The sequence below is a fragment of the Salvelinus sp. IW2-2015 genome, linkage group LG16, assembly GCF_002910315.2.
Source record: "Salvelinus sp. IW2-2015 linkage group LG16, ASM291031v2, whole genome shotgun sequence".
Lineage (NCBI taxonomy): Eukaryota > Metazoa > Chordata > Actinopteri > Salmoniformes > Salmonidae > Salvelinus > Salvelinus sp. IW2-2015.
This window is the reverse complement of record NC_036856.1, coordinates 3584034-3656122: the sequence shown is the minus strand read 5'-3', so window position 1 is coordinate 3656122 and position 72089 is coordinate 3584034. Positions and strand designations below refer to the sequence as shown.

Sequence of the window (72089 nt, the reverse complement as noted above, 5' to 3'; positions counted from 1 at the left end):
TCCACCCCTGTCCATGTAATTATACTCATTATGATCTGAAAGACAAAACAGATCCTAGATCAGCACTCATACTCAGATGTTTTATGAATACAGGCCCTGATGTAGAGGAGCGCAGAGGGCATGTCATTCTGTTTTCTGATTAGAGGAGGGTGCTGGCTCACTGTGTACAAGCTGGTTGAATCAACGTTGTTTGTCAACATCTCGTGACGTGGAACCTGGATTTGAAAAAAAGTTACTGTTGGTTTGAGGGTGAAATTTGAACCACAGGATTATACCATTATGTCAACCAAATTTCAACACAGACTAACCTTGTAATAAACATGTTGAATTTGTGCCTTTATAACAAAGTCAGATCTTACACAGCACTACCTACTGGAGAATTGATCTATCTACAGCTACCCTTTAGTCTCCCATACAGGGTTTTAACAAAGCCCTGCTTAGCCTTGACATTTGTCAATGACTGTTACAAATGTGCTATTGTGAGAACGATTGTTGAGAGATCTTCACTTCAAAACGAAATAGATTGGACTGTTGTTATCGAAGTCATTCCAGAGGGTTTAAGAGAGCAAATAAAATATTTCAAGCTCTGATTGATTTCGAATGTAATTATATTTATTGATATTGAATTGTGTCTGGTTGACAGCGCAACCAGATATCAACTTTTGAAGGAGCTGTATTTTCTGCTTGGATAGTTCCTTCTGTGCCACTGACTTAGTCTGGCTTTAATTCCAGTTTGTCTACATATGAATAATTGTTATGTTGGATTCACGTCTCCATCTCAACCATATATCAAAGTTAAAGGCCCAGTGCAGTCAAAAAGTGATTTCCCCGTGTTTTATATATGCTGAGTCTAAAAAACATTAGGAACACCTGCTCTTACATGACACAGACTGACCAGATGAATCCAGGTGGCTATGATCCCTTATTGATGTCACTTGTTAAAGTGACCTCAATCAGTGTAGATGAAGGGGGGAGACAGGTTATTAAAGAAGAATTTTTAAGCCCTGAGACAATTGGGACATGGATTGTGTACGTGTGCCATTCAGAGGGTGAATGGGCAAGACAAAATATTTAAGTGCCTTTCAACTGGGTATGGTAGTAGGTGCCAGGCGCACCGGTTTGTGTGTGTCAAGAACTGCAACACTGCTGGGTTTTTCACGCTCAACAGTTTTCCGTGTGTCAAGAATGGCCCACCATCCAAATGACATTTAGTCAACTTGACCCAACTGTGGGAAGCATTGGAGTCAACATGGGCCAGCACCCCTGTGGAACGCTTTCGACACCTTGTAGAGTCCATGGCCCGGCAAATTGAAGCTATTCTGAAGGCAAAGGGGGGTGCAAGTCAATATTAGGAACGTTTTCCGAATGTTTTGTACACTCAGTGTATATTTCCACACTATGAGGTTGGAATAATAGTGTAACGACCCTGGGTTTATAACCGCGGAAATCGACTCTGCCGCACGAGCATGCTTTTGCGGCACAGTCACAGATAGCGTGCCGGACCTCGGGCTAGAAGGTCGAGGGTTCGAGACCTGCTCCCTGCTGTTTCATTACATTGGTGTCAGAAGTGATCAGACCTTGCATCCACGACAGTGCGTGTGCTTGGCCGGTGAGCGCGTTCCTGTAAGACGTAGAGTCGCAAGCTAGCGCGAGGACGCACTCTTTGAAAGGAGGGAGTAGTGTAACCACCCTGGGTTTATAACCGCAGAAATCGACTCCGCTGCACAGCATGCTTTTGCGGCACAGTCGATAGCGCGCCGGACTTCGGGCTAGAAGGTCGAGGGTTCGAGACCTGCTCCCTGCCTGTTTCATTACAATACTGTGAAATTGTGAAAATTCTGATATTGCCTGTGCTGCCATCCTGTTAGGTAACAGAGTTTTTATTACAGTGGTTAAGATGGATTTTCGTTGTGTTCCATGGTGTTTATCGCCCCCTGGTGGAGCTTTCTGGTACTTAGAAAGACTGTACGAAAACAGGAAGTAGAGAATTCGTTCTGCACGCATAGAAGCAGCTATAAACAAAGCTACGGTGCAGGTCTTTCAGTGCAGTTATTTCTTGTCCGCTTCAGTTTCGGAAAATATTTGTTTGTAAGTTCGATTCAAGCATATTGCTAGTGATGATAATCTTGTTATTGATAGAATTGCTTACTTATCAATGTTAGTTGCATTTACTCACACAAATTGCCTTGCCTTTCATGTATGCCGTCAGCTGTATTACTTTGCTCGTGCGTCATTTAACGAATTGTAAAACATACAATACTGAAGTTTTGGTTACTGTTTCTCGTGTAATATGCTTTGTTATTGTACAAAGGTGGTTGCACATTATTAGAGTAATTAAAGGAGTTAGCCAATTACCATATGAGTAACAATTAGCTATATGGTTTGGCATCATGCCAGATACATTGTACCTTGGCACGTGCTTTGTATTTATGCAACTTCAACTTGAAATGTATAATGTACAGCTACAGTATGTCGACGTGAATTGAATACTGAAGTATATTATTTTCTGTATTTTGCAGTTTTCAATATTCATTCAAGAAAAGTCACGCCTTGGGAGTTTTATTGAAGACTTAGTTGTTAGCTATCTGTCTAGTTTTGAATGGGAACGCAATTCAAGGGCAGAATAATGCCCTTTTAGTGTAAGAGTTGTTTGATAAGACCGCCTGAATATCAGCCTGTTTTGGTGGAATTGTGTTTTGGCCTGCCTGGTGACATTAGCATGCGGTAAATTAGTTAATAAACCAATAACAAAGAGGGTTCCAAACCTCTCTGCCAATAGCAGCTAGTTTAATGTTTCCTCACCACTCAGACCACTTCCTTACAGTCCTAGCATAATTATTGCTTAAAAAATGTCTCTTTGCTAGGAAGATATTTTTGTTATTTTTGTTATTTTTTATTAAAAACAATCACTGCAAGGTACTTAATTGTTACCCAGAAATTATTTGATAATGAGATAAAAATGTCTGCAATGGACATTGAAAGAATGAAACACACTGCAGATAGACTGCCGATAGGTACTTGTATCACAGTGGGAGGCCGTTCCTTCTCTTGCTAGAACAAAAGCGGTTCCTGCTGCGCAACACAATCTCACAATCAATTTGTGCAAAAATGTTTTAAAAAATATTTCCGTAGATTTCGTGCATTTTTGTGTGTCTTAATTCGTGTGAAAATACACATTTTTGTGCGACTTAACTCATATGAAAATACATTTTTGGGGGGCAAACTTCAGAACAATCTTTTGAAAGGTGTTCTACACTGCCTTTTTTTGTGTACCACATTTATTTAAATAAAAAAACAAACGTGTTAACAACCCAATGTTGTTAATTAACCAGGTTGTCACCGAAATACTTTATAGTAGCCTCACATTTTTATTTATTAATGCCAATGCTGTTTTCTATGCTTGTTTTCACTAAATACTTTGGGATACTAGTGCAATGTTGGATTTTATGAGAGTTGCCAGATTGGAGAAAAAACTATGTTTGTCAGTTAATTTTGTGGTATCGATGAAGGGTTTGATTGGGGAATGGGGATACATTTTCATGATGGGAAATAAACTCATCAATAAATGTGGGGAAACAGAAGACCTGCAAAAAAAATCTGTTTGATTTAAATTCCCCCCAAATGCATGGTATTTGCAACTATAACAAGTCTGAACTATGATAAATTTAGCCATATTAATGCAGTTAAACAGGTTAATGTAAAATAATGAATTATGATGGCTTACACTTATGGCTTTTCCAAGGCCGTTTCATGATTATTACAGTCGTGTCAATCATGTTATACAGTGCATTCGAAAAGTATTCAGACCCCTTGACTTTTCCCACATTTTGTTACATTAGACTTATTTTAAAAATTTATTAAATCGTTTTTTCCCCCTCATCAACCTACAGACAATATCCCATAATGAAGAAGCAAAAATCGGTTCTAAGACTTTTTTGCAAAGTAAAAAAACAACAACTGAAATATCACATTTACATAAGTATTCAGACCCTTTACTCAGTACTTTGTTGAAGCAGCTTTTGATGCACGTCATACCTAAGTCTTCTTAGGTATGACGCTACAAGATTGGCACACCTGTATTTAGGGAGTTTCTCCCATTCTTCTATGCAGATCCTCTCAAGCTCTGTCAGGTTGGATGGGGAGCGTCGCTGCACAGCTATTTTCAGGTCTCTCCAGAGATGTACGATCGGGTTCAAATCCAGGCTTTTCTGGGCCACTCAAGGACATTAAATTCCACTCCTGCATTGACTTGGCTTTGCGCTTAGGGTCGTTGTCCTGTTGGAAGGTGACCCTTCGCCCCAGTCTGAGGTCCTGAACACTCCGGAGGAGGTTTTCATCAAGGATCTCTTTGTACTTTGCTCCGTTCATCTTTTCCTCGATCCTGACTAATCTCCCAGTCTCTGCTGCCACCACCATGCTTCACCGTAGGGATGGTGCCAGTTTTCCTTCAGACGTGACACTTGGCATTCAGGCCGAAGAGTTCAATCTTGGTTTCATCAGACCAGAGAATCTTGTTTCTCATGGTCTGAGATTCTATAGGTGCCTTTTGAGCAACTCCAAGTGGGCTGTCATGAGCCTTTTACTGAGGAGTGGCTACCATCTGGCCACTCTACCATAAAGGCCTGATTGGTGGAGTGCTGCAGAGATGGTTGTCCTCCTGGAAGGTTCTCTCATCTCCACAGAGGAACTCTGGAACTCATGTCATGGTGACCATCAGGTTCTCGGCCATCTCCCTGACCAAGGCCCTTCTCCCGCTATTGCTCTGTTTGGTCGGGCGGCCAGCTTTAGGAAGAGTCTTGGTCGTTCCAAACTTCTTCTGTTTAAGAATGATGGAGGTCACTGTTTTCTTGGGGACCTTCAATGCTGCAGCCATTTTTTGGTACCCTTTTCCAGAGTTTTGTGCCTCGACACAATCCTGTCTCAGAGCTCTAGGGACAATTCCTTTGACCTCATGGCTTGGGTTTTGCTCTGACATGCAGTGTCAACTGTGGGACCTTATATAGACAGGTGTGTGCCTTTCCAAATCATGTCGAATCAATTGAATTTACCACAGGTGGATCAAATCAAGTTGTAGAAACATCAAGGATGATCCATGGAAACAGGATGCACCTGAGCTTAATTTCTACTCTCATTGCAAAGGGTCTGAATACTTATATAAATAAGGTATTTCTGTTTTTCATTTTTAATAAATGAGCAAAAATCTCTAAAAACTCGGTTTCGCTTTGTCATTACGGGTTATTGTGTGTAGATTGATGAGGAAAAAAGTTGATTTGATTCATTTTAGAATAAGGCTGTAATGTAATAAGTCAAGAGGTCTGAATACTTTCCGAATGCACAAGCATTGTAGGACTACTGCCTCTGCCCAAAAGTCTACCAGGCTTTCATGGCAACGGCCGTTAGAGCTCACTTTGCTACGTATGAGCCCTGGTTAGAGTCCCTGTTGAAGCTTTCCCATCCACTACATTGGTGGAAGCGTTGGGATCACATCCAGCTCTCATCTAGTTATGTGATCTAGTGTTGGGAAGCATTCTGTTCTTCAACATTGTGTTGGGTGTAATTACATTGATATATCTAGTGAACAATGGATAAGCAACAATGGGAGTGACAGATAGAAGTGGTCACTACAGGTGTGATCACGGTGAATGGAAAGTGCTATGCCCTGACCAGTCATTCAGTAGAAAGTCTTCTGTGACTATTTAATTTACATCAGTTAACTTACCAGTGTGGACCCAAAACAAACACATTCTACACATTTACAAACTACCTGTTTAAAGTGTTATTACAACAATGGTGTTCTTTTGTTAATGAAGCTTATACACAGATGAAGTCGGACGTTTACATACACCTTAGCCAAATACATTTAAACTCAGTTTTTCACAATTCCTGACATTTAATCCCAGTAAGAATTCCCTGTCTTAGGTCAGTTAGGATCACCACTTTATTTTAAGAATGTGAAATGTCAGAATAATAGTAGAGAGAATGATTTATTTCAGCTTTTATTTCTTTCATCACATTCCCAGTGGGTCTGAAGTTTACATACACTCAATTAGTATTTGGTAGCATTGCCTTTAAATTGTTTAACTTGGGTCAAACGTTTCGGTAGCCTTCCACAAGCTTCCCACAATAAGTTGGGTGAATTTTGGCCCATTCCTCCTGACAGAGCTGGTGTAACTGAGTCAGGTTTGTAGGCCTCCTTGCTCGCACATGCTTTTTCAGTTCTGCCCACACATTTTCTATAGGATTTGAGGTCAGGGCTTTGTGATGGCCACTCCAATACCTTCACTTTGTTGTCCTTAAGCCATTTTGCCACAACTTTGGAAGTATGCTTGGGGTCATTGCCCATTTGGAAGACCCATTTGCGACCAAGCTTTAGCTTCCTGACTGATGCCTTGAGATGTTGCTTAAATATATCCACATAATTTTCCTCTCTCATGATGCCATCTATTTTGTGAAGTTCACCAGTCCCTCCTGTAGCAAAGCACCCCCACAACATGATGCTGCCACCCCCGTGCTTCATGGTTGGGATGGTGTTCTTCGGCTTGCAAGCGTCCCCCTTTTTCCTCCAATCATAATGATGGTCATTATGGCCAAACAGTTCTATTTTTGTTTCATCAGACCAGAGGACATTTCTCCAAAAAGTACGATCTTTGTYCCCATGTGCAAACCGTAGTCTGTCTTTTTTATGGGGGTTTTGGAACAGTGGCTTCTTCCTTGCTGAGCGGCCTTTCAGGTTATGTCTATATAGGACTCGTTTTACTGTGGATATAGATACTTTTGTACCTGTTTCCTCCAGCATCTTCACAAGGTCCTTTGCTGTTGTTCTGGGATTGACTTTGACTTTTCACACCAAAGTACGTTCATCTCTAGGAGACAGAACGCATCTCCTTCCTGAGCGGTATGGTGGCTGCGTGGTCCCATGGTGTTTATACTTGCGTACTATTGTTTGTACAGATGAACGTGGTACCATCAGGCGTTTGGAAATTGCCCCCATGAATGAACTAGACTTGTGGAGGTCTACAATTTTGTTTCTGAGGTCTTGGCTGATTTCTTTTGATTTTCCCATGATGTCAAGCAAAGAGGCACTGTGTTTGAAGGTAGGCCTTGAAATACATCCACAGGTACACCTCCAATTGACTCAAATCATGTCAATTAGTCTATCAGAAGCTTCTAAAGCCATGACATAATTTTCTGGAATTTTCCAAGCTGTTTAAAGGCATGGTCAACTTAGTGTATGTAAACTTCTGACCCACTGGAATTGTGATACAGTGAGTTATAAGTGAAATCTGTCTGTAAACAATTGTTGGAAAAATGACTTGTGTCATGCACAAAGTAGATGTCCTAACCGACTTGCCAAAATTGTAGTTTGTTAACAAGAAATTTGTGGAGTGGATGAAAAACGAGTTTTAATGACTCCAACTTAAGTGTATGTATGTAAACTTACGACTTCAACTGTATATAGAATAGAGTCCAATGTGATGATTTAAAGTGTCGTAACTATATTTTGTATATCTTTTGTTTGTGTGTTTATTCATTTTTATAAAATGTTCTTTGACACTTAGGAAGTGATACTGCCACAAACAAGTTCCCCATACAACCACCAGTTAGTGCCACAATGGCGCTCATTTGGGGAAGAAACGTAATGATGTATTGGGTGAATGTTGTGCATTATTAAAGCCTGTCTAAGTTACTGACTAGATCCACCAGCTTGGACAACTGGATGACAGGTCCGGAATGACGATTGAAAGGAATTTTATAATATCTGTACATTATAGGAACACCTGATATTACAAAAGTACAATGATTCATGTTTTGCTTTATTTTTGAGATTAAGAATCAGTGGAAGACACCTCGCAAGTGCATAAAGAGGTCAACTGTACAAAAGTAATATGCCTGTTTGTTGAAACTTTACTTTCAGTTCCTGTTGATACTACGTTCCAGTCTTACTTCTGCTAGCACATGATAGCAATAAGAGGAAGAAGGATTGGGAAATTAACTGCCAATAAGGGCATAGCTGAACTCCGCCTAGCAGAGACATCTTTGTATTAGCAACTGATAATTATGAACTTATGAGCTTATATGGTATTAAAGTTAAGGGACATCATCCTGGGCGGGGTGATCTCAGTAGGGGATAAAAAGGGTAAACCCCATCTTGAGAACTGAGTGTGTTACTTGCAAATGACTGTAAGTGTATACTCTGGGTTGCATTCCGGATTGCAATCCTTATTAAACAAACTAACCTCTGATCAAATAAGTTTCCTGTGGTCTCTTGTATAAACATAGGGCAAAAATCCCTAGAACGATCCACAACTATGACATCCCAAGTATAAACACCATGGGACCACGCAGCTGTCATACCGTTCAGGAAGGAGATTCCCAAGGAGCCAGACCCTCTCCAGAAGTTGCTGTAGCCCTACTTGGGATATTTAGCCTACATTGGCTATTTGTTGAGATGCAGGGCCTGTTCTAGCTTGGTATGTCAGGGTAGGCAATTGGAAATGGGAATTGTCAATGGGAATGCATTTAGGTTATAGTTTATTGAGATGCATGAATACACCATATCAAAAGCTTGATTTTATGGCTGTTTTAAACAAATGTCCAGCAATTCTATGTAGTAATGATTTATATTCACTTCTTGGTCAAATGATTTGTTGCATGTTTAAAGAGCAGCAGTGAATAACAATAGCGGGGCTATATACAGGGGGTACCGGTACAGGGTCATAGTGCAGGGGCACCGGTGTTGAGGTAATATGTACATGTAGGTAGAGTTATTAAAGTGGGTATGCATAGATAATAACAGAGTAGCAGCAGTGTAGAAGGGGGGGCAATGCAAATAGTATGGGTAGCCATTTGATTCGATTTTTTACACCGTCTGGTGTCAGAGGATGACAGGAAGGATGGCAGGAAGCTTGGCCCCGGTGATGTACTGGGCCGTACTCAGTACACTCCGTAGTGTCTTGCGGTCGGAGGCCGAGCAGTTTCCATACCAGGCAGTGATGCAACCCGTCAGGATGCTCTCGATGGTGCAGCTGTAGAACCTTTTGAGGATCTGAGGACCCATGCCAAATCTTTTCTGTCTCCTGAGGGGGAATAGGTTTTGTCGTGCCCTTTTCAAAACTGTCTTGGTGTGCTTGGACCATGTTAGCTTGTTGGTGACGTGAACGCCAAGGAAGCTAGACAAGCAGTTATCATCATGAATCATGTCGACAATCTATTGGCAATTCCTTTTCAATCCTTGCCATATGAATATATGATTATAGATAAAACTTATCGGTGCACATCGGTCATTGGACATAAACATTACACAGCAAGTTGGAAATCACAAATTCGGCCTCCCGGGTGGCGCAGTGGTCTAGAGCACTGCATCGCAGTGCTAGCTGCGCCACCAGAGTCTCTGGGTTTGCGCCCAGGCTCTGTCGCAGCCGGCCGCGACCGGGAGGTCCGTGGGGCGACGCACAATTGGCATAGCGTCGTCCGGGCTAGGGAGGGTTTGGCCGGTAGGGATATCCTTGTCTCATCGCGCTCCAGCGACTCCTGTGGCGGGCCGGGCGCAGTGCGCGCTAACCGAGAGGGGCGGGTGCATGGTGTTTCCTCCAACACATTGGTGCGGCTGGCTTCCGGGTTGGAGGCGCGCTGTGTTAAGAAGCAGTGCGGCTTGGTTGGGTTGTGCTTCGGAGGATGCATGGCTTTCGACCTCCGTCTCTTTTTTCCAAGCTTAAGAAAATGTTCCATAAAAACCACAACTTTAGTAACATTCAGAAAACGTTCTCAGTATGTTATTTTATTACTTTCAAATAACCTATGATTTTTGTTCTCAGAGCGTTAATAAAACCTCCCAGGAAAACGTTCAAGGAACCAGAATAAAACGTTCTCAGAACCTTTCTGCAACCTAAAAATAAAATGTTCACATCTGTTCTCATAATGTTTAAAGTTTTACAGGTCAGGCTACTTATGGCTTCGTCCCCACAACCAATGTGAAACCAAAAACATACGTTCCAAAAACTTCCAAGGAATCAAATGTGCTAGCTGGGCTGTAACTATACATGTATTCTTATGTAATCATTCAAAGGTGTGCATGTTCAAAATAGCAAGTCGTTGCAGGTCTGTGGCTGTAATAATCTGCGAAGACTCTCAAGCAGCATTGATCACGTGGTTGAAAGCATAGTGATAAAACATTGGAAGTTAAACTAACTTTTGACTGTCTTTTTGAGTGGGTTGGAGGTTGTAATCTCATTGCGAAACCTTTCAACAAAATATTATCCACATTGAAATGACGTGGTGTGCCCAGTGGGTGGGTGGGTCTGTTCAGTTAGAGGTTGTAGCTTCAGAGTCAGACAACTCAGTTTTTATTATCATGCTGTAAAATCAAGAGGTCCTAACATTACTCATCGCTCCCTATTCGGGAAGTGTAAAAACATGTAATGAAACAGTAACTACCAGTAATACAGGAAAGAGTCAAATGCAAGGGAAGGAATACAGTCTCCTCAAAAATGATTGGCACCCTTGATATAGATGAGAAAAAAAACATTATAAAATTAAATTATACAAATACTGAGCTATATTGTATGTTCAAAAAAATGGGAAATTCTATTCTTATATACTAATACAATTGCTCAGAGAAAGGTTTTGTTTAACAAGTAAAAACAATTCTTCTAAAAATGATAGGTGTCAAAATGATTGGCACCCTTAAAGATTCTTATAAATAAAACCAAAATTAAATCTACTTTAACATTTTACTTTTTTCTATTAATCTCAGTTTAAGGAAATGTATTGTGGCCTTCCATGGCTTCCTTTTTTACTCAGGTATAGAAACGAGGTAAAATACACTTGACAAAGGGATTTTACATGTATTTTGTCCCCACGCACAGTGAGGAAGATGGTTCTGGAGGAAAATAAAAATCCAAGGGCCAAAGTTGGAGAATTACAAAACTTGGTCGCATCTTCGGCTCACCAGCTCTCCAAATCTACAGTTAGATGCCAATAGGCTCTTTGGAAGGATTGCCAGAAAAAAGTATTTAATGAGAGCAACCAACAAAACCAACTCCTGGAGTTTGCATTGGCACTTGGACTGGTCAGACGACACAAAATAGAGTGCTTTGGCCACGCAAACCAGTGGCGGGCGGGTTTGGCATCGAAAAAAAGATACATTCGCAGATAAGAATATACTACTACTATAAAATATAGTGGTGGATCTTTGATGTTTATGGGACTGTTTTGCTTCCACTGGTCCTGGGGCCCTGGTTAAGGTTAACCTCATCATGAACTCTACCAAGTACAAAAACCTGGTTGCCTATGCCAGGGGGCTGAAACTTGGCCTCAAGTGGATCTTCCAGCAAGACAATAACCCCAAGCACACATCAAAATCCACAAAAAAAATTGTTATTTGACCGTAAAATAAAACTGTTGCAATGACCATCTCAGAGTCTGTACTTGAACCCCATTGAAAACATGTGGTTTGAATTGAAGAGGGTAGTCCATAAGCGCAGACTGAATGATATTTCTGCATGGAGGAATGCCCTAAGATCCCTCCCAATGTGTTTTCCATTCTCATAAAACATTTTAGAAAAAGGCTCAGTGCCTTTACCCTCGCAAGGGGAGGGTGCCAGAGTATTGAAAACGAACGCCAATAATTTTGACACTTTTTAAAATATTTTTTATAAGATAATATGAATCAGCAGTGTAGTGTTAGGGCAAAAAACAAAACGTGCACCCCTTGGGTCCTGAGGACCGAGTTTGGGGAACGCTGCTCTAGCCCCTCCTTCTGGCTTTTACATCTACAGTGCAGTCGGAAAGTATTCAGACCCCTTGACTTTTTCCACATTTTGCTACGTTACAGCCTTATTCTAAAATTGATGAAATTCTTTGTTTTTCCTCATCATTTTTGCAAATGTACGTCTTTACTTTAATGAAAGCATATCCTGTTCCGTTGCCAGTGATGGTCAGCCCGAGGGCGTCTTCTGTCTTGGTGGCCTCCATCTCTTTGGTCTCCCCCCTGACATGGGAAAAGATGAACTCCTCCAGGCCGATCTGACCACCCAATATACTGAACAAAAATATAAATGCAACATGCAACAATTTTACAATTTTTAAGATTTTACTGAGTTATAGTTCATAGAAGGAAATCAGTCAATTGATAGAACTTCATTAGGTCCTAATCTATGGATTTCACATGACTGGGCAGGAGCACAGCCATGGGTGGGCCTGGGAGGGCATAGGCCCACCCACTTGGGAGCCAGGTCCAGCCAATCAGAATGAGTTTTTCCCCACAAAAGACTGTTATTATATACAGAAATACTCCTCAGCACCCTCCTCAGACAATCACGCAGGTGAAGAAGCCGGATGTGGAGGTCCTGGGCTGGCGTGATTACACTTGGTCTGCGGTTTTGAAGCCAATTGGATGTACTGCCAAATTCTCCAAAATGACGTTGGAGGCGACTTATGGTCGAGAAATTAACATTAAATTCTCTGGCAACAGCTCTGTTGGACATTCCTGCAGTCAGCATGCCAATTGCAGGCTCCCTCAACTTGAGACATCTGTGGCATTGTGTTATGTGACAAAACTGCACATTTTAGAGTGGCCTTTAATTGCCCCCAGCACAAGGTGCACCTGTGTAATGATCATGATGTTTAATCATCTTCTTGATATGCCACACCTGTCACAAACAAATTTGTGCACCAAATTCGATAGAAAAAAATATTTTTGTGCATATGGAAAATTTCTGGTATCTTTTATTTCAGCTCATTAAAAATGGGACAAACACTTTACATGTTGTGTTTATATTTTAGTTCAGTATAGTTCAAAACATGTCATCTCATTCAACAATAAAACAAACAGCTACCACTGTATGGAACACCATGAAGTGGTGCAAATGATTGGATATGGCTTGTACAAATAGTAAATAGGCCTATTCCTCTAAATCAAATACATTTGAAGAATAGACCCCTAAAATGTAATGTAGTCTAAAGATTCATCTTTATGGAATTTCAGTATGGTCATCAACATCAAAAGAGACAACAGGATTGTGTTCAGCAGGGAGAAAAATCTCAATCTCAACAGCAGAGGGCAGTGTTGCAACAGAGTCAAGCGACAGCCCTTCATGAAAACATTTTGTGATCTTATCTGGACCAGGACAATCCTTTTCTCCAGCCCAGCACTAAAACACTGGATTCAGCTAGTGGTCAACGAATCATAGTTGTATATGTTTACCTCTTAAAACACTGTTAGTTTAATGCAATTCCTGGGGAAATAAATAACCTCTGCTCTGATGTAATCTATCTCAATGCTGAATTTGCTACCTGTAGGTAATAATAAACTCTTGTATCTTAGCCTAGTGTCTTTGACACTAGTTCAAGGACAGGTCTGGCAAGTGTCACTAGAACTTTATTGCAGGTTGTAATGTGAAATGCTACCAGCTTGCTATCCAAAGGCCTAGAATTAGAAATAGAATCGGAATATGATTACAATATGATTGTGGTCTTATTCTACAGTTTATGTCAGTCATTTTATTTGACCAGGAATTTGTTTTACATTCAAGAGCACTGAGTAAAAGACAACATTAAATTAACTTTCCAGTGAAATTATTTTTATTTATTTAACTAGGCAAGTCAGTTAAGAACAAATTCTTATTTACAATGAGGGCTTACCAGTGAACAGTGGGTTAACTGTCTTGTTCAGGGACAGAACAACAGATTTTTACATTGTCAGCTTGTGGATTCAATCCAGCAACCTTTCGGTTACTGGCCCAACGCTCTAACCACTAGGCTACCTGCCACCCCAGCTGACACTTTTTAAAGTTAATATTCTGTTAATAATGTTGTTGGCTCGTCCTATACTCGTATTTGTGGCCAAAGCATACATTAGAGAAAAAAACACTTCAAAAACCCCCCCTCAAACTTGTATCTCAAACAAACCGTTCAAAAAATGCTTGCAATTTCCTCATAGATGAAGTCATTCTCCTGAAGAGGATGAGCTGGCCAATCAGCAGTCTACTCGCATTCATATTTTTAATGACCAGTATACGCCATCATCATTCTGTTGTTGGGGTATGCCCACACCATTCCAACACATAAAAGCTGCTTTTTAATGTACTTAATAAAATTTCTTTAAGGAAAAATAATTCACTCATATTGTAAATAATAGGTTATATTTCATAGAAATATGGAAACACAAGACAGTTACTTAAATATTCCACAATTACAAACAAATGACAAATGCCTAGAACCACATACATTAAAACAGATTGAGCAGATGGGACTTAAAATAGTGGGATACTAGTTAGACAGACGTGACCTAATCTTCACTAGCCTCTGACGCTTTGCCCTGGACACCACCAATACCACATGAAACCGCGTGGGAAAACCGTGTGATTTGATTTGAAAACCCATGTGAAACTGGGACTCCACATTGATAGTTCTGTTCTACACATGGCTGGCTGCATCACATTTCAGGGCACTCCCACTCATAAGACTTGAAAACAAGCGGCACACTATAACAGCACATACACAAACATCATTATTAGGAACATTTACAAGACAAAAACTGTACCGCCCAAGAAAGGAAAATTCTATATTTTAGTATCAAATGTGTTCTTAAAACTATATTAGATAATTCTACTGACCTCCCTTAGATAATCCTTATCTTTATGTCTTCTGTGATGGCATTGAGACAGCAACAGGTTGCAGTGTGGACAGCCGTGACCCACTAAAAGGTTGTTCATTAGGCCAGATCAGTAAATTTCTCTCAAGGACAATGTTGTGTTCTTCCAGCTGCTTTTACAACATTACTAGAAGGCCATCCACACATCGGAGTTGTTCAATGTTAAAAGCATTCATTCACAGTTACTATCAAGACAGGTCAGTAAACTGAGGATCTGTCATTCAGAAATCAGGCCTGGAATGTTCTGGAAATGTTTAATAAATCATTTTCAATCTTACTTTTTTGTACGTAACATTCGATCAAAAGTCAAAGTGATCACAGTCCTTCCAACTCTGAAAATGAGCTTGAGCACATTTTTGTGTAATATATCAGACTAATTTGAGACTTTATACTTGGGCGCTTAGGAGCACACTATGTTTGTCTATTGTTGTGACTTAGATGAAGATCAGATCAAATTTGATGACCAATTTATGCAGAAATCCAGGTAATTCCAAATGGTTCACATACTTTTTATTGCCACTTTATATTATGGTGTAAATATAGATCACAGTAAGACCTACCATTTTATTCACAAAACCTTGAACCAGTCCTGCAAAATTATATATGCTACCTAAAGCACAGGATATACATTTTGACTGGATAGTCAGTACAGAGGGAGACAGATCTCAAGAAAGCCACAGAAAGGAAGGGCACAGACTGTGGCCAAGCGGGGCTCGAACCCCCTCGTCGGGAGGCATGTGTGTTGGTTAGTGTTTCCACTACACCCGACTGGTACAAAAATAGCACTTCTTTTGTCAATAGTGGTGTATCCAATTGATTCATTTAATTGCCTTATTTAAAGATGAATAAAATATAATGTGACTATGATGCAGTGGTGCCTGACTGGGCTTTTCTGGGCTTTTCCCAAGATCTCCAGGGATGACGACACAATGGTCTTCTATCCCCCTCGTGAATCAGGAAATACCAGCAAATGACTCTAGCTTTTGTTGATTATACTGTATCCCATGGGTTCCCAAACTTATTTTTGATATCTGAAAATTCTCGCGACCCCAACCATGTGAAAACAATTCTGTAATTAACAGCCAATGTTAACTTTTTTATTTGGGGCTATGGCAGTCAATTGAAAAACATTCTAACAGTATTTCTGATTGTGATGGTGAGTTGAGAAGACATTCTTTTAATGTGGGGCTATGACTGTCAATTGTAAATTAGTCTGAAATAATGTACCTTATCTCACCACCACTTATGAGATGGATGTGCTTGATGCATGTCACCTCAGAGCTTCTCAAAGTCAGGGGGTGTGTTCGACAGCGCGCACCTCATCTCTGCTGTCACATCCAACCTGGATCGATATTTGGTTTTGAAGCAGACGAGAGCACTGATGGTGCTTTCAAGACAACTGGGAACTCAGAAAAATACGAGGTCAAATCATGACGGCAGTGATCTTCAGGTCGGAAAGTCGGAGCTCTAGAAAGCGGCCCGAGTTTCCGAGTTGGAATTCCGAGTTGGATGACCATCCAAAACTATTTTTACCAGTCGGAGCACGTTGTTTTCCACGTTCCTTGTTGTCTTGAACGCACTGATGTCGGAAGTCAGAGAGTTCAGTATATTTGACCTCTCAACCTCCCTATCAAATCAAAAAAAATCAAGCAGACAACCTGAGACAATTAACAACAACAAATGGTTTGGTGAAGAATGCAAAAAGCTAAGAAAGAAATTGAGAAACCTATCCAACCAAAAACATAGACCCAGAAAACCTGATCCTACACTTTTACTATGGAAATACAATACTGTTACGAATCCCGCCGAAGATGGTGCCTCTCCCGTTCGGGCGGCGCTCGGCGGTCGTCGTCTCCGGCCTACTAGCTGCCACCGATCCCCTTTTCTTTTTTCCTTTAGGTTTGTCTGATTGGTTACACCTGTTTTGTGTTTAGGGTTAGGGGGTTATTTAAACCCAGTTGGCCCGCCGTCTTTTGTGCGGGCTTGTTATTCTGTTGGTTAATGGTGATTTTTCTATGTAGTGGATTCAGTCTTCTTTTGATGTTGGACTGTATTTTTTGACGTGCCCTGTGTTGTGTGGCGTAGCCGTCTATTAGAGTATTTCTGGGTGAAATAAATATTTCCACTTGCAAAGGAACTACCCTGCTTTCTGCACTTGACTCCTTCAATTCACCATTGAAATTGTGACAAATACACAATACAGAAAAACAATGCAGAAATACACTACGGAAAAAGAAGGAACAGCACGTCAGAAATCAGCTCAATGTAATTGAAGAATCCATAGAATCTAACCACTTCTGGGAAAATTGGAAACTCTAAACAAACAACAACACGAAGAGGTATATATCCAAAACAGAGATATATGGATAAACCACTTCTCCAATCTTTTGGCTCTATAACAAAGAACAAACAGCAAAAACATATACATGATCAAATACAAATCTTAGAATCAACTATTAAAGAGTACCAGAACACAATGAATTCTCCAATTACAATGAATGAACTACAGGACAAAATACAAACCCTCCAACCCAAAAATGCCTGTGGGGTTGATGGTATCCTAAAAAAATGTACCTAAACTCTTTAACATCATCCTCAGCTCTGGCATATTCCCCGATATTTGGAGCCAAGGACTGATCACCCGAATCCACAAAAGTGGAGACAAAATTGACCCCAATAACAACTGTGGGATATGTGTCAGCAACCTTGGGAAAATCCTCTGCATTATCATTAACAGCATACTCGTACATTTGCTCTGTGAAAACAATGTTCTGAGCAAATGTCAAATTGCCTCTTTACCAAATTACCATACGACAGACCACGTATTCACCCTGCACACCCTAATTGACAAACAAACAAACAAACCAAAACAAAAGCAGTCTTCTCATGCTTTGTTGATTTCAAAAAAGTTTGACTCAATTTGGCATGAGGGCCTGCTGTACAAATTGATGGGAAGTGGTGTTGGTGGAAAAATATACAAATTTATAAAATCCATGTACACAAACAACAAGTGTGAGGTTAAAATTGAGAAAAAACACACATTTCTTTCCACAGGGCCAGGGGGTGAGACAGGGATGCAGCTTAAGCCCCACCCTATTCAACATATATATCAACGAATTGGCAAGGGCACTAGAACGGTCTACAGCAACCGGCCTCACCCTACTAGAACTGAAGTCAAATGTCTACTGTTTGCTGATGATCTGGTGCTTCTCTCCCCAACCAAGGAGGGTCTACAGCAGCACCTAGATCTTCTGCACAGATTCTGTCAGTAAAAATCAGTAAGACAAAAATAATGGTGTTCCAAAAAAGGTCCAGTTGCCAGAACCACGAATACAAATTCCATCTAGACAGCGTTGCCCTAGATCACACAAACTTTAGATACCTCGGCCTAAACATGAGCGCCACAGGTAACTTCCACAAAGCTGTGAACGAGCTGAGAGAGAAGGCAAGAAGGGCCTTCTATGCAATCAAAAGGAACATAAAATTTGACATACCAATTAGGATCTGGCAAAAAAAAATTGAATCAGTTATAGAACCCATTGCCCTTAATGGTTGTGAAGTCTGGGGTCCGCTCACCAACCAAGAATTCACAAAATGGGATAAACACCTATTTGAGAATCTGCAATCAGATTTCTGCAAAAATATCCTCAGTGTACAACGTAAAACACCAAGTAATGAATGCAGAGCAGAATTAGGCCGATACCCGCTAATTATCAAAATCCAGAAAAGAGACGTTATATTCTACAACCACCTAAAAGGAAGTGATGCCCAAACCTTCCATAACAAAGCCATCACCTACAGAGAAATTAACCTGGAGAAGAGCCCCCTAAGCAAGCTGGTCCTGGGGCTCTGTTCACAAACACAAACAGACCCCACAGAGCCCCAGGACAGCAACATAATTAGACCCAACCAAATCATGAGAAAACAAAAAGACACATTGGAAAGAATTTACAAAAGAAGTGAGCAAACTAGAATGCTATGTGGCCCTAAACAGAAAGTACACGTGACTGACAAAAAATGAAGGACATCTTTGACTATGGACAGACTCAGTGAGCATAGCCTTGCTATTGAGAAAGGCCGCCGAAGACGGACCAGGCTCTCAAGAGAAAACAGGCTATTTGCACACTGCCCACAAAATAAGGTGGAAACTGAGCTGCACTTCCTAACCTCCTGCCAAATGTATGACCATATTAGAGACACATATTTCCCTCAGATTACACAGACCCACAAAGAATTCGAAAACAAATCCAATTTTGATAAATTCCCATTTCTATTGGGTGAAATACCACAGTGTGCAATCACAGCAGCAAGATTTGTGACCTGTTGCCACAAGAAAAGCGCAACCAGTGAAGAACAAACACCATTTTAAATACAACCTATATTTATGTTTATTTATTTTCCCTTTTGTACTTTAACTATTTGCACATTGTTACAACACTGTATATAGACATCATATGACATTTGAAATGTTGTTTATTTCACTTTTGTTTTATCTATTTCACTTGCTTTGGCAATGTAAACATAAACTCAGCAAAAAAAGAAGCGTCCTTTTATTCAGGACCCTGTCTTTCAAAGATAATCCTTAAAAATCCAAATAACTTCACAGATCTTCATTGTAAAGGTTTTAAACACTGTTTCCCATGCTTGTTCAATTAACCATAAACAATTAATGAACATGCACCTGTGGAACGGTCGTTAAGACACTAACAGCTTACAGACAGTAGGCAATTAAGGTCACAGTTATGAAAAGTTAGGACACTAAAGAGGCCTTTCTACTGACTCTGAAAAACACCAAAAGAAAGATGCCCAGGGTCCCTGCTCATCTGTGTGAACGTGCCTTAGGCATGCTGCAAGGAGGCATGAGGACTGCAGATGTGGGCAGGGCAATAAATTGAGACGCCTAAGACAGTGCTACAGGGAGACAGGACGGACAGCTGATTGTCCTCGCAGTGGCAGACCATGTGTAACAACACCTGCACAGGATCGGTACATCTGAACATCACACTTGTGGGACAGGTACAGGATGGCAACAAGGACAGGTACAGGATGGCTCCCTCTCGATAACCACCAAGCCTTGGTGTGAAATATAACATTGTCATGCTCTGATCCCATATCGCCACATAGTTTTGCGAACAGGCGTGCGCACAATGGATGTGATTTGATGTAGTTTACAATCAAAGTTACCCTGCTGCAGTATGTCTTCGAGTTCTGTGCTCAGATCTTTTGCTGCCCGGTTTCTCTCCATGTATCATACAATGAGTCCATATGGCAGAGGGAGACATATTCATAGCTAGTGCAGAAGCCTGCCCTCTTTCCCGCCATAGATGGAGACCCATCTGTGCAAAAGCCCACCATTCAATCCCATGGAATCTGTTTTTTTGTCAATATAGCTACGCAGCACACTGAACATAGCCTGTGCCATTTCATGCTCGGGAATCGTGAAACACAACAATATGTCCTCGTGAATAGCATCCCCCAACATGTATAGCAACAAAAGTCAATGCATGGGCATCTCGGCCCTCACAGCTAACGTCCATTTGGAGAGCTTAAGCTGGGGAGTTTGAGTCGTGCAAGTCAGTTTCCTCTTGATTACTAGCAAAATAGCATAAATTATTTGATTAACAGTGTTAACTGACAAAAGGTATTGATGTGCCTTTGCCTCCCTACACCTTGTTTTCACCATATCATTTGCGGCAGTTAATAATCAAAGTCTCTGCAATAATGTGGTATGGTTTCATAGCGTAGCAGGCCTACCCAGCCAGAACTGATTGAATCAGCCTGGTTTCGGGTTCGGTCCGGAATCAAAATGAATGACTGCCCAGAATCGGCCCAAGTACATCGGGCAATTTTAAATACATGTATACAAAATTACTATTATACATTTTAAACATACATTATTTAAAAAAAAATGTACCCCCTTTGTCATATTCAAGTGTCTTGTCCCATCGCTACAACTCCCGTACGGCCTCGGGAGAGGCAAAGATCGAGAGCCGTGTGTCCTCCAAAACACAATCTCGCCAAGCCGCACTGCTTCTTGACACAATGCACGCTTAACCCAGAAGCCAGCCGCACCAATGTGTCCTAGGAAACACCAGTGTGCATGCCCCTGGCCCACCACAGGAGTCACTACAGCTGTCACGTTCGCTGGAATAAATAATCGGACCAAGGCGCAGCGGATGTTGAGTTCCACATAATTTTATGAAAAAGTTAAACTTATCAAAGACAAAAAACAAATAAACAATAAACTAACAACGAACCGTGACTACAGAGGTGCTATGTGCACTAACTCAAAACAATATCCCATAAAACACAGGTGGAAAAACTTAAATATGATTAGAGACAACGATAGCCAGCTGCCTCTAATTGGGAATCATACCAAACACCAACATAGAAAAACTAAACTAGAACCCCACATAGAAAATAATAACTAGAAAACCCCCCAGTCACAAACCCCCCAGTGACAACAGCGTGACGGGACAAGGACAAACCCCGGCTGGCCAAATAAATGACATTATTACGTGCTCCATCACCCATGTTATCGACATGATTCAATGTCCATGTGGGCTGTGTTATGTAGGTAAAATCTCTCATTCTCTCAAGCAGAGAATTAGTGAACATAAAAGTTACATCAGGAGAAACGACAGGGATTATGCAGTTGCGGTACATTTTAATGACCAAAACATGACATTTCTACCTTTCTACCTTGAAGATATCTGACAGGGGAGGTAATAATGCTATGAGCAAAAGATCATGTTTGGGGATTTTCACCCTCAAGACATTTTTCTAAATGTCTTAATGATAAAATGCCTATGTATGTTATGTTGTAAATGTGAACATGAATTAATGCCCCCATTTATTAAGATTACTCTGACTTTTCTTGCGCTGTACCCAATGATTTAGGCTAAAAAGGCTCAAATGCAGCACAAGCCACCAAGTAGCCTAATGCTGGTGAGGACGACCCTTCGAACTCCTTATTCTTGATCATTGTATTTGAGAAATGCATTATAATTGTAAAAACAATTGGCATGTCCAATCTTTTATTGCAGAGAATCATATTGGTCTCTCACATGGCTTAACCCTGGAGCATGAGGGCTCAAGGCCTCCTTCTCCCTTCTTAATTGAGCGATCCCCCTCACAAAATCATTGCAAAGGATCAGAACATTTTCCTGTGACAGACGTAAGTATGAAACTCTCCATTTAGAATTTTGGTTTCAAGTTTGGTAGAAATGATATTGTGTTTATATTGTGTTTATGTGTGTAGAAAAATGCTGGATGTTATTTTAAACTTGCATGTTGCTGTTTTTTTGGCCTTCCCAAGCCTCGACTAAACTCTGCTCTGAAGCGCCAGAAAACCTGTGCCAATGCCACTAAGAAGCAAAAGGCTAAAATGCAATCCATTAAGTATTGGTGGTGAGGGGAAATGGCAAACGAAAACACCACGAAAGCCTCCAAGTGATTATAGTGAGGAGGACCCTTTACAACGTCAGCCAAGCCCTTATTCTCATTCTCAATCAATGTGTTTGGGAAAGGTATTCTAATTGTACTATGAATTGCCATAATGCTCTCCAATATTTTACTGCAGAGAATCTTGAGCATTCATGCTCCGGAAATTTGGGAAATGAGAGATGAGAGATCCCCTCATCAAAGCGTTGCAAAGGCTCAGGCCCTTTTACTATGCCGGAGGCAAGTATGACACATTTGGTTTTAAACTATTTTTAATAATATTTAAATGAGGCTGTTATATTTGGAAGTGAACAAACTACGTTGTTTCAGAATTTCAAAAAAAGTTCTATATATCCTTTCCTTTTCCTTTGTGAGATCCGTGACCTTTTAAAGGAGTCCGGTTGAGGAATTAGACTTCAACCTGAACGAGATGGATGAAGATCTACTAAAGATGGAAGAGCAGCTGATAGAGAATGAATGAGAAATGAAATGTTTCGTTGGTATGAGTTGAATGGCATATTGCCATGTAGTACTGGATGGAAAGATCCTGCAATGTGTAACGCATTAGTGTCCTTTTGTATGATTACAGATATCTCAAAGCTGGATGGGAAAGACATCCTAGACCGGTGAAGATAGCAATGCACTATTACCATATTTGTTTCACTTTCAAATTAGGTCATGGTGTGTTGCTTGTAAAATACATATTTTGTGTTCTATAACAGAACCCTGACAAACAGCCTCATGTCAACAATGAATATGGAAGGAAACAAAGGGAAGAGGGACTCCAGGTACAGTGGAGTCCAAATCATGACATTTTACATTACACTTTACAACAGGTATGAGTTTTGGGGAATCAAAGGCTACAGAGGCAGAAATACTACTTCGGCATGCCTCGAGAAAAAAACATGTGTCCAAACAACTGAAAAAACACTTGCCGAAGTCCAAAACGAACAAAAATGTCACAAAACTATTTTGGCTGGGAATCATGCTTCCCTTTTCTTAGAAAGTTGCATCGTTAAAATACTCATAAGCCTAAATTCGCTCTCTATCGGGTTTAGCTCAGGCTCTCATCCTTATTTTATTTAAAGAAGCTACAACACAAAATGGCAACTACTTCGAAACATCTAATCAACACACTTCATGGATTGGTGATAATCCCTGTTGAATTCATAGTATTTGTTGGTCAAATCCAATCACAATGTGTTCTCAAACTCACTCGATTATTTAAATGTAGTAGATTATTAGTTGAGTATAGTTTTCAAACTCAATACTGAAATAAAAAATAAATGTTGGCTGTCTTTTTGGATGAAGGTTGAAATCTCATTGATCAATGTCTCAACCAAATATTAATTGCCACTTTGAAATTATGTGGTGTGCCCAGTGGGAAGCTTCAATGTTTTTTTATTATTGTTAAACATTTGTAGCCTATCTCTGGGTATCAGAGTTTATGCATTATGCTCAGTTTTCCACCAGAGAAATTGCCAAAATGTAACGATCGTCCTGGAAAGAAGGTGACCAAAACACAGCGTGGTAAGTGTGCATTGTAAATTAATAAAATAACCTCAACACTGAAACAACAAAACAGTTCTGTCTGGTGCAACAACACAAAACAGAAAACAACTACCCACAAAACACAGGTGGGAAAAGGCTACCTAAGTATGGTTCTCAATCAGAGACAACGATAGACAGCTGCCTCTGATTGAGAACCACACCCGGACAAATACACAGAAAAGAAAACATAGAACACCAGACATAGAATGCCCACCCCAACTCACGCCCTGACCAAACCAAAATAGAGACATAAAAAGGATCTCTAAGGTCAGGGCCTGACACAAAAAGAGTAGAACCTGCTCACGTACTTTTACACTAGACGTTTCTTTACAACAAAAAAAAACATATTTAAAAAAAGGTTAGCTTCATCATATTAAACGAGAGTTCAGTTGACCTTAAAATGAGTGCCAGGTTTTTTTTTAACCTAAAAGGAACCACTAATCACATTAAATAAATAATAATCTTCAGAAATGCCTTTGTCAAAGCAACATAATAACTAGGGCTTGACAATGATGGTGAAAACTTGGAGAAATGTTGGGATTGAATTAAAATCTTCCGAGAAGTGAGTGGGTTGCACAGAAGGACATGACAAAATGCAGAATTTTGTCACTATTAACAAGTCATTAAAACAGTTTTATTGAATTTTCCATGTGGTCTATATTAAAGGCAGTGTTGAGGAAGCTACTCTAAACATATAGTTTACCTGTCACGCCCTGACCTTAGAGATCCTTTTTATGTCTCTATTTTGGTTGGTCAGGGCGTGAGTTGGGGTGGGCATTCTATGTTTTTGTTCTATGTTGTCTATTTCTATGTTTGGCCGGGTGTGGTTCTCAATCAGAGGCAGCTGTCTATCGTTGTCTCTGATTGAGAACCATGCTTAGGTAGCCTTTTCCCACCTGTGTTTTGTGGGTAGTTGTTTTCTGTTTTGTGTGTATACCTGACAGAACTGTTGCGTTTTGTTCCAGTTTTGTTTTAGTGTACAGGTTATATTAAACATCATGAACACGTACCACGCTGCGCTTTGGGCTCCTCCTTCCTCAGACGAACATCGTGACATTACCAAGCTACCAATTACTTTACACTGGAAAAAGTAAAGCTACCCTTAAGACAAAATAGTTTCATTAACTAAAGTTACTTTGAAAAAGTAGTTTTCACTACAAACTACTTTGTGAAATATTATCATATTGTCACGATTGTTACAATGAGTGGACCAAGATGCAGCGTGGTATGGTTCCATCCTCTTTATTTTGAAGTGAAACTCAAAGAAAATAATAAATGCAAAACAAACCATGACGTGCCGCTGCTATAGTGCTCACAGGCAACTATACATAGTCAAGATCCCACAACGCGGAAATGGCTGCCTAAATATGATCCCCAATCAGAGACAACGATAAACAGCTGCCTCTGATTGGGAACCATACCAGGCCAACATAGAAATATAATCACCTATCTAGGTACCACCCTAGTCACACCCTGATCTAACCAACATAGAGAATAAAAAGCTCTCTATGGTCATGGCGTGACACATATATAAATCTGAAATGTCATTGACTACAATTTGCCAGACAGATCCCTTTAGGGTCATATTGTAACAGGTTTTGTTTTTTCTATTTATATTTCGAGGTGGCACGTGGGGCGCACCGATTGGTTTCACTTCGTTGGTGAGTAGTTGTTGCACCTGTTCTGGCTAGTCCATCTCGTTGGTCGGAAGGTGTTTCACCTGTGCTGGCCCAGGTGATATTTAAGAGTGGCTGGCCCAGTGCTCCATTTGAGCTTGAGAGATGTGGGGAGAGCTACACTTCACGGCAGCTGAGGTGCGTTTTCGAGCTCAACCTATTTAAGTTTGAAAGAAGCCTAAGTTTTCCCTGTTTGTTTTGCTCCATATTATTTTTACTTCCTATCCTAAGTTGTTGTGGGTTTTTCTTTTAGTTTGTCTTTTTGGAGGCATCCATGGTGGCTGTCTTTTAGAACCCGTTACTAATGGGAAGAAACTAGCTCCCTGGTATACAGAAAATACCCGAGCTCGGAAGCAAAGGCCTTCAGAAATTGGAAGGGGGGGGGGGGGGGGGGGGGGGGGGGGGGGGGGGGGGGGGGGGGGGGGGCGGAAATGGCGCACACAAATTGAAGTCTTCCGACTAGCTTGGAAAGACAGTACCGTGCAGTATCGAAGAGCCCTCACTGCTGCTCGATCATCCTATTTTTCCAACTTAATTGAGAAAATAAGAACAATCCTAAATTATTTTTGATACTGTCGCAAAGCTAACTAAAAAGCAGCAATTCCCCAAGTGAGGATGGCTTTCACTTCAGCAGTATAAATTCATGACTTCTTTGAGGAAAAAGATCATGATCATTAGAAAGCAAATTACAGACTCCTCCAAAGCTCAGCTGTCCTGAGTCTGCACAACTCTGCCAGGACCTAGGATCAAGAGAGACACTTAAGTGTTTTAGTACTATATCTCTTGACACAATGATGAAAATAATCATGGCTTAAACTTCAAGCTGACATACTGGACCCTATTCCAACTAAACTACTTAAAGAGCTGCTTCCTGTGCTTGCCCTCCTATGTTGAATAATAAACGCTCTCTATCCACCGGATGTTACCAAACTCACTAAAAGTAGGCAGTAATAAGCCTCTCTTGAAAAGCCAAACCTTGACCCAGAAAATATAAAAAACTATCGGCCTATATCGAATCTTCCATTCCTCTCAAATAAAATTGGAAAAGCTGTTGCGCAGCAACTCACTGCCTTCCTGAAGACAAACAATGTATACGAAATGCTTCAGTCTGGTTTTAGACCCCATCATAGCACTGAACTGCACTTGTGAAGGTGGTAAATTACCTTTTTAATGGCGTCAGACGAGGCTCTGCATCTTCCTCGTGCTACTAGACCTTAGTGCTGCCTTTGATACCATCGATCACCACATTCTTTTGGAGAGATTGGAAACCCAAATTGCTCCACGGACAAGTTCTGGCTGGTTAGATCTTATCTTGTCGAAAGATATAGTTGTCTCTGTGAATGCTTGTCCTCTGACAAATCAACTGTACATTTCGGTGTTCCTCAAGTTCCGTTTTAGGACCGTATTGTTTTCACTATATATTTACCTCTTGGGGATGTCATTCAAAAACATAATGTTAACTTTCACTGCTATGCGGATGACACACAGCTGTACATTTCAATGAAACATGGTGAAGACCAAAATTGCCCTCGCTAGAAGCCTGTGTTTCAGACATAAGGAAGTGGATGGCTAAAAACTTCTTCTTTTAAACTCGGACAAAACAGAGATGCTTGTTCTAGTCCAAAGAAACAAAGAGATCTTCTGTTGAATCTGACAATTAATCTTGATGTTGTAAAGTCGTCTCAAATAAAACTGTGAAGGACCTGCGGTGTACTCTGGACCCTGTCTCTCTTTTTGACGAACATATCAAGACTGTTTCAAGGAACAGCTTTTTTCCATCTACGTAACATTGCAAAAATCTGAAATCTTCTGTCCAAAAATGATGCAGAAAAATTCATCCAATGCTTTTGTTACTTCTAGTTAGACTACTGCAATGCTCTACTTTCCGGCTACCCGATAAAGCACTAAATAAACTTCAGTTAGTGCTAAATACGGCTGCTAGAATGCTGACTAGAACCAAAAAATGTGATCATATTACTCCAGTGCTAGCCTCCCTACGCTGGCTTCCTGTTAAGGCAAGGGCTGATTTCAAGGTTTTACTGTTAACCTACAAAGCATTACATGGGCTTGCCCCTACCTATCTTTCTGAGTTGGTCCTGCCGTACATACCTACACGTACGCTACCGGTCACAAGACGCAGGCCTCCTAATTGTCCTAGAATTTCAAACAGCTGGAGCCAGGGCTTTCTCCTATAGATCTCCATTTTTATGGAATGGTCTGCCCTACCCATGTGAGAGACGCAGACTCTGTCTCAACTTTTAAGTCTTTACTGAAGACTCATCTCTTCAGTGGGTCATATGATTGTGTGTAGTCTGGCCCAAGGAGTGTGAAGGTGAACGGAAAGGCTCTGGAGCAACGAACCGCCCTTGCTGTCTCTGCTGGCCGGTTCCCCTCTCTCCACTGGGATTCTCTGCCTCTAACCCTATTACAGGGGCTGAGTCACTGGCTTACTGGTGCTCTTTCATGCCGTCCCTAGGAGGGGTGCGTCACTTGAGTGGGTTGAGTCACAGACGTGATCTTCCTGTCTGGGTTGGCAACCCCCCCTTGGGTTGTGCGTGCGGAGATCTTTTGTGGCTATACTCGGCCTTGTCTCAGGATGGTAAGTTGGTGTAAGATATCCCTCTACGGGTGTGGGGGTGTGCATGGCAAAGTGGGTGGGGTTATATCCTTCCTGTTTGGCCTGTCCGGGGGTATCATCGATGGGGCCACAGTGCTCCTTGACCCTCCTGTCTCAGCCTCCAGTATTATGCTGCAGTAGTTTATGTGTCGGGGGCTAGGGTCAGTTTGTTATATCTGGAGTACTTCTCCTGTCTTATCCGGTGTCCTGTTGAATTTAAGTATGCTCTCTCTAATTCTCTCTTTCTCTCTTCTTTCTCTCTCTCGGAGGACCTGAGCCCTAGGCATGCCTCAGGACGACCTGGCATGATGACTCCTTGCTGTCCCCCAGTCCACCTGGCCGTGCTGCTGCTCCAGTTTCAACTGTTCTGCATGCGGCTATGGAACCCTGACTGTTCACCGGACGTGCTACCTGTCCAGACCTGCTGTTTTCAACTCTCTAGAGACCGCAGGAGCGTAGAGATACTCTTAATGATCGGCTATGAAAAGCCAACTGACATTTACTCCTGAGGTGCTGACTTGCTGCACCTCGACAACTACTGTGATTATTATTATTTGACCATGCTGGTCATTTATGAACATTTGAACTTCTTGGCCATGTTCTGTTATAATCTCCACCCGGCACAGCCAGAAGAGGACTGGCACCCTCATAGCCTGGTTCCTCTCTAGTTTTCTTCCTAGGTTTTTGCCTTTCGGGGAGTTTTTCCTAGCCACCGTGCTTCTACACCTGCATTGCTTGCTGTTTGGGGTTTTAGGCTGGGTTTCTGTACAGCACTTTGAGATATCAGCTGATGTACGAAGGGCTATATAAAGAAATTTGATTTGATTTAGTGGCTTTGACAACTTTGTGGGCACCTGCACAGGTGCCTTTCCACACCATCAATAATGGTATGGTGTTTTTTCATGGTTCGTGCTAGGCTCTTCGATTCAGTGAAGGGAAGTCTTAAAGTAACCATAACAATGACATTCTAGATGATTCTGTGCTTCCAACTTTGTGGCAACAGTTTCAGAAGGCCCTTTCCTGTTTGCATGACAATGCCTCCATGCACAAAGCGAGGTGCATACAGAAATGGTTGAGATTGGAGTGGAAGAACTTGACTGGCCTGCACAAAGCCCTGACCTCAACCCCATCGAACATCTGGGATGAATTGCAAACGCCAACTGCGAGCCAGGCCTAATCGCCCAACATATCAGTGCCCAACTCATAATGCTCTTGTGGCTGAATGGAAGCAAGTCCCCGCAGCAATGTTCCAACATCTAGTGGAAAGTCTTCCCAGAAGAGTGGAGGCTGTCATAGCAGCAAAGGGGGGACCAAGTCCATATTAATGCCCATGATTTTGGAATGACATGTTCGAAGAGCAGGTGTCCACATACTTTTGGTCATGTAAAGTACATGTTTAAATTATTTTCAAGAAACTATTGGCCTTCTCTGAGTCCCCATGATATGTCCTCCTTGAAATCGTGAATATTATTTGCGTAGGCCAAAATCATATGAGCATGTTAATTTTTATGACTCACATAGTCAATATTGATAGATTTATACAGTTTATTCTATTCTAAAAAAAGTCTTATAGAGCTATTACCATGGTATTTTGTTTTCTATCATGTTGGTGCAACACAGTTCCTCAGTTGTTCCTGTCCAATCAAACGCCTGGGATGAACTGAGCCCTGACCGTTACTAGAATATGACTGGTGCTGTAGGAAAAATAGATATCACATGATCTTTCAGTGTAAGGCCCAAAACACTGAACAAGAATAGAAATGTCATGAAAATTACAATATATCCCCATGTTTCATAAGAACCCACTCCACTGAGCAATTATCAAAAATCCCCACCACGCCCATATGACAACTGATCTTTATATTCAGTATATCCCTTTTCACAATATCCTCAACATATCCCCATCAACCTCTCCCAGCTCTATTATAAGTCTTGTTTCCTAATCCTCTACTGCAAGCACCCTCTTTGTTTTCCTGTCAGCCGGACATCCAGATCGCTAGAGTGTGGCGTGTTTGCTGTGTCATGTGGCATTACAGTGCCTCCTCTGTTCCTTATGTGAAGACACAGCTAGCACATTTAGTTCGTTGGAAGTTGTGGGAACATATGTTTTTGGTTTCACGTTGGTTGTGGGAACGAAGCCATACGTTTCCTGACTGGTAAAACTGATTTATAAATTGTTTTACATTATGAGAACAGAAGTGAACATTTAGTCTCTTCTGTGAACTTTATTTTTAGGTTGTAGGGAGTTCTGAGAATGTTTTACTCTGGTTCCTTAAGTTTTCCTGGGAGGTTTTATTTAAAGCTCCAATGCAGTCGTTTTTATCTCAATGATATCGTTTCTGAGTAACAATTAAAGGTGCAATATGCATAAATCGTTCTGCCATTTCCTGGTCGCTAAAAGTTAGCCTGATTTCAGTTTATGTAACAAAACAAGCAGTAATCATGTATAGAGAATTATAGTACCATCTAAACCATGAAATATATTTTCCATAACCTGAAATACAAGTATTTTCATCTGTTTGGAGTTGGTGTACAAAACCGAAAAGTAAAATACGCAAAACCTAAACTTAAGAACGGGAAGCATAGAAATAGCGCTCACAGAACAAATCTACCACTTCTTAGACTTGCTTTAAATGATAATGGCAGATCTATAACTCACCTTTCTAAGTGCATTTGGTCAGGTCACCCAAAAAATTGCATATTGTATCTTTAAGTACCTCATTGTAATTGTTTTTCATAAAAATTGTCAAAAAGAAACAAATAGCTTTTTAGCAAAGAACAATTTCTCAAACAACAATTTAGTTACAACTGTCTAGGAGTGGTCTGAGTGGGAAGGGAAAACTGAAAAACGATCTGTTATTGGCAGAGAGCTTTGGAACTCTTTTTGTCTAATTTACCACCTGGTCATGTCACCAGGCAGGCCAAAACGCCATCCCATCAAAACAGGTTGAAATTTCAGGTCGTCTTTTCAAACCGCTCTTACATGCTGGCCACACCACGTTGCGTGCGCGAACGTTGCAAAATAAATTTACACATACATGTTATTCAATCATTGCGCCCACACTGCTAAAATAGAACTTGGTTCTATTTGTGATGCTTGAAACGCTGCAAAAACGCTGCAAGTCCCGCCTCTCCCATCTCATTATTTTTTCTGAGCATATAACCACATGCCATCTCCTCATTGGTTTTTAGGAGCCAACTGCCATATAAAGTCCAAAGAAGAAGAAGCCTGAAGGAGGAGAGATTACTAGAAACTAACTAGGTTGACCCTTTTATCTGTGGTTTAATTGTCGGAATAGAGGACCTTGTACATTTAAGGTAAAATAACAACCCAATGTTTATATCCCAGGACAAATTAACTAGCAACAGCAAACTAGCTAGCTAAATTGCCTTAAATGTTTAATCCCCAAATTAATATAGTTGGTACAGAGTTCATTTTGATATTTCAACCTGCGTGTCCTGATCTCGTCTGGTGTGGGTGGACAAAATCAGCATGAGTGTGATGGCGCACGCGGATGCACGTGAGCGTTCTGGTCAGCATGTTACACTAAATTATAAGGACGTTGTCATAATTTTTACAATTTTACAGTATTATTCCAACCTCATAGTGTGGAAATATATTTCATTAGGTACCCCCATCTAGTACAAGATTGGACCTCCTTTTGCCTCCAGAACAACCTGAATGATTTGGGGCATTCTACAAGGTGTCGGAAACGTTCCACAGGGATGTTGGTCCAGGCTGAAATGACGGCATAATGCAGTTGCTGCAGATCTGACGGCGGTACAATCATGCTGCGAACAGCCCGTTCCATCTCAGCCCATAGATACTCTATTGGGTTGAGGTCTGGGGACTGCGCAGGCCACTTAAGTCAACTGAACTCGCTGTTATGTTCCAGGCAATGTTTTTCCACTTCTCAATTGTCCAGTGTTGGTCATCGCGTGTCCACTGGAGTCGCTTATTATTATTTTTATCTGATAGGAGTGGAACCCGGGGTGGTCGTCTGCTGCAATAGCCCATCCGTGACAAGGATCGACAAGTTGTGCGTTCCGAGCTGCCATTATTCACACCATAATTATTACCATTACCACACCATTATTGTTATTTGTCTGTTTGCAGCCCGCTTGTTAGCGTGCACGATTCTTGCCATTCTCCTTCGACTGCTTTCATCAATGAGCTGTTTTCACCGACAGGATTGCCGCTGACTGGATGTTTTGTTTGTCGCACCATTCTCGGTAAACATTAGATGCTGTCGTGTGTGTGAAAACCTCAGGGTTTATGGCTGTTTCTGAGATACTGCATTCGGTGTGCCTGACGCCGACGATTATCCCGCCCTGAGTCACTTAGTTTACTCGTTTCGCCCGTTCTAACGTTCAATTGAACAGTAACTGGATGCCTGCCTGCCTGCTTACTTTATATAACAAGCCACGGCCACATGACTCACATTTTCGACTGCACTGGGCGATTAACACTCTGAGAATGGATATTTTAGGTTATTTGAAGATAATGAAATAATAACATTAGATGTTGTGAAAGTTTTCTTAACTCTAAGAGCTAAATGTAAAGGTTATTTGGAAGTTTTTGAATAACTTCCTTTATTTTGTGTATACAGTAGGACCCATGGTAATGTATTTGCTTAGGCATTAATCATGCAAACAGTTTTTATTGTGACATCGCATCAGTGAGATTCAAACCTATGATCTTCTGTTCTCTTTTTATTTTATATTTAACCATGAAAAGCCTATAGAGACCCAGAGTCTCATTTTCAAGGGAGACCTGGCCAAGAAGGCATCAACAATCAATGCAATACATAATTAAAACATACAACAATACACGATCCAGCCTAAAAAAAAAACATTTACACTCCTCTGTGACACAGTCTCCTATCATTTACATTTACATTTAAGTCATTTAGCAGACGCTCTTATCCAGAGCGACTTACAAATTGGTGCATTCACCTTATGAAATCCAGTGGAACAACCACTTTACAATAGTGCATCTAACTCTTTTAAGGGGGAGGGGTGGGGTTAGGAGGATTACTTTATCCTAGGTATTCCTTAAAGAGGTGGGGTTTCAGGTGTCTCCGGAAGGTGGTGATTGACTCCGCTGACCTGGCCGTCGTGAGGGAGTTTGTTCCCACATTGGGGTGCCAGAGCAGCGAACATTGTTTGACTGGGCTGAGCGGAAACTGTACTTCCTCAGAGGTAGGGAGGCGAGCAGGCCAGACGGTGGATGAACGCAGTGCCCTTGTTTGGGTGTAGGGCCTGATCAGAGCCTGAAGGTACGGAGGTGCCGTTCCCTCACAGCTCCGTAGGCAAGCACCATGGTCTTGTAGCGGATGCGAGCTTCAACTGGAAGCCAGTGGAGAGAGCGGAGGAGCGGGGTGACGTGAGAGAACTTGGGAAGGTTGAACACCAGACGGGCTGCGGCGTTCTGGATGAGTTGTAGGGGTTTAATGGCACAGGCAAGGGGAGCCCCCAGCCAACAGCGAGTTGCAATAATCCAGACGGGAGATGACAAGTGCCTGGATTAGGACCTGCGCCGCTTCCTGTGTGGAGGCAGGGTCGTACTCTGCGAATGTTGTAGAGCATGAACCTACAGGAACGGGTCACCGCCTTGATGTGAGTTGAGAACGACAGGGTGTTGTCCAGGATACGCCAAGGTTCTTAGCGCTCTGGGAGGAGGACACCAATGGAGTTGTCAACCGTGGATGGCGAGATCATGGATACGGGCAGTCCTTCCCCGGGAGGAAGAGCAGCTCCGTCTTGCCGAGGTTTCACTTGAGGTGGTGATCCGTCATCCACACTGATCATGTCTGCCAGACATGCAGAGATGCGATTCGCCACCTTGGTTATCAGAGGAGGGGAAAGGAGAAAGATTAATTGGTGTGTCGTCTGCATAGCAATGATAGGAGAGGCCATGTGAGGATATGACAGAGCCAAGTGACTTGGTGTATAGCGAGAATAGGAAGAGGGCCTAGAACAGAGCCCTGGGGGACACCAGTGGTGAGAGCACGTGGTGCGGAGACAGATTCTCGCCACGCCACCTGGTAGGAGCGACCTGTCAGGTAGGACGCAATCCAAGCGTGGGCCGCGCCGGAGATGCCCAGCTCGGAGAGGGTGGAGAGGAGGATCTGATGGTTCACAGTATCAAAGGCAGCCGATAGGTCTAGAAGGATGAGAGCAGAGGAGAGAGAGTTAGCTTTAGCAGTGCGGAGCGCCTCCGTGACACAGAGAAGAGCAGTCTCAGTTGAATTGACTAGTCTTGAAACCTGACTGATTTGGATCAAGAAGGTCAATTCTGAGAGAGATAGCAGGAGAGCTGGCCAAGGACGGCACGTTCAAGAGTTTTGGAGAGAAAAGAAAGAAGGGATACTGGTCTGTAGTTGTTGACATCGGAGGGATCGAGTGTAGGTTTTTTCAGAAGGGGTGCAACTCTCGCTCTCTTGAAGACGGAAGGGACGTAGCCAGCGGTCAAGGATGAGTTGTGAGCGAGGTGAGGTAAGGGAGAAGGTCTCCGGAAATGGTCTGGAGAAGAGAGGAGGGGTAGGGTCAAGCGGGCAGGTTGTTGGGCGGCCGGCCGTCACAAGACGCGCAGATTTCATCTGGAGAAGAGAGGGAGAAAGAGGTCAAAGCACAGGGTAGGGCAGTGTGAGCAGAACCAGCGGTGTCGTTTGACTTAGCAAACGAGGATCGGATGTCGTCGACCTTCTTTTCAAAATGGTTGACGAAGTCATCCGCAGAGAGGGAGGAAGGGGGGAGGAGGGGGAGGAGGATTCAGGAGGGAGGAGAAGGTGGCAAAGAGCTTCCTAGGGTTAGAGGCAGATGCTTGGAATTTAGAGTGGTAGAAAGTGGCTTTAGCAGCAGAGACAGAAGAGGAGAAAGTAGAGAGGAGGGAGTGAAAGGATGCCAGGTCCGCAGGGAGGCGAGTATTCCTCCATTTCCGCTCGGCTGCCCGGAGCCCTGTTCTGTATGTATCTAGATGAAGCATGGATTGTAGACTATTGCATGCCTCTGGTGCACAAGATGAGAAAGCAGTCTTGCCTAATACTGTAAATGTCCTGGGGACTTTAAGTAGCAACCACCTAGCAGCCCGGGTATGGTAACTGCTGGTGGTGAAGGAGACTAGACTACAGAGGTAAAGAGGGAGTTTACCCAAAAGGTCTTTGTAGTCTTTGTAGAACACATATAAATGTAGCTTTCTGTGCATATAAAGTGAGGTCCAATCCATCATTTGTTACAAGGTGTAATAGTGGGTGAGTGACTTGGCATTTGTAATAAAGCACTAGCACTAGGATGCATGATAAACATTCTAAACAGCGTCCAGTCTCTGTAAGACAGAGGAGGCTGCATGCATATACAACAATTAAGTGATGATGCCAGAGAAGCCGGTGTTTGGAGGATATACTGGAAAGTGTTGCTCGTCAATGGCCGGCAAACCGTGCCAATATATCCTCCAAACACCGGCTTAGAGGGTATTATCACTATACAACGGGTTACCAACACATTCAAATAATGATTGACGTATTTTCATTCAACTTTATTTTGATTCATTTATTCATACCATTTCATCCTATCCAAAATATATAGTACCGACACAAATCTAGGGTTGCTAGAGACGCGGCCCATTCGTTCAGTATTTTTGTTCTGTATCTATGGACGCAACCCAGTCGTTCATTCTAAATGTTCCACTGCCATACTGCCTGGCAACGCTCTTATCCCTCGCTTGCTATCAAGCCAACCACGGCTAACTTAGTCACATTCAACAACAACAAAAAGTGCAGCAAGAATAGCAGCAAAGTAGCTGCATTTGCATTTGTTTAAGCTGTTTTCAAGTGAAGTTTATTTGGATACATCCATAACAATGAGCTAATTCGCCTGGCATAGAAAATGCACTCAATCGTCAGGACACTGTTGTTCAGAGTAACTAACCACAGCTAGAGGAACACAATCATTTCAAACTGAAGCTGGAAAGATTGCAAATTAGATCCAAAGTTACCTCTGCTGCAGAGGATAAGTTTGTTAGTTACCAGCCTCAGAAATCGGCAATTAACTGCACCTCAGATTGCAGCCCAAATAAAGTTCAAGTAACAGACACATTTCAACATCAACTGTTCAGAGGAGACTGCGTGAATCAGGCCTTCATAGTTGAATTGCTGCAAAGAAAACACTAATAAAGGACACCAATAATAAGAAGAGACTTTCTTGGGCCAAGAAACACGAGCAATGGACATTAGACCGACCGTGGAAATCTGTCCTTGGTCTGATGAGTCCAAATTTGAGATTTTTGGTTCCAACCACCATGTCTTTGTGAGACGCAGAGTAGGTGAACGAATGATCTCCGCATGTGTGGTTCCCACCGTGAAGCATGAAGGAGGAGGTGTGATGGTGTGGGGGTGCTTTGCTGGTGACACTGTATGTGATTTTATTTTGAATTCAAGGCACTGTTAACCAGCATGGCTACCACAGCATTATGCAGCGATACGCCATCCCATCTGGTTTGCACTTAGTCCCACTATCATTTGTTTTTCAACAGGACAATGACCCAACACACCTCCAGGCTGTGTAAGGGCTATTTGACCAAGAATAAGAGTGATGGAGTGCTGCATCATATGATCTGGCCTCCACAATCACCCGACCTCAACCCAATTGAGATGGTTTGGGATGAGTAGGACCGCAGAGTGAAGGAAAAGCAGCCAACAAGTGCTCAGCATATGTAATAACTCCTTCAAGACTGCTGAAAAAGCATTCCAGGTGACTACCTCATGAATCTGGTTGAGAAAATGCCAAGACTGGGCAAAGCTGTCATCAAGGCAAATGGTGGCTGTTTTGAGAACATTCCCAAGGTGAAGCCATTTGGATAACCGAAGAATGTTGTTCCTTAACGTTCTGGGAACCATTTGAGAACATTCCCAAGGTGAAGCCATTTGGAGAACGATCCTAGAACATTTCCAAAAAAACTATTAAATGTCAAGTTCCTTAAATATGCTGAGAATGATCCAAAGCCAAGCAACTATCCTGCACCATTTCCAGAAAGTTGGGAAGGTTGTATGTAAAATAACCATAGGACAACCACACTCTCACCAAGCTGTAAGAAACATATGGTTCTCAGAACATTATATGCTAGCTGGGGAGATGGTTCCTAAATACAGTCATATGAGCTGGCCTGCCAAGAAAACCTTTTCACTGTCTGTTTGAGTCATAGCTAGTTTTTTTGAAAAGTCTCAGCATTTTATAAGGAGACAGATGGACTTCCTGTATTAGGCTATAGGAAAACTCTCAAGGGATTGCAAAGTTGAGAGATTAGGGTGAAATATCAAGTACTGTGAATTGCTATGGGTCAGAAGAAAAAGTGTATCATGACCATTTGGTGCTGCAGTTGCTGTCTCACAAGAAGTGGGGGAAGGGAGAGCAACAGACAGTGGTCACTGGCCACAGCCCAGTGTGGCTGTAAAAGACTAAAGTCACCCACTGACATTTTGACTGCCTCTGCAGTCTTGTGACTCACTAGTCTTTTTGATCCATTCATAACCATTGTAGTTAATTATTTGAATTCATGAGCTATTAAGACTCGATGCAGCTGACTCTATTTGCTTTTAGCCACACTTTTTTAGGGCATCATGTAATTGCTTTTGGAGCCACTGTTTTAGAGGTTGTTATGTTGAAATACATTACCATAAGTGAATGCTTTTAAAGCTATTGAACTTCTCACATACAGATTAAACATACTAGATAGTGGAGGCGCCACTTTGGTTTTAGAAGTGGGGGGACATAACCTGGCAGGGGGTCTGGGGGAGTTTAAAAAAAATAAAGGTGTGAATTGTGAAGTAAATTGTATAAGCAGAAGCCAGTCTACATAGGATGCGCATAATATACTGTAGGGCAGGTATGTTCTTCAATGTATTTGAATATTTTGGGAATTTGCACATTAAAAAACGACCTGCAGCAGCGCTGGTTAACCCAGGTTCATAGCCCTAAGTAGCAGTAATAAGTCATAATTAGTCATAAAATAGTCTACTTACTACCTGTAATACAGTCCTCTTGACAGGAGATTTTTTTCCAATAATTTATTTATTTTTAACAAATATATTTACTTAATTGTATGAAATGTCATGTAACACGTGCAGCACAATATTGCTGATAAGCGAAAGTGTGGTTTTCTAGGCTATATACTGTATGTTGTCATATGTAGGCTACATCTGTCTTTTAAAATCATTAATTGAAGCGACCTCGCCGGTACAATCTCTGGATACAGGGCCAGCATGTGTTTATTTATTTTTAACACCAGTATACATAGAAGAAGTATACAAACAGACAATGATAATATATGCTAAGGGGTACAACAAATGACAGATTATACAAGATCTTAAAAGATACACACACATTGATTGTTTTATCAGCTGTTTTATTCGAATAATGTAGAATGGTCTTAATGTACTGCTCAAATTCCTTATAGAAACATGGAAGAGTGATTTTTTTATTTATTTGTGAATTTACACTTATGAATATGACATTTTGCCATTGCACAATTAGATTCATGAGGTAAGATTGTTTTTCTTTATCCTTATTATAATTAAGGAAACCGAGCAGCACATTCTCCCATAAAAAAACAAAAGTCATCAAGAATATTAACAATTATAAAACTATAAATATCTTTGCCATAATTTAGACAATGCCAAAATAAATGCAAAACTGTTCATTCTGAGACCTCTTTGACCTTGTTAACAAGCAGGTATTTGTGTGGTAATAACCATACTTTTTTTTACAACAGATATTATTGACAAATGTATTCCAGGAACTTGTGACATAAGGAATAGATACAATATCCCTTTGAAATAAAGCACTTACAGATATGTTGTTCTGAGGGAGCAAGGAGAAACACATTTGTCTTATTGGAGAGTCAACTGGATTAAGCGAGGGTAGGTCAAGGTGAGGTCTGGTAACATCTCTGAACAACATGAGAGTTCCAGATGGAATAGCATCAAAGACTCTGGCGAACTCTCTATGGACCACACCCTCTCGATTTGATAACGCATTAACAGAAGGACGCAGGTTTGGTGTCCCATAAAAGGCAATGGGCGGAGACGACGAGTCATGTACCGCGATTTGATTGGAGAATTGGTCTGACATGACTGTTTTTTTAAGAAGTTGCCTCCTTCTCCCATTGGTCGATAGGCTTCGTCCGATTTGAGCTCATTTCCCCTATCAGCATAGCTAGATGGAGTTGGAGAAGAAAAAAAGGAGAAGCTAAACAAATCCAAAGACAGCGTGGAAGGTTTCTGGTGGAGCGGCGTTTCGAGTCTTATACCCGAACACCGGTTGGAAGAAGAATGCTCGAAAACAAGAGAGAGAGGTTGAAAACCTTCCTAAGAAAAATAGATGAAAAGGCAATCTTTAGAATCAAGCACTTCATGAAAGAAAGGTAAATATAACTGTTCTACCTAAACCACTATCACGCCGCGAGCCCTCTAGCAGTGGGTGGATGTGTTAATAGAGATGCTAACTTGGCTAGCTGGCTTTTCGCTTCTTATAAGAAACAACGTTTGGAATTTAATGGCGCATACAATTAGTTACGTTATATTGTTGCATTTGCCCTGAATTAATTGTTATAGTTATTACTTTTGTTGCAAGAAACGTTTAGGTTCTTCTGAGTGTTGGCTACTGTAATGGGTCGCCCTGTGCACTCTTGCGGGACTACGTTAACATGCTGAAATTTAACTAGCTAACGTTAAGCCTAGCATGACTAGGGAGCTATACTTAACAAAAATATAAACGCAACAATTTCTAAGATTTTACTGAGCTACAGTTCGTAGATGGAAATCAGAAATAAATTAATTAGACTATGGATTTCATATGAGTGGGCAGGGGTGTAGCCATTGGCCTGGGAGGGCATAGGCCCATTCACTTGGGAGCCATGTCCAGCCAATCAGAATTCGTTTTAATCTAGAAAAGTGTTTTATTACAGACAGAAATGCTCCTCAGCACCCCCTTTGCCCTCAGACTATCCCGCAGGTGAAGACGCTGGATGTGGAGGTCCTGGGCTGGCGTCGTTACACGTGGTCTGTGGTTGTGAGGCCGGTTGAATGTACTGCCAAATTCTCTAAAATATGTTGGAGGTGGCTTATGGTAGAGAAATTAACATTGAATTCTCTGGCAACGGCTCTGTTGGACATTCCTGTAGTCAGCATGCCAATTGCACACTCCATCAACTTGATCTGTGGCATTGTGTTGTGACAAAACTGCACATTTTAGTGGCCTTTTATTGTCCACAGTACAAGGTGCACCTGTGTAATGATCATGCTGTTTAATCAGCTTCTTGATATGCTACACAGGGGTTTGGATAATCTTGCCAAAGGAGAAATGCTCACTAATAGATGTAAACAAATTTGAGACATACGTTTTTTGTGCGGATGGAACATTTCTGGTATCTTTTATTTCAGATAATGAAACATGGGACCAATACTTTACATGTTGCGTTTTATATTTTTGTTCAGTATAGTTAGCTAGCTGCCTCCTAGGTGACATCCTGTATCTAGTAAAAGCTGTAAGTTATTGACCACATTTTAAAAGGTAATCATATTTATCTACTGTCTCAAATGCTTGTCAGCTAGTAGAAGTGTCTCAAATAGGAACATTATTGTGCAAACAGCTGGACCTTAGGCAATTTAAACAATGTATTTTATTGCATAGAACTTCCTATAAAATTAGCTAGCTAGTTTTGGGAGTTACACTTTTTAATTAGGTCGCAATTTAGACTCAAGTATATTCCTGTACTACAGCTAGAGGATGCTTTGACGTCATGATACAGAGTACAACAGATCAGGAATTAATTTCACGGAGAGAGGTGAAATATGAACTGCTCTTGTTATTTTAAAAATAAATACAAATGTATGTGTCAATTATGAGTAAAGGAAAACAGCTAGGTAAACATCCTGGCAATGTTTTTGTATACACAGGCCTACAGTCAAGGAAAGGTGTTTTCTTTACATTCAAAACAGGTCCAGAATATTGGCTTTACACCACCATGTTAGCTGAAAGCGGTGTGGTGAGCTGTATGGAAACTCAGTTTACATTGTATGGAAACTCAGTTATTTCATGTTCCCATGCTTGGGTTCTTCTGGACAGTTCTTAATCTCATCATTGCCTCTCGCAGATGAAAACGCGTTACCTCATCGTCCTCCTGCTCCTCTATGTGGGTCAGAAGGAGACTACTATTTATTTATCCTCCTAATGGCAGGGATGATCCTGCTCTGAGAATAACCACAGACAGCAGGACCGGTGTTACAGCAGAGGAGACATGTCGGGGACATGTATGGGAGACATACCGGGGACACGTTTTCTTTGAGAACTCTATTTTTAGTCTCCTTGGGTCACCCACAGGTGCTCTCTATCATTATATAAAGGCCATAACATATCGCTGGTTAAGCCCCATCCAATAGGAACCGTGCTACCCCCCCCTCCCATGAGCCCTGGGCCGTTATCTCCTCCGCTCTTAGCGAGCTATGGTATGGGGGTCGTCTCTCGGGTTGTTAATGTACAGTGATAACATGTCCTGACTTGTCTACGAGAGAAGCTTGTTTAAGGAAACCTAGTTTTGTAAGTCTAGTAGTACTACATTGAAGCTAGGAATAGACAGGGAGGGGCTGCAGTGCCTGCGTCCATTTGGAAGGAGTGCACAACCAGTGGCCAAGAAAGGCCTAAATTACCAGCTGTTTTGCAGGCTAAGGGGAGTAGGCCTAACTTTTAAATAAAAGGGAGAAAACCACATCTGCAGGCTTGCGTGGGGTTTATAGTTAAACCTGGGGTTATGGTTAAGTCAGGGTTATGGTTAAAGGGGCATGTGTGTCGCCTCCCAGCATAGTGCTAATGAGCACTCTGCCAGACTTCGTTCAAAAAGTCAAGAAATTTTCTTTTCTTTTTCACCCGGGAACCTTTTCACTTCACAGAGGACTGGTGAATTCCTCATAGTTCTAGCTGTCTCTCCAAACTATACACAAGTCTTTAAACACTGTTGTTCACGTGACTAATCTGTACAGTGCCATCTGAACGTTAAGATAACATCCTGGGTAAGCCAGTGTGTCTATTTACATGAAACCATAAACTCAAATCAGCTTGCACTCTTTTCGCTGTGAGAAATCATATCTAGATTTAAGGCTAGAGCTAACTATTGTTTTGATATACACATATTGTACTTGGTGAATTAATTCAACATGTGAGAGCCAGGTGGGAATTTCCTGCCTGGTGGTGGGAATTTCCTGCTGTTGAATTTCCTACTGTTGAACTATCATGAGGCTACGGTGGAAGAAAGGCCTTCTGTCTCGGGTCAGCTGAACATGGAGGCAGTGGCGAGAGCCCTGCATGCATGGGCCACATGACTCTCACAAACGCACACTGTTCTGCAAGCCCTGGGCCTGGCGGCACGCCACAAGCCGCGTGTTGTTGTTTGGCCCCAGTCTCTGGTGACTTGTCTTGCTTGACCACTCTGCTGCAGAGCAAAGCGATTCCCTCACAGGCCAAATCACTTGGAGCGTCTGACTTTGTTTTGTTCTAGCCAATTGCTGGGATTTATAGTTGATTTGGCATATTCACTTGAATTGTTACTGGGATGTTCTCTTGTGTTGCTATATTGGATTCGTTTTTTCGATTCTAATGTTAGCCTTGGGAGTTTTTTTATACAATAGGTTTTTTTCTGAATCAAAAAGCGACTTAGGTGGTGTACCCTGTCAGCCTGGCTGAATTTGAGGCCCCCCTCTTGGCGGTGTAGAGACACATTTAACATTTAAGCCACTTTCCTGCAATTCTACACATTTTCTATGGAGCTGAGAGAGATTGTTGGTGTTTTTAAAGCGAATCTCCTGCAATTCTCTGAATTGTGCCATGGCTAATGCTGTTCATTTGCTCAAACAATAAAATAAATACTGCTAAAACATTTTTTTTTTATGTTCAGTTTTCCCTGACACTAGCATTTATTTTGGTGATTGTTAGTTCTGAAAGAATATTTGTCTTTTCAACATACTTTTATATCTGGTTTTAATGGTTAAATTGACACTTTTTCCACCCCTAAAGTTAATTAAAAAAAAAATATATATATATATATATATATTAGTGTGTATGCGGCCCCAAAAAAACGCTTAGGTGGCTCACTTAAGGATTTCATATGGCAGAAAAATTCCTGTACAAACTATTTACGTATGGTTCGACTATGTGGGAACGCTTTGGAGTCTGTAATTGTTTTTAATCTGAGCACTGAAAAGTCTTTCTTTTAGGAAACTCAGAAAAGCCCAGCTGTCGTCATCTGATTTTTGCATATGACTAAACTCAATATGATTGGACGATAGAAAATCTGCAGTTCACATGACTGACTGGGCTGTACAACTTTTTCTGTTGTCCACTAGATGGTGCATTCGTGCTGTTCATAACCGGACAATATACTCCTCATTGAACTGATGTATTTGTCATGGCCCATAACAATTAAGCCAGTCTTTGCATGTGAATATAACAAATGTAAAAGTTAGAACATTTTGAGGTTGAAGTTATAGGGCAGATGCACACATTCTGTGCAGAGCCATGTGCCTGTAATAATATGCATTAACAGAAATGTGCATGACAGACACACGACTCTAGAATCTCATGTCCAGGAGCACAAGCTGTTTTTTACTGCCTTGAGTTGTAAGATCCATTTCTCAGCCCGGGGCTCTGAAATGCCATGTTGGGAACACAAGAACTGATCAGTGGGTCACCCCCTTTCCCACCACTGCTCTCTGTTTACCATAGAAGGGGGGTATCTAGTCCACTCATATTAATGCCCTTTCGCTTATGCAATGCAGTTGCTTTTGCAGACTTGAGATATTGTACACCCGCTCAATGCGGGTACAGTGTACTACCAGTTCCATAACTCTGTGCCCAGCCGCACATCGTCTGTACAAACTGTTATGCTCATCTCAACAACAGCCTCTTATCAGAAGGCTGGGTGTTTCGTTTGATACTAGGAAGTGTATTTTTAGGTGTCGGGATTCTTTCAGGAATGGCAACGGCAAAAGCTTTTCACGATAAGCCCTCGCACCCCCGTGTGACCATAGCAGTCGCCATAAATGTTATCCGGTGATCTTTAAACATGAGGTGGATAAAGGGAGAAATCAAGTGGATGGGGAGTTACTGTTGGCCCAAGGTCATGTAATGTGTGCACAGGTCGACTAGTGCGTGCAGACGTGACATAATGGGCTGTGCTTTTTCTTCAGAGAAGTGGCTGGTAGCGACCTCTTGCCTACTTAGCGGCTTTACAGTAGAAAGTTGACTGGATGTCTTAAACTATATTTTAGTCGTTATCTAGTTGCCAAAGCAAACAATCCACCTTTTGCCATGCAAGTGAAGGGATTTCAATTTCAAATGTCATTGAATTGACATGGTCAGCAAAAAGGGCCTGATGATGCGGAAGACCTCATCAGCCGATAGGCAAATCTGTGTCTTTGTTGCACAGTACCACCAAGTCTTGACGACTCTCTTGATCATGCCAATGTTATTTAGCCTATGTAATTACCCTGAAGAAATGTAAACCACACACATGCTATAAAAAAGTGACCTTTTGCATTTGACACTTTCACAGTCTGTTTGGTAACCTCCTGTGTTATGTGGATTTATATAAGGAGTTAATTTAAGACTGCTGGCCATTGGCATAAGGATTTATGCTGTGGAATCTGACTGGTCAGGAGGTGTTGAACATGCTGAACCGTGGATCAGACTGACTGTTAAGCATCGGCGTGGGAGGATGAGATTGAGTCATAGCCACGGCCCACAGCCCCACTCATCTCTCAATAGTCTGAATGAACTACCTTTCCTTCTATCCTCATTGCCATATGGGCAATGACAATGTTGTTTTCCCCCCCTCACTTACATTAGGACCCTAATTGTGTCTCATAAAACACAGTGCGTTTAACCTATTGATCTTGCACTGAAATTGGATGAACCTATGGGGTTAATTTGACCTCCTGACCTTGAAATATGTAATTTCTAACAGGTGCAATTGTCCATGTGTGTTTTGGTTTTGTGTACGACCTCCACAAAGAGAGGACAAGCCAACCATTAACATGCTCATTGTACTAGTTGCTTTGTTGCCACTTCCCTTCAGGCATTCTGAAGTTGACTGCCATTCAGCTGACAGTGTCATTTGAATCCATTTCATGCTGTGTTGAGAAGAGGCTGGTGTTATTCCTGTGGTGAGAATAGAGGCTGGTGTTATTCTCCCACTGTTCCCTGCCCACTGTCAACTGTTTCCAAGCTAATGCCAGTTGACCAAATATCGGAGGATGATGCAGCGTGAGGGACAGTGCCGCTTGGAACCCAGCTGTTAAGTTCATGTTTTAAGTATCCCTATATTTCTGTTATTACGGGGCTATCACTCAGTCAAGAGTGCGCATGCGCAGGAAGTCTTGTTGTTGTTGGACCTAGCCTGGAGTGTAATGGCTACCTTGTAGTGTGTTCATATAGTAGAGTAAACTTTGTTAAACTGGAACCTTGTCGTTGTGTCATTTCGAGTTAACACCAGCCATCTAGTTTATTTTGATTTTCAAACCCACTCTGTGTGCTGCTGCTCTTCTAACCCTTCCACGTTTTGAAATGCATCAATAAAAGCTAGAAAGACCTTTACACCCTTTTGACTGCCTGCCATTGCTCCCGGGTCCAGAGCAGAGGGCAAAAAGCTCACTCTTTATTTTTCACAAACGCTGCTTGTTCAGACCGGCACTCTCTGTAGCAACTGAAGAAGCGGGTTAGGACAAGCTTGGCTGGTCATGGAGAGGGGAAAGAGCCAGTTGGACAACCAGGATCCTGCGGACCCTCCTCGGGCAGGGGATGAGGCGAGGTAGGGAAAGCGTGGCTTTCCACTGCTTTTTATCTTCACCTGGCCACAGCCTATTCAGTGCCTATTTTGTAGCCTATTTTGTAGTGATTAGGATTTAAGCCTAAGTGAATGTCAATACTGAATAATTTGTGAGTATGACGTCAACAGATGTCCTCAGTGTATCGACTGCTGATTTTAGCCTGCTATTGACTCCCATCGGGATTAGTCATCAAGGTCTCTGTCTAACCCCATTACCAGAGGGAGTCAGTGGGACCGTCTATAGATCACGTCCTCAATGTCTCATGAGTCATGACCATGTTTGTCTGCGAGGCTTATCAAACGGACAATCTGTTAGCCTGCGATTATCAGGTTCACCACCAGTTGAGGGTATCACTGTTTGTTCAGTGGACTAGTGCTCATAGACAGTACATTGTGGTCAGAACAGATGAACATGACAATTTACTAGACTATCACCGTTCAGCGACATCATACTCTGTTGTTTTACAACCTAAGAGATTGTATAGGCTTATGTTACGGATGTGCTGGTCTTGTTCCAGGCTTGTTTTCTTTTCAATCTGTCTCTAGTGCTGGGCTAGCTGAGTTGGGTGAAAAGAAACGGATACTTTTCCCAGCACGTAGGAAGTGGGCCAAAGTTCAAGGCCTCTGCTTTGCCAGCAGATATAGGAGATTAAAAAAATAATAATAATTGGGGCACTGACTTCCTTGTTTGTCTAGGTGGGGACACTGCCACAAAGGGTCCGGCCCTTGTTTCAGTACTAAGAGTTTGTACAAAAGATGGGACAAGTGTTAACTTGAGCCCTTTCAATGGAGAGAAACATTCCCATAGTATAGAAAGTTTTAGGCCTATTGCTTAGTTGACATGATTGTCAGATATTCACATGTCTATACAATACATTCCAGCTGATTGATATCGGCTGACGGTGTTAGCAATAAGGTGACAATGCTGGTTGTAATCTACTGGCACAGACCTCAATGGCAATTGGCCTTGAACAATGTTATGACGATGTGAATTACTTCAGTAGACTACAATTGCCCTTAAACAACTTCTAGCATGTGACAAATTGGTTGCAAGCAGGTTGCTTGAATTTGAGTTATTCCCATGCGTTTCATGTGCAGTTGCATTGGAAAAATGTGATTTGGGCCTCACTGGCCCCATGAAACATGTACAGTAGACTCAGTGAGATGGTCCAGAATTCTCTCCTGATGGATTTAATTTTTCATTTAACTAGGCAAGTCGGTTAAGAACAAATTCATATTTACAATGACGGCCTACACCGGCCAAACCTGGACGACGCTGGGGCAATTGTGCGCTGCCCTATGGGACTCCCAGTTGTGATGCAGCCTGGAATTGAACCAGGGTGTCTGTAGTGACGCCTCAATCACTGAGATGCAGTAACTCACAGGCTGACTACACCGCTCGCGTCGGAAATACATTTAGAGATCTATATTATTAAATTATTGCACCCACACTGCTCGCGGGCACCAACGAGTGTCTGCATTGCTAAGGGCTAAAATAGAAGTCAGTTCTATTTGTGACGCAGATTGCGCTGCAAGTCCTGTCTCCCATCTCCTCATTGGTTTATAGAAGCAGGTACCCATGTGCCATCTCCTCATTGGTTATACCCACGTGGGTGACTGAAGACGAACGAGGTCAGTGGCGGTAATGCACTTAAATTATGAAAGTTACTAATCGCAATATAAAGTCAAGAGAAGGAAAAAGCCTGGAAGGAGGAGAGATGACTAGAAACGATTCGGTTGACCGTTTTATGTGTGGATTAATTGGCGGAGTAGAGGACCTTGTGCATTTCAGGTAAAATAACAACTCACTGTTTATATCCCAGGACAAATTAGCTAGCAACAGCAAGCTAGCTAAATTGCCATAAATGTTTAATGCTTTTCGACCGGTCCCCAAATTAATATAATTTGTTCAGTGTGTTTTTGATATTTTAACCTGTGTGTCGTGATCGCGTTTGGTGTGGGGGGGTCAAAATACATTTATGCACGATAGCGCACGCGCGCAGACGGTTTGGGTTCAGTGTTAGACCGCTGCGCCACCTGGGAGTCCATGCAAAGTCTCTACCTGGTAGACAGGGAGCAAACTGAAACTGATAGCCTGCAGTACTATAAGACTGGTTGCCAAGCGATGCTAAAAAAGCTCACACTATAAAATGTGTGCATATTCGTGAGCTACGTGGCAAGGCATTGCGAGCTTCTCTTCTGTAACGCACAGATAGGGCCTGTTCTATCAGATTCTCATTCTCTTCATTAATGACAAGCACAATGGCATGATCTGACTGTCAAAAACATGCCTCCATGAGGTGGAACCCAATGCCGGGCGTATTATGAAAGGAATGTAAATTCAATCTAGAGTAAGATCTGGTCAGATGCAGACAACTGTTTTACATTAACACACTTGGTCAGGCTATAGATCTGTCTATAAATACGCACTGTAGGTTAGTTTTCCTCAAAGTATTTCCAGGCCTAATGGTCTGCAGACTAACATGTAAAGGAAGGAATGGAATTTCACGGGGCTTTCAAAAGAGCTCCCATTACCCTGCTTTCATTGTTTTATACTCCTATATCAGCCCCTCCCCCACCCAGGCTTAGTCACGTGAGTATGACTGGGACATGTATCACCTAACCCTCCACACTAATAGGCCTGTTTACTGGTACAGAACCTGTACCAGGGGGGGCCTTGTTTACTAGCTGGATTTCCCACTCCCCCAAAGTGTATGGCTTACAAGTTAGCCCTCAGTCAACTAGGTTACCTTCTCATTCCCGACTCACTCAAAGGTTGGAATGTATGTTCTCGCGTTTAATGCCTGTATGTAACATGCTCGATACCCAGACACTCGGTAGCCTAAAGAGAAACAATAAACCGTTTTTAACCTGGCCTCCTGAAGCTGTAAAGTGTTTTATTATTTGAAGGTTTTGTCAAACGAAGGGAGATAATGGCAGCCAGTGAAGTAACTTACACCGCTTTTTTTCTCAATCGTCCTTGACTGATGTTTTAAACGACGCCTTATTTCTGGAGAGACTTGGCCTATCTGACATATCCTAGGCCTTATGGTTTTTGAAAGGGCTATGGTGTAATTGGAACTTTGTACAGCAGTGAGTGGCATGTTGACAGTTAGTGACAGCTCATGTATATCATGTGAAGGTTACTACAAGCTCTAATCTGTTGAGCTGCGTGCACGTGGGTGGAGTGGGATTTTTGGAGTACCAGACACCTTTTGGTAACGTGATATCATCGCCGGTCTCACTCCCATTCTCAAGGGGTCGATGGCGAAGTCTTTTGTGTCTTTAATTTTGTGAAAACAAGAGTCACCTTACCTTGCTAGTAGTGGCTAGCTGGCAGCCTGGCTAGCTGATTTTAGCCTAGCTAAAAACATAGCACGCTAGCTAGCCTTTTTAGCTTCCCACATGTGATATAATAAAATATTGAAAACATTTCTCTGGCAAATAGTTATACTTGCCGGTGTAACGTAAAACATATCCCAGTTTTAAATGTTGCTTGTGTATTCATTCCCATATCAGCGAAAAATAGAACCATCTAATCAAATGGCTGCTGCTATTCTGTTTATTATCTATGCATAGTCACTTTACCCCTACCTACATGTACATATTACCTTGACTAACCGGTGCCCCTGCACATTGACTCTGTACCGGTACCCCCCTGTATGTAGCCTTGCTATTGTTATTTTACTGCTGCTCTTTAATTATTTGTTACTTTTATTTCTTTTCTTTTTTACCTATCAATTTTTTTACTTGTATTTTTCTTAACTGCATTGTTGGTTAAGGGCTTGTAAGCATTTCACTGTTGTTTTCGGCGCGTGTGACAAATAAAATGTGCTTTGTTGCCAGGGGCAATGGATCCCTGTGTCTTTTTTAAAGAGCGACGCAGCAGTAGCCCTTGTCTCATAACTAGGGAAAGCCTTGACTATAGTTGTTCACCATGAGCCTGTTCTTCTGGTGCAATTCCACCCCCCCCCCCCCCCCCCCCCCTTTTCGAGTGTCCCTCGGTGGGGGAGTGGCACTTAAACGGAACAAGTAGTGAGAGCAAAATTAGGCTTAATGGGACAAAATAATACCACAATTGAATGACGACGAGCCTTGCTTTTCACAATGCCTGTAGTGGTGGCAATAATAGCTTTCCTTATTTCTCATGGAACAAATACGTACTTACTATATGCGCAACAAATGAGAACAGCGAAACAACAATGTGCCTGTACCAATGTACCCATCTTCTCGCTGTGGTTTAGTGTGGAGTAGTACTGAAGCAGGACTTTCATTCCATAGCTGTTTGACATGTAACAGTCACACTTCCTTCACTCGGTCATAACCAGTGGAAGCATTGTAGTTAGAACAATTTAAAACCCCTGTTCTGAAGTAGGCTAATATTTATGCCAAATGTTTTCGGGTCCATACACAGATCGGCTACACAGCCATAGCATACAGGTATTTTTAACCTCTGCACAATAAGCATGAAAATAGTTAGCTACTGCTACGTTACCTGCATTGAAGATATTTGCCAATTACTACAAATAAGGAATAATGACTAGTTATTGAGTTTAAAATATTTTTTAATGAACAGCAAGGAAAGCTTACATAATTGGACATTCAATTTGCATTAAATCCTTTAGCTAGTTAGATTATTTACATCCACTGGGTTTCACAAGATGACTTGCTGGGTTGCTCAGCAGTCCCTAAAACAAAGACTAATTACAATTCATACAAATGTCATATGCCCATATAGCAAGCTAGTTGGCTAATGTTAGCTAGTCGGCTAGCTTGTTAAATGGCGATTTTTGAAAATGTGACACGTATGCATCGTTTTTCTTTACCATAACATATTCCCCTGAACTGTACTTAAAACAAAATGAAAAATATTTTTTATACATGATTTGTTCTGAAGCTATAATTACTTACATTTGTCAGCCATCTTCCTGAAGCAACTTTAGAGCCTTGGGTTGCAGAGCTTTATGGGACTTTTGATAACCACTTGATAGGAAGTCTGCATTTCACTTTGTTTGGGGTGGGTATTGGGATTGAGCCCACGTCTAGCTTTAGCAAACAATGACGTGTTGATTTTGTATATTCTTGTGCTGCCACTTGATGTGCATACCATGTGTTCCGTACTGTTGTGGATCCATAGCCTTGGGGGAATAGGAAGTTTGAACCTCTACTCCCTGTCAGAGAACGCTCGATGGGCTGGGTTTGAGCAGCTCTCTGGCATCACCACAGACCTGTGCTTCTCAGACTTTCTCTGCACTTTAATGTAATTATATCTTCAAGCTAAGATCATATGAAAAGGATCCATATCTTTCATTTCAGTCTAGCCTAGCTACTCTGAGCTTGTGGACATGTTTTTAAATACGGGAAAGGCTTATTGCTCCACTGACTCTTAGTGCAGAAGGCGTGTGCCCTTACGTAACCCACTACGACGTGTCACACTATTTCAACACGAAGCCACTTCCTTTTAGGTAATAGAAAAATCAGCTTTCACTGGAAGGTTGTGGCCATACTAAGCTGAACTAGTTCAGAAGTCACTCGGCACCCATCATTATGCAGTAGCAGGTTAAGACTTGAAGGCCTTTGTTCAACTGTTTTCGGGTTGGGTTTTGTTTTGTTTTGACTGGCTGCAAATTATGGATTGAAGTCAGTGCTGCTACAGTGAGTTTTTATTCAGATAAGGAGGTCTTGCTATGAACAGGTATGAGTTTTCGGTCATCAAGGAGACTGCATCTGAACGGGTAAGACTTTAGACGGCAGTTTGTGGAAAGTTGGTTGTCGATTTGCTTTTCAGGCAAGTTCTTTGAACAGCTGTGCAAATAGGCTAAATTCCTAGGTTTGAGACTGTCCTGTTGCGTAGTGTATTTGTAGTTTAGATTCATTCTGCACTTTTATGTTGCATGTTTTTGTCCTGTGAAAGGAATATCTACTCAGGATATCAAGTTTTCTTAGGTCTAGTGATGTCTTACACTTTGTAGCCTAGAAATTGCCATTATTGGATTTGACTTGGGCTAGTATGTTTTGAGATGGGCTTGAATGTGTCATGCTTTCATCTACACCATAGCAGGCTCATCGTGTGTGTGTGTGTGTGTGTGTGTGTGTGTGTGTGTGTGTGTGTGTGTGTGCGCCTAGAAGGCCAGCATCCCGGAGTCGCCTCTTCACTGTTGACGTTGAGCCCCGTGTTTTGCGGGTACTATTTAATTAAGCTGCCAGTTGTGGACTTGAGGCGTCTGTTTCTCAAACTAGACACACTAATGTACTTGTCGTCTTGCTCAGTTGTGCAACGGGGACTCCCACACTTTCAATTCTGGTTAGAGCCAGTTTACGTTGTTCTGTGAAGGGGGTAGAACACACGTCAGTTTCTTGGCAATTTCTCGCATGGAATAGCCTTCATTTCTCAGAACAAGAATAGACTGATGAGTTTCAGAAGAAAGTGATTTGTTTCTGGCCATTCTGAGCCTGTAATGGAACCCACAAATGCTGATGCTCCAGATACTCAACTAGTCTAAAGAAGGCCAGTTGTATTGCTTCTTTAATCAGAACAACAGTTCAGCTGTGCTAACCTAATTGCAAAAGGGGTTTCTAATGATCAATTAGTCTTTTAAAATGATAAACTTGGATAAGCTAACACAACGTGCCATTGGAACACAGGAGTGATGGTTGCTGACAATGGGCCTCTGTACGCCTATGTAGATATTCCATTACAAATCAGCCGTTTCCAGCTACAATAGTCATTTACAACATTAACAATGTCTACACTGTATTTCTTATCAATTTGATGTTATTTTAATGGACAGAAAATGTGATTTTTCTTTAAAAAACAAGGACATTTCTAAGTGACCCCAAACTTTTGAATGTTCGTGTAAACGGAAGTTAATCGTCAAAGCATGTGGTTTACTATCTGTTTACAGCCTTGTCACAGGATGTGTTGACGCAGTTTTTTTTACAGTTACTGTAAGGCAGATTACTCAAATGGTCACCTTTTCCATGAATCATAAAGATAAGCCTTTGGCCTCCAACTGTCCATTTTTCATTGCAGTTAACCTAGTCAAGAGTTGAGGAAATGCACTCCGTTTACAGCGAGTCCACACAAACTACCATTTACATACTACTCTATTCCACTTATTAGACCAGACCTCTATCCATTATTTTTATATTTTTATTTCCCCTTTTATTTAACCAGGTAAGCTAGTTAAGAACAAGTTCTCATTTAGAACTGCGACCTGGCCAAGATAAAGCAAAGCAGTGCGACACAAACAACAACACAGAGTTACACATGGAATAAACAAACATACAGTCAATAACACAATAATTATACACGGTGACAAGTGTCAGCCAGACAAAATAATGGGTTTTCACTCCTCCTTTTGCAATTTTGCTTGTATCGCAGGGGCTGAAATGTGATGGTGGTTTGACTTTGAGCCAGTGGTGATATTCATATCCATCTGAATGGTGTGTACTTAAGGCAGCCCTTTGAAAGCATTAGGCTACACAGCGTGTTTGGAAAGCAGTGCTTCATTATTTACGTAATATTCATATTCGATACGTGGTTCAACATTGGCCGAGTCTATAAATCCAAATCTTTTTTGTTCATATTGTCTGTCTCCTCAAACTTCAGTGGCTTAAGATTGATGGGTGTTTTGGTTGATCTGTTTTGCCCTGTCAATGAACCCTTCTCGTCCTCTCTTCCTCTTTTCCAGCTACCCGGTAGAGAGTGGGGGACTATCGGTGAAGAAGGAGAGCAAGAAGGTGAAGACCAGGAAAGCCCTCAGTCTGGAGGAGGCCCAACTGGAGCTCCAGCAGCAGAACAGAAACCTCACCAGACAAGCCCCCGTCAGGTAACCACACAGACGCACTGTGCAACCATAGGCTGCATTTACACAAGCAGCCCAATTCAGATATTTTGCCCAATTATTGGAAAAAGGATATCAGAAATGAGCTGCCTGTGAAAAACGCAGCCATATGGATTTCAAGATTTACCATGGATGCTTAAACACACTTGTTTTCTCTTTGTGAATGTGTCACACCTAAGGCTTCTGTGTTTGACTGTTAATATCTGTCAAGAATTCGCTAAACCCACAGACTTCACGTAACGTCACGCTGCTGCTTTGTCTTCCAAAGGTCTCAGACGTTCGACGTGGATAGAAGTTTTGAGAAGACTGAAGGCGGTGGTTCACAAAGTGTACGTTCACTCGTTCTGACTTTTTTTTGGACCTTGTTTATGAATATTACGTAAATAACGAAGCACTGCTTTCTCAAACCACCGTCACATTTCAGTTTTAGTCATGCTTTTTTTCTTCTGTTCAACAGAGTTTTATAAAGCACAACAAAACATTCCACAAGCTGTTTCCTGACATTCCGGAGAGTGAAGACTTGCTACATGGTAAGTGACGTTTTGGAATATTATTGGTGAAATACTCATGTCATGGCGACCGCTATTCATGCTTCTCAGTCAAATCACAAATACCTGACCTGTAACATTTTTAAGCTAATCATTAAAACGATAGCATGGTTCGGCGACGCTGCGGCACGCCACAACCATATCTGGCAGCCTTTTCGGCCATCACCGTCAGCCTGTGCTTGCTGTGTCATCACGCTGCAAGGCCTCAAGTAACTAACGTTCTCATGTCCTACCTTTCTCCCCAGCCTATATCTGTGCCCTGCAGAAGGAGGTGCTCTACCACGGCAGGCTCTACGTCACCGAGCACCACGCGTGCTTCCACTCTTCCGTGCTGCTCAAGGACACCAAGGTAAGCAAACCTGACCCTTGATTGGCGACTAGGCTTTTCAGTTGAAAACATGGTTTGAACTTGTGAATAAAAGGTTTGGCCGTCCTATTCGTAGCTAATGGAGAAATGTATTCCTATACCTCTGCTTTCTTTCCCAATTATGAGTTAAGTTGAGCACACAGTTTATTAGGTTTGGGCGATACCCCGTGTACGGTACATTTTAGAAATACGGACCGATTTAAAAAATATATATTTTTTATTAATACCTGTTAGGGTCACCCCTGTGGGGGTAAGGTATGGAAACCTGGATACCGCCCAACCCTACAGTTTCTTAATATGCATTTTACTTGGTACATCTACCGACTTGATTATTGTTTGAAAAGCCTTTTTCTTAGTGTGATGTGAAGGTCTGTTGCTCCTCTGTGTGTTTCTGCAGTTGGTGATCCCGGTGACCAGCGTGCACATTGTGAAGAAGCAGAACACCGCCCTGCTGGTGCCCAACGCCCTGTCTATCCGCACCATGGAGGGGGAAAAGGTCAGGGGTCACTTGCTCACCTGTCACATTGACACTGCATAGTCCATCCCTTAATCAAATGATAAGATCTACGATCTACACTGGTGGTTGTATTATCAATCTTCAATAGAGGGCAACCGATGAGTTACATAACACCCATTGACCTCTGATATATACAATTTTAATCTGTTCAATAATAACTGGGCTCATTTTAAAGGCAAAGGTTTGCAACCTTGTACTTTCCAGTTTGACTAAAGGGCATCCGAGCTGAAATGTCTCTCTCTCGCTCCTGTGTGCATTTTTAGTACCTGTTTGTGTCTTTGCGGAACCGAGAGGCATGCTACAAGCTCCTGCGGTCCGTTTGTTCTCGACTGGAGGATGGAAGTGCCAACAGCAGCCCCTTATTCTCTTCTACGGACAATAGCTTCGATCAGGGCAAGCTAGTGGTGAGTTAGAATCACTAGTGTTTGTCTTCCTAAAGTTCAATTTAAAAATTGTTTTTATCCTTGAGTGAAAATACTGCAGATACTACAACAGCCCCTCGTAATGTTACTGTCTCATATTCTACTGTAGATGTTTTGCCCTCCATTTTGAAGCTGGTTTTAACCCAGTCTTTTTCCATCTCCCCAGAACTCCAGTCAGTCCAGTCTAGACCAGCTGGACGGGTCAGACCCCAAGCCATTCCTTGACTCGCCCCCACCCAACCCACACATAGGTGAGTGAGCCTTCCTAGTCTGGAAGATCAGCCTTTAGACTGGAGGGTCTACTCTGGACTAGTACTTTTTAACTCTGCATTTTTGGGAACGGGCTCGTAAAGTAAGCATTTCACTGTAAAGTCTACACCTGTTGTATTCACTACATGTGACAAATCAAATTGTAGTTTATTGGGGGCCGGTTTCCTGGGCACAGAGTAAGCCTAGTCCTAGACTAAAAAATCCCTTTCAAGGGAGAATTTCCTTTGAGTGTGCTTAATGTTAAACCCTATGTTCAACCTCTCCTGTAGTCCCTAATGTGTAGACTGACAGTTGGCTACATGCGAGTGTTCTCTCCTTATGAATGGTGTCTTGTCTAGGTTAAAGGAATACGGTGCGTTGTTCAACCTCCCCTGAAAGTACACCCATGTGTAGACTAATAAAGTTTTAGTCGGCTACATGTGACCGCTATCTGTTGCTGTGTACGTACCTGACCTCCACATGCAAAGTCCAAGGTAATGTTTTTAGAGTGACTAACGTGTCTGGTTTTTCCTACTCTTCAGACCTAGTGCCTCAGGGGAGCAGCTCGAGCCATAGGAGCACGCACACGCAGCAGACTGACGGCTCCTTAGAGGACGTCTCAGGTAAACACACACAACGTAGGCCTATGCGTCTGGTTGTCTCCTTTTCTCACTCAAACAGAAATACCACGTGACCGTACAAAAAGCTTTCTCACAGCGAGCCACTGACAAGCAAGTTGTTTCACAGCCAGTCATGTGGGATTGCTTGATTTTATTTGGCAATGGAAAGTGCGCATAGAGCTGCCCATTACATCCATGCGCTAACCCCGTGTCGTTCTCTCTCTCCTTGGCCAGGTGGCTCGTGGGTGTGGAGTGTGACGGAGAAAGCCCGCTCCCTCCTCATCCACAGAGAGGCCAGCAGCCTCAACACTCTCCTCTTCATCTACCTAATACTGTAAGTGACCTCTAACCTCTCCACACTCATTTACCGAATCCTGCTTCCCTAACTTCCTAGCTCTACACTTACTCTGTATTTGCTCAGTTTAATCCCCCCCCTAAGGTCGATGTCCGTGCCCCCACGGAAATCTAATTTGCATAATAAAAAAACCACATCAAAATCTGTCAGTTTAAGCAGCAGCCCGAATCATGAAAAAAAAAAACAGACCATTATTCCTCCACCAAACTTTACAATTTGCACTATGCATTCGGGCAGGTAGCATTCACCCAGATTCGTCAGTGGGACTGCCTGATGGTGAAGCGTGATTCATCACTCCAGAGAATGTGTTTCCACTGCTCCAGAGTCCAATAGCGGTGAGCTTTACACCACTCCAGCAACCCTTGGCATTGCTCATGGTGATCTTAGGCTTGTGTGCAGCTGCTCGACCATGGAAACTCATTTCATGAAGCTCCCGACGAACAGTTCTTGTGCTGACGTTGTTTCCAGAGGCAGTTTGGAACTCTGTAGTGAGAGTTGCAACCGAAGACAGATGATTTTTACGCACTTCAATATTCGGCGGTCCCGTTCTGTGAGCTGAGCCGTTGTTTCTCCTAGACTTTTCCACTTAACAGCACTTACAGTTGACYGGGGGGCAGCTTTAGTAGGACAGCAATTTGACAAATAGACTTGTTGGTAAGGTGGCATTGTATGATGGTGCCATGTTAAAAATTACTGCGCTCTTCAGTAAGGCCAATGTTTGTCTATGGAGATTGCATGGCTGTGTGCTTGATTTTTATACACCTGWCCGTAACGGGTGTGACTGAAATAGACRGATMTACTAATTTGAAGRGGTGTCCACATACTTTTGTGTGTATATAAGGAGAMTGTTTAGTGCCAAAAAAGGGTTAAATAGTTTAAAATATATATATGACACACTGCAAACTTACTTAGAATGTTTTTGGGATACAGTTCCATTTAGTGATTTGTTATTCAATGCGTTTGTATCGGGCTAATAGCAGTAAGATAAAATTGTTTCATATATATATATATATATATATATATATATATATATATTTTTATATATATTTTTATATATATATTTTGCTCAAATAGCAAAAGGATCCTTGGTATGATCTTCAAACAATTCCATATAGCTTAGTAGAACCCCCCCCCCGGCTTTGACTTTCACAGGTAATTTCACAAAACACGTTTCTAGGCTTATGCTCTACAGGTAGAGATGAAACAGTATGAACATTTCATATCACAGTATTGTTAAAATGTGTTGGAAATGTTCAAAAAGTACTGACACACACACTGAAATCATTTCMCCAAGTTTTATATTGAAAACAAACAAACAAAATTAGCAGCACTATGCATTTTTTGTGTGCAYTAACATTTAAAGATTGCACCATGTGGTAAAAGTTTCCCTAGTGTATGTTTAAATGAACATAACCTTTTTAAGTAAGCAAATCAAACAACAAATACAATTAGCAGCACTCACTTTGATGAAGGTTGCCGTGCCTCACTATAGCCTCAAAGCCAGGCCTCTCAACAATTTCAAATAGCATCATGTCCTTTGCAATGTAATATGAAAGGGCTGCAGTGGTCTTGAKCATTTTTGGATGTGGGTGCATAAGCAGCCTGCCTTTTTTAAACGCTTGCTCGAGTGTCTGTCACAACTGTAGATGAGGGACCAGTAGCATCGATGGGTTTACCTGMTGYACGCCCACTCTGTAAACAAGGGCATAGCAAATGTGTTACATTATAAATATTATTATTCCCTTACACACACAATCTTCTGTGTTGCATTTGAGTATATGCAATGACCCCGTGCACAATTTACATAAATACAAATGAGTTTTAAGACGGTGATAGTAATTGCAATGAGCCCAACAATTGACATAAATACAGGAGTCTTGTATAGGAGTCTATAGTGTTTCTCCTGTTGGAACACTTACAACCAAGTCGAYGTCTGACTGATTTTTAAATGAACAAAATATGTTGGTTGGGTGACTAAACTACAACGTGTCTGCAGACACGATGCGAACAACGTGTAGTGTTTTTACAAGAGKAGGTAGCACTGAAAGCTTGTTTACATTATTGACAAGCTATTAGCAAGTTGGCTAGACAATGACATTTTCCCTCATTCTGAAGTCCCCACATCATGCATTGAGCTAAAAGTTAACTTACCTTGCATTCGCTATAAAGTAGCGGGTGGTGGTCACGAAGATGACTCGAGAGATTTGAAGTGTTACCCCCTTTCGCAGCGAATTTTATTTTATTTTTGCATGCTCTGCAGACAGGGTGACTATCTTCGATTTTAAGTTTCCCTCAGCACTCTTGTAAAACCCAAAATACGACCACACTTCAGATATGGTTCTCTTAGACGACTGAAAAATCTCCTGAGCGCTGTCACTGCCTTCCGCCATGTTTTCACACAAAACAAAACCCACGTTGCATGCTGMGCCTGCGTCAGACTGTCGCTAACTTTGGTTGATGCTGGACAGTATTTACCCTGCGTTTTAATTGAAGCTGCATATGCGGGTGTGACTAAACATTGTTTGTGTTTAGGGTGGTACTACTGCTGCTATCATCGGGGTACATCGGCCTCCGTATCGTGGCTCTGGAGGAGCAGTTGACCKCTCTGGGCGCCCTCCCTGAATTCTCCCTACAGAGCAGGTACGACAACCCCACAGCAAYCATAATACAACCTTCACATAACAGGTCACAGCTGCGGGACAACCAGCAACCATGTCACGTCTCAAGCAAGCCTTGTCCACAATTGCTTAATTTAAACTCATCCTTTATTTATGAACGTAAGCACAACAACCATTTTCATTACCCGCCAACAGATCCTGATGCGCTTTAGCCCTTCTCTGAATATCTTTGATCATGGCAGGACAGCTATATTCAGAGGAGTTGGCTAAACCATATACAGATCTTGGACCAGGCTTCTGCACGTTGGAAGACATGCCTCATCTGTGTGTGTGACTGTTCTATACAGGCGTAACTGAGACTTCTGATTATTTTATGATATCGTAACTGACATTTTGTGGTTATGCAAATTGCCTCTGTGACTTTCAAATTCCCATAAGAGGTGCAGCTCAGCTGACTCGAAGCCAAATGTTTTTGTATCACATGGGGTGTATTGTGTGTTCAAACCGTTCTCGAAGTATACTCAACGGCCTCCTTTCTCTTTTTTTTAGGTACAAAGACACAACCATGATTGGCCAGAGGAGAGATTGATGACTCATGTTTGGAGGACGTGACAATATAGCGCCAACTGGAGCTCTCGTGTTGGAAGATATTCTGTCCTAGAAGAATTAGGACCAATTTTGAAAGTGTTCCAGAGTTGGCCCGTCATCCCCTTGCATATAGGACTTTTGGAGCACCTCCCTGTATGAGTTCAAACACAGACGGGTAAACTCAAAGGGCTATATTTAAGAGAACTAGACCCAGGCCAGCCACAACTCACAGCAAGCGGAGCCAAGCCAACACATATGCACACACATGAGCTGCTGTGTGACTTGGAACCAAAGCCAACTCTCAAACTAAGAATAAACTGAAGAAGGGAGGCGATAGTCAACTCCATCTGCTCTCAGATCATATTGACGAAGCGATTTTTCTGATTTCCAAGAGAACTCTGAAACGTGCGCTTCCATTCTGTATTCTCTTCATGAGCATGTGGTGTGTGCAGACTAGTCAAATTGAGTSTAGTCCTACGTTTTGCTGCTTCTTTTTTTAACACCTATCGTAAGGTACAAGTGCTATGCAGAACCAAAGATGCACAGGGTGTACTTCTTTGGCATGAGTACAGAGATTAATTTTATTCTTTACCTCCTATGTCAGCATTTCATCACGGTGTTAAGTATATCTGTATTTAATCTTTCACTACTAAGCCATCTGCGGGTACTCTTGAATGATTCTCCTGGTAATCAGCCATAATGATAACAATGAATTATCTTCTCTTACACGGATCAGCCAGCCGAGCAGCCATTTTGAGCTTATCTCCTGACGGTCTCTCCTCTCTTTTAAGGATCAGCAGTATTTAGCCTGGCAATCGCATGATTTAACCCAGTTTTAATGATCAATGCTTTGGAGGCCACTCCCTCCAGTCTCACTGGATGTATGCATCTTCAATGCACAACAAAAAAAGTACGATCAGGTTGAGTGTTGTCGCCTTTGTAGCCATAGAAATGTTCAACTTTTTTTAAATTACTTTGATCATCAAAGTAGTTTTTTTATATACCAATACTATTCTTGTTCAGATTAATATCTGATAACTTCCGTACTGTATAGAATGAACTGATGTTGTGTAAAAGCAAAGAATCAAACCTCTGTTCTCAGCAGGCCTGTCAATGACTAAACGCTTGTTCCTACTGGTTCAGGTGTTTCAGGACTGTTCAATGGATATTTGGATTAGGAAGCGCCATAATGTATTGTATATTATTGCATGTGTCTGGAACATCAGATACTTGACTGATATATTATGCACACTTTAATCAAGCGATGTTGCTACGGAGGTCCTATTTCCAACGAAGGAAATAAATGTGGTCGAGAATTATTTCAATATGCAAAAAAAAACATGCAGGCAAAAAGATGTATTGGCAAACCTGTAGGTTTTTAATTTTTTTWAATTATTATTTGTAAAAAATAAAGCAARAAGAATGGCTCGTGAGCGAGCAAGCGCACTTTAAAAGTTGGGAACCTGTCAATCCAAAGACATCACATTTGACAGATGGTGGGGAAGCAGGTGTTTGTTCTTTAGTATTTGATGGTGCTAAGACCTTTTTGTTTTTCTCAGGGGTGGGGGCAACCTGCCACAGTTTCAGGTTCCCTGCTTTTCTTTCGCCATTTATCGTCTTTGTCCATCGGAGCGATCATGTTCTCTACTTTTCATTGAGCATCACTTCGTAACTTTGCAATATGTCAGTCTCTGATTTGTTTGAGCTTATCTAGTGACATGGGATGATTGGTTGAAAAACATGAGAAAGAAAAAAACATTAAATGTAAACACTTTCTCTATTGACGAGACATGAAATGCGTTGAAGTGACGTCTTATGTCCTAATGATTGGGTAGTTGTAGTCAGGTGTTGGGCTCAACTACATGCCATAAAGCAGTACTGTCAGTTACTGTACTTCCCCACCAGGAGACAGCACACGTCTTCAAACGGATACAATGCAAGAATCTCAATGAGTGCAGTATGTGTGGTTTTGCACTATTGAAGTGGTGTAAATTGTTGTATCAATTGTRATGTCATTAATTCTATGGTCATATGTATTTATTTGCATTCTGTGTAATTCAAAGTATTTGTCTCTGTGAGATTTTGTTTTGGTATTGTTAAACAAATAAATCAAATGTTGCACAGAGTACTTTTTTTTTTAATAAGAAATTGCATGCATTTCATATTCATAGAAGCAACCTTTTCTGTCCTGGAAATGTAGCATAAAGTATTTGAAGGYGCCTGTGTTCCCTTTCTGTTCATAAAGTCGCTCCACTAAAAATATCGCCTTTAAAACATTACTAAAGCACCACTGAGGTGAGAAGTACTTGTGGCAGCAAATTCTTTTGATTCGTCATCTATATAATGTTTGATATAAACTCAGTGAAAAAAGAGATGTCCTCTCAACTGTCAACTRTGTTCATTTTCAGCAAACTTAACGTGTAAATATTTGTATGAACGTAAGATTCAACAACTGGGACAAACTGAACAAGTTCCACAGACATGTGACTAACAGAAACAGAATAATGTGTCCCTGAACAAAGAGCGGGGCAAAATAAAAGTAACTGTCAGTATCTGGTGTGGCCACCAGCTGCATTAAGTACTGCAGTGCATCTCCTCATGGACTGCACTAGATTTGCCAGTTCTTGCTGTGATATGTTACCCCACTCTTCCACCAAGGCACCTGCAAGTTCCCGGACATTTCTGGGGGGAATGGCTCTAGCCCTCACCCTCCGATCCAGCAGGTCCCAGACGTGCTCAATGGGATTGAGATCCGGGCTCTTCGCTGGCCATGGCAAAACACTTGCAGGAAATCACGCACAGAACGAGCAGTGTGGCATTGTCATGCTGGAGGGTCATGTCAGGATGAGCCTGCAGGAAGGGTACCACATGAGGGAGRGGGATGTCTTCCCAGTAACACACAGCGTTGAGATTGCCCGCAATGACAACAAGCTCAGTCCGRTGATACTGTGACACACCGCCCCAGACCATAACGGACCCTAAACCTCCAAATCGATCACACTCCAGAGTACAGGCCTCGGTGTAACGCTCATTCCTTCAACGATAAACGYGAATCCGACCATCACCCCTGGTGAGACAAAACCGTGACTCGTCAGTGAAGAGCGCTTTTTGCCAGTCCTGTCTGGTCCAGCGACGGGTTTGTGCCCATAGGCAACGTTGTTGCCAGTGATGTCTGGTGAGGACCTGCCTTACAACAGGCCTACAAGCCMTCTTACAACAGGCCTACAGCTTCTCTCAGCTTATTGCGTACAGTCTGAGCACTGATGGAGGGATTGTGCGTTCCTGGTGTAACTCGGGCAGTTGTTGTTGCCATCCTGTACCTGTCCCACAGGTGTGATGTTCAGATGTACCGATCCTGTGCAGGTGTTACACGTGGTCTGCCACTGCAAGGACAATCAGCTATCCGCCCTGTCTCTTTGTAGCGCTGGCTTAGGCTTCTCACAGTACGGACAATGCAATTTATTGCCCTGGCCACATCTGCAGTCCTCATGCCTCCTTGTAACATGCCTAAGGCACGTTCACGCAGATGAGCAGGGACCCTGAGCATCTTTATTTTGGTGTTTTTCAGAGTCAGTAGAAAGGCCTCTTTAGTGTCCTAACTTTTCATAACTGTGACCTTAATTGCCTACCGTCTGTAAGCTGTTAAGTGTCTTAACGACCGTTCCACTGGTGCATGTTCATTAATTGTTTATGGTTCATTGAACAAGCATGGGAAACAGTGTTTAAACCCTTTACAATGAAGATCTGTGAAGTTATTTGTATTTTTAAGAATTATCTTTGAAAGACAGGGTCTTGAAAAAGGGACTTTTCTTTTTTTTCCTGAGTTTACATCGCTTGAAACCATGCCCCAGGCTTATGGATGTCACTCTGTGACCTGGAAGGTGGCTTCATTGTCCATTTACCCGGAAAACAGATCAAAAGATATGTGTAAGCAATGAAGTAAAGAGACCAGGCCGCAGTCAAATATTCCTATTTATTCTGTTCAGTAGATTTTGCCAAAGGACAAGGGTAGTTTCCCTTGTTGTGGTCACATTGCTATCAATGGTAATSGTAAAGCCTAGAGGTTGATCGTTTATTTTTTTGTGCAAGTAAAAGATGTGCTCCATTTAGCTTTCTTGAACGTTAGGAGGTGGTTCTGAAATGTTCTTCTGGTAGGCACAGAGTTGGAACACACCTGAAAGATCAAGCAACAATGAAATGGATGAGTCACAACATTGAAAATATTCCAAGAGCCTGTGCTGTGAGGGACTTCTTTTAAAGTCTGAATTTGGACAGCCTGAAAAGCTAGTTGCAACCCAGCTAACCCATGGGACCTAGACACAATATCTACAGCACTGTCCGTTGGCGGCAGAAGTTGGATCCATCCTAACCACAGAAGATACAGTATGTACATTGAAGGATGGTGAGTGTTGCTAATCAATGGATTGCAGCTGATCCTTACCCCACTACAACAGTAACACCAGATTGTACAGTACCAGTCAAGCATTTGGACACCTACTCATTCAAAAACTTTTTTTTTAAACAAACAATTTTTCTACATTGAAGAATAATAGAAGACATCAAAACTATGAAATGATGCCCATGGAATCATGTAGTAACCAAAAAAGTGTTAAACAATTCTTCAAAGTAGCCACCCTTTGCCTTGTTGACAGCTTTACACACTTGGCATTCTCTCAACCAGCTTGTATATTGTAATGTAGCTGATGTACAAAGCATCTTAAACACAAAGGGATAGTTTGAGATTAAAGTCCGATGAACTCATGGATACCATTTTTCTGGCTGCGTGCAGTTTGAAGGTAGTTTCTGGAGCCACTGWWAACTAGCATTGGCGCAATGACTGGAAGTCTATAGGAGCAGCTACCGGAAGCTACCTTCAACATCCTTCAAACTGCATGTACTCTGTATAAGTAGAAAAAAGTGCTTAACCCCCTAGAGTCTGTCTGCGGTTCTGAGAAATCCAATTTGCATAATAACAAAGATATCCCCATCAAAATCCAGCAGTTTAAGCTAGAGGTTGTTTTTTTTGCATGGGCTGTGTCTCAATCCACTACATCCGCCGATGTCGCCCTCCACATCTGCGGTGAAATGTGGCAGAGCTAGAGCTGTGTTTGTCAGACCATAAGACATTCCGAAAATCGATCTTCTCACAAACGTCTGAACGGTTTGGCCCACAAACTATTACGACCCCTATATGGAAAGATGAGACTTTCACGAACACGGGACTCTTCTAAGTCAGTACATCCGATCTGCAACATCTGTCTGTAGCGTCTGAACCATTTGGGCTACACACTAACACGTACTTATCGGTTGTTTTGCTCTAGKAAGAGGTAGACCGGTACCAGATTTTTTTTTATGAATGGAAGTATATATGAAGGTAGTTTTGTGCCAAAAATAAAAGGTTAAATGCATGTAAATTGAAAAAAAGTTTCCTGATCTTTCAGATCTAGAACAAACTTCCTTTAAAATGTTTTTGGGGACTATCTGTTTATGCATGTACAAAGCTGTTATTCAATGCATTTCTCAGTAGTGTAAAGTTTACTTAAGTTGTTGTTTTGGGGGTATTTGTACATTACTTTACCATTTATATTTTTTGACAACTTTTACTCCCTGACACCCAAAAGTACTTGTTACATTTCGAATGCTTAGCAGGACATAAATGGTCCAATTCACRCACTTATCAAGAGAATGTCCCTGGTCATCCCTACTGCCTCTGATCTTGCAGACTCACTAAACACATGATTTGTTCRTAAATTATGTCTGAGTGTTGGAGTGTGCCCCTGGCTATCCATAAAAAGTTWACAAGAAAATTGTGCAGTTTGGTTAATATAAAGAATGGGAGGATTTATACTTTTTTTTTTTTTTGCAATTACATTTACTTTTGATACTTAAGTATATTTAAAACAAATTACTTTTACTCAAGTAGTATTTTACTGGGTGATTTTTACATTTACTTGAGTCATTTTCTGTTAAGGTCTCTTTACTTTTACTCAAGTATGACAATTGGGTACTTTTTCCACCACTGGCGTTTCTATGGGCAAAAAAAATAAATAAACTATTTGATAACTTAAGGGGTCCTAAAACTCAAAATCAAATAGCKAAATGATTCTTGKTATGACCAACTTAAAACAATTCCATGTTAGCCCCCCACCCCGCTTAGACTCTAGAGGGTTTTAATTGACAAAATCTCAAACTATCCCTTTAAAGACCAAAGGGTTTATTAGAGGAGTTTACCAGCAACGAAGGTTAAGATGATGGCCACCCAACCTAAGATGTAGGACCAGGAGAAGCGCCAATTGAGGAAGCGCTTGCCAAAAAAGTTGACAGTCACGCCAGTGTAGATGGCCAGAGCTAACAGAGCAAGAAAACCTGAGGGATGAAAGAAAATGTGGTGGGGCAAAAGAGAGAAACATGTAGATGTGGCCAAGACAGATGTTTTTTTAAATAATGGTGATGTTTGTTCAAGTCTATACAATTCTACAAAATGTAATTCCTGATTATTATTATTTATTTTTTCCTGACTGGTCCACTATCCCATACTTTCTACTTCGATTGTCTAAACTGGTGTCTTCTCCTTGAAGGAACTGGACAGGTCAAGGCAAACCCCCTGTTGCCCTTCCATGCTTTCTCCTTTCCTGTCTTTTCACATAAGGRCCGGTATCCATAAAGCATCTGAGTAGGTGCTGATCTAGGATCAGGTCCCCCATGTCCATGTAATGTTATTCATTGTGAACTAAAATCCAAAACAGATCCTAWATCAGCACTCCTACTCTGCAACTCTTTATGAATACGGCCCCTGGTGTTTACCTGAGAGGAGCAGAGCGATGCCCCCCATCCGGACCCTCCTGCTCTTGGTGCCATTGGCGAAGGCACTCAGGCCCAGCACCACGCCAGCGAAGCAGCTCAGCACGGCCAGCAGCATGAAGGCCCTCGTCGCATCCCAGAAGGCTGTGCAGAGAGGACAACGTCATATACAGTGCATTCGGAAAGTATTCAGACCCCTTGACATTCCACATTTTGTTACATTACAGCCTTATTCTAAAATAGATTAAATTAATTATTTTCCTCATCCATCTACACACCCCATAATGACAAAGCAAAAACAGGTTTATATTTTTAAGCAAAAACTAAAATATATATATATCTTATTTACATAAGTATTCAGACCCTTTGCTATGAGACTTGAAATTGAGTTCCGGTGCATCCTGTTTCCATTGATCATCCTTGAGACGTTTCCACAACTTGGAGTCCACCTGTGGTAAATTCATTTGATTGTACATGATTTGGAAAGGCACACACCTGTTTATATAAGGTCCTACAGTTGACAGTGCATGTCAGAGCAAAAACCAAGCCATGAGGTCGAAGGAATTGTCTGTTGAGCTCCGAGACAGGATTGTCAACGCACAGATCTAGGCTAGGGTACAAAAACATTTCTCGCAGCATCGAAGGTCCCCAAGAACATAGTGGTCCCCATTCTTAAATGGAAGAAGTTTGGAACCACCAAGACTCTTCCGAAAGCTGGCCGCCCGGCCAAACTGAGCAATCGGGGGAGAAGGACTTGGTCAGGGAGGTGAGCAAGAACCCGATGGTCACTGACAAAGCTCAAGAGTTCCTCTGTGGAGATGGAAGAACCTTCCAGAAGGACAACCATCTCTGTAGCACTCCACCAATCAGGCCTTTATAGTAGAATGGCCAGACAGAAGCCACTCCTCAGTAAAAGGCACATGACAGCCCGCTTGGAGTTTKCCAAAAGGCACCTAAAGGACTCTCAGACCATGAGAAACAAGATTCTCTGGTSTGATGAAACCRTCTGGAGGAAACCTGGCACCATCCCTACGGTGAAGCATGGTGGTGGCAGCATCATGCTGTGGGRATGTTTTTCAGTGGCAGGGACTGGGAGACTAGTCAAGATCGAGGGAAATATAAACGGAGCAAAGTACAGAGAGATMCTTGATGAAAACCTGCTCCAGAGCACTAAGGACCTCAGACTGGGGCGAAGGTTCACCTTCCAACMGGACAACAACCCCTAAGCACRCAGCCAAGACAATRMAGGAGTGGCTTTGGGACAAGTCTCAATGTCCTTGAGTGGCCCAGCCASAGCCCGGACTTGAACCCGATCGAAMATCTCTGGAGAAACCTGAAAATAGCTGTGCAGCGACGCTCCCCATCCAACCTGACAGAGCTTGACAGGACCTGCAGAGAAGAATGGGAGAAACTCCTCAAATACAGGTGGGCCAAGGTTGTAGCGTCATACCCAAGAAGACTCGAGGCTGTAATCGCTGCTAAAGGTGCTTCAACAAAGTACTGAGTAAAGGGTATGATTACTGTAAATGTGAGTTCACTTTTTTTAATACATTCGCAAAAAATATATTAAAAACAATTTTTGCTTTGTCATTATCGGGTATTGTGTATAGATTGGGAGGGGAAACTATTTAATCAATTTTTAGAATAAGGCTATAACGTAACAAAATGTGGAAAAAGCCAAGGGGTCCGAACACTTTACTATATTAACATTGGTAAGAAATCTCCTTTGTAGCTATCAAAAGTGTTTTATTTATAGGTTGGTATGTAKGCCTACATGTGTATTGTAGTTATGTGTGATTCATAAAATCCAAATAGCAGTTTTGTGTATCTATAATTTGACTCACCTTACAGTATCTCTATAGGCTATTCATAATCGTTATCGTTCAGGGTCAGTTTTAGTGGTTAGGCCAAAAACAGAGCCATATATTCTAAATGTATGGCTCTTGATCACAAGAGTTGAGGTTAAAGGGGTAGTTCACCAAAAATACAAAATTACTTATAGGTTCCTTACCTTGAAAGTAGTTTATGGGCCAAGAAAAATMATGTATATTTAAGCAATAAGGCCTGAGGAGGTGTGGTATATGGCCAATATACCACRGCGAAGGACTGTTCATATGCACGAAGCAACGCGGAGTGCCTGAACACGGCACTTAGCMGTGGTATATTGGCAATATACCACAAATTCCCAAAGTGTCTTATTGCCATTATAAACTGGTTTCCAACATAATTAGAGCAGTAAAAATAAATGTTTTGTCATACCCGTGGTATACGGTCTCATATTCCACGGCTGTCAACCAATCAGCATTCAGGGCTCAAAACCACCCAGCTTATAAATAACCTTAGCCACTATCTGCCGTAGCCACATTAGCATTGACAACAAAAAAAGCACTGAGAATCAATGGACCCCRGGTAGCATGCTCTTATTTGCATGCCAAAATCCCCTCAAAGTAAGAACAATTCATAGAGTGGATCCTAAATGATTAGTTAAAGGTAGATTGTACTACTCACCCACAGTGATGGTGTGGGCATGGCACTTGTGATTGATGCAAAACCTCCAGAGGCCCTGGTTGGCCGAGGCGCCTGAGTAGCGGTACTGCATCCAGAAGTCGGTCGCCGTGGAGACTATGAGGAGCACGAGGGCRGCCACACCACAGAGTGTGCCCCCTCCTGCTAAAGTGTACAGCATCAAGGAGAAGCCTGGGATAGCACAGTCCTCCGAAATGCACCGCAACTGTTTGAGGTTAAAAAATATATATATTTGAAAGAGTGATCACTATGTATCACTCTAACCATATACAAGCTTGAACAAAATCATATCGAAGTGGAGGATAACATTTGTTACTTTTAAAAAGTGTACCATGTGTTGAGTTTTTACCACCTGTTTGTWTAACAGATCAGAAGGAAGGAACCATGCTTCGAACTTATGGCATACATTGGATAGAAGACTGGGTGAGGAAGTAACCAAAAACAAGAAAATGCTGGGAGGGGGGGCACGGGTGGACATGTGTTGGGGTGAACATTACAACGGTGGCATTGCAAACAGCCTTGAGCTCAATGTTAKGAAATGCATCTTTCCTTGGGTCTTATCTGACATACTTTCATAGGCGAAAGCAGTTTAGACTAATCTGTGATTAGGCTTGAAGGAAGAACTGAAGGAAGGATGCGTTTTTTGAAGTTCAAGCAGGGCCTTCATTTGGAAGTCAACCCTAACACCTTTTAGGCTTTAGAGCGGATACGTCAAGTTTTAATGGCATGTGGTTGTGACACCTACCCAAATATAAGCACGCCAACAACAACTGCACTTCTAGTCACCATGCAAAGCGTCTTTGCAAAAAAAGATTGCTCAAGTTGAAACTCCCATTTCTAATCCATTAAAATGTCATTTAAAAATTTTGAACACATATTTCCACCTATCTGATCAAGAGCCACCAWGAACAAAAGCAAAAACCTGCACATTTTGCCAAACCAAACAAAGCACTTAACCAAAAGGACTGCATGTCAATGAGAGTGCTGTCCAGGCTGATTTCAAACCATTGTTTCCAACTAATTCCCCCAGCGCATCACAACTAATCTCCTAATACTAAGCAATAGATCTGTGTCAGCATGTTGCTCTGTGACCAGCGTGATGGGGTACCAMTACCCTTTCCAAACTACTGAGCCGAACCAAACAATCCACCATTTGCTGCTGGAACCCTGCTGGAAGGGCAATGTAAAAAGATATGGTGCGAAGAAATATCCAAGCCGTTCGGGGCAGCACGATGGTTGAAAAAAAGGGTACAATAATATTCCATAGTTGCCATTTCAATTCCCGCAGCAKCCTCAATTCATCCGAAGACCAAAARCTAAATCAAATGTTAACTGGCCCAWTTATACTCTAAATTATATTTGTTCTTTTGATTTAAATAACTTAAATAACAGGAATGGGCCCCAAACCAAAGATATAAAGTGAGTTGTCTCCAAAGAGCAGTTCCCTCATATTCTTGTTGCTATAATGTGTTTTTGTATATCCATTTATATCCATGTAAAAAAAATAGGAATGTTTGCAGATACCTCTGTTGGTTGCTGTCTCTGTGCTGGGTGGTTTGCTGTCTGCGTGAGTCTATCCTTTTTAAACCCTCTACCCATGGCCCTCATTGTCTGCCTGTACAATAGAGGGAATGATCGAGTGCAACGTGAATGATGGTAATCCCTCTCTCTCWCGTTCACTCCCTCTCCATCCCTCTATCGCACACCATTACCCCGCTGCCTCCACTCTCTCCCTCTAACCTGTACACTTGCTTGCTCTCTCCATCCGACAGTCTCCATCTGTATTTCTTACACCTTCACTCATGGCCTCTTCTTCCTTACCTCTTCTGCCTTCCTCTTAGAAAAAGTGGCTGATTAGCCCTGGCAGGCAGCACTTGACATCGTGGGACTCTTTTGTGGATAGAGGGCCACAACCCCCCCCGGATTCGGCCATGCCTGGGCTGGGTTCACCATGTTCATTACCGCCATGGTGGGTAGTGGGTACCATCCAGKGTCAGCGTGTCATGCTGTACAGTACATGGTCACTCACTGGTCCAGGGTTCAGCCCTATAGTAACACTGATTGATAGTTTCATATGGAATACTTTAATNCAGCGTGTCATGCTGTACAGTACATGGTCACTCACTGGTCCAGGGTTCAGCCCTATAGTAACACTGATTGATAGTTTCATATGGAATACTTTAATATGGAGTGTTATAACAGGGCTGGATTGAACACTTGAACACCTAGAAGCTCCTAACCCTGCACTAGTCAATGGTAACCCTCTGGTCACTGTTGCCTAGTGTAGGTCTTGGAGGGCTCAACTGCCCCAACAGACAATGCAGAGATGATCCCAGTTAGAATTTGAATTGGGTTTATGCCTACCATGGTCCATGACCTGCAGTAATGCTAGGATGCAGAGCAGTTCAGAGTATTGCAGATCTAAATGTAATGCATAAAATGGACTATATCATGTGAAGTAGAGAGTTGCGTACACCTTGTATTTCTATCTGCAGTGTTCTGAACAACAGGCCAAACTGAGTAAGGCCGGGATTAAATCCGCTCACTGGTAAAAGGCATTGCAGTTTTTAATAAAGGCAATGTCCAATTGAGCAGACATATGCAGCGTTAACTGTGAACGCGATCTCCGCGAATGCGCGAGCATTACCTTTAATGCCTTTAAGACCGCAGCGCCTGCGGTTGTATTGAATCCCGGCGTAATCATTGAACTGAGGAACACTTTTGTAGAGGGTACTATATTTCTACATGGAGCATGGATAATAATATAGTATATTCTAAGAGTGAGATCAGAACATGCTGTCCATCTAGGGGCGCTGCAC

The 72089-nt window shown here is 41.9% G+C and overlaps 2 protein-coding genes across 5 annotated transcripts; one reads left to right on the top strand and one right to left on the bottom strand.

The window, feature by feature from the left end:
• The first annotated feature begins 39137 nt into the window (after nt 1–39137).
• On the top strand, nt 39138–60581 carry LOC111975720 (GRAM domain-containing protein 2B). 3 transcript variants are annotated; one of them, XM_070447457.1, is made up of 12 exons: nt 39138–39359; nt 53507–53644; nt 53928–53988; nt 54117–54189; nt 54453–54556; nt 54972–55070; nt 55355–55495; nt 55680–55764; nt 56305–56385; nt 56617–56716; nt 59270–59377; nt 59905–60581. In XM_070447457.1, exons 1-12 carry the CDS (start codon nt 39268–39270, stop codon nt 59942–59944), a joined length of 1122 nt encoding a protein of 373 aa, XP_070303558.1. In that variant the 5' UTR covers nt 39138–39267; the 3' UTR covers nt 59945–60581. The 3 variants fall into 3 exon arrangements, with proteins under 3 accessions (XP_070303558.1, XP_023860030.1, XP_023860031.1); XM_024004262.2 differs by lacking the exon at nt 39138–39359 and adding an exon at nt 45640–45794; XM_024004263.3 differs by lacking the exon at nt 39138–39359 and adding an exon at nt 51402–51547.
• Nucleotides 60582–63897: 3316 nt separating this feature from the next.
• Nucleotides 63898–70904, bottom strand: LOC111975334 (lens intrinsic membrane protein 2.2). Of its 2 annotated transcripts, none has more exons than XM_024003555.2 (5): nt 70795–70904; nt 69253–69475; nt 66748–66888; nt 66175–66309; nt 63898–64117 (listed from the first exon to the last, which is right to left on the bottom strand). In XM_024003555.2, the coding sequence occupies exons 1-5, from the start codon at nt 70876–70878 to the stop codon at nt 64050–64052; spliced, it is 651 nt and encodes a 216-aa protein (XP_023859323.1). In that variant the 5' UTR covers nt 70879–70904; the 3' UTR covers nt 63898–64049. The 2 variants fall into 2 exon arrangements, with proteins under 2 accessions (XP_023859323.1, XP_023859324.1); XM_024003556.3 differs by lacking the exon at nt 70795–70904 and adding an exon at nt 70016–70040.
• Nucleotides 70905–72089: the final 1185 nt, after the last annotated feature.